Source organism: Macaca nemestrina, chromosome 6, assembly GCF_043159975.1.
Source record: "Macaca nemestrina isolate mMacNem1 chromosome 6, mMacNem.hap1, whole genome shotgun sequence".
Taxonomy (NCBI): Eukaryota; Metazoa; Chordata; class Mammalia; order Primates; family Cercopithecidae; genus Macaca; species Macaca nemestrina.
In genome coordinates, this window is record NC_092130.1 from 152,535,980 (window position 1) to 152,608,068 (window position 72,089).

At 34.0% G+C, this 72,089-nt stretch overlaps 1 long non-coding RNA gene across 2 annotated transcripts; it reads left to right on the forward strand.

Moving 5' to 3' along the window:
* The first annotated feature begins 25,247 nt into the window (after window positions 1-25,247).
* On the forward strand, window positions 25,248-37,039 carry LOC139363623 (uncharacterized). 2 transcript variants are annotated; one of them, XR_011624323.1, is made up of 4 exons: window positions 25,248-26,027; window positions 30,266-30,466; window positions 36,298-36,374; window positions 36,922-37,039. It is a non-coding gene; the product is annotated as an uncharacterized lncRNA (long non-coding RNA). The 2 variants fall into 2 exon arrangements; XR_011624324.1 differs by having other exon boundaries at window positions 25,248-26,005.
* The last annotated feature ends 35,050 nt before the right edge of the window (window positions 37,040-72,089 follow it).

Genomic DNA, 72,089 nt, shown 5'->3' on the forward strand with positions numbered 1-72,089 from the left:
GTGTTACTGGTAACTACCCTATCCTTCTAAAATTCCAAAATCAACATATATTTGTCTCCACATTTCTTTTTTTTTTCTTATGGTCTCATCCAATCTCAAAGGAACCAAAAGTATAATTATTTACTTATAAACTTTTTAAAATAAGGAAACTGAAGCTCACAGAAATGAAAGTTATGTTCAGGATTATACAGTTAATAGGAAGTAGAGGCAAGACTTTTTGTATACATTTAAGGAGTACAAGTACAATTTTGTCACATGGGTATGTTGGGTACTGGTAAATTCTGGGCCTTTAGTGTAGCCATCACCTGAATAATGTACAATGTATCTATGAAGTCATTTTTTTTATCTCTCTGCCCCCTCCCACTTTCCCATCCTTCTGAGCCTCCAGTGTCTGTTAATCCACACTCTATGCCAATGTGTACACATTATTTAGTTTCCACTTATAAGTGAGAACATGCCCGTTTTGACTTTCTGTTTCTGAGTTGTTTCACTTAAGATGATGGCCTCCAGTTCCATCCATGTTGCTGGCAAGACATTAAGAGGTTTAGATTACATATTCAGAAACTACATTTTATGAGAATTAGAAAATATTTTTGTTAAATTTTCTCCACAATCCTTATACAGTTTTAAAATATGGCCTTAAATATAAATTTTTAACATCAATCTGTGTATTGACTTTCACCCTTTAGAGTAAAATAATTGATTTAGGGTCAAAAGTCACAGATGGGATAAGACCGAGACTTTTCACTTGAATTTTTAAGTTACTGTCTCATTTATTGTGATCATCTACCATGAAAGATATTCAATTTGTTCTTGAAGTACTAACGATAACCCCTGAAAGATGCTGTTATAATTTAAGCAGTGTTTTAATATTCATAAATGGAATAAGTGATACTTTATATGTAGCAAGAGAGGAAAGGCACCTTCACTGTGAAGGACCTTACATATTGTCTCAAACTGCATTATTCAAGAGACAAGACTATAAATCATACAGACAAAGGCTAATGAAACTTACCAATCCATATTCTTTTTGTGCACTTGACTTAACCACATTAAGAGTGATTCCGAGATTCGGAGAATTTAATATCTAGTGTATCAATTAATTAAAAAGCATAGTCTAATGATGACAAATAAATAAGAAACATAAAAAGGATAAATACAGTGTTATTTTGAGTACAGTGACATAGTTAAGAAAAAATAGCACAAATGAAAAGAATTATAGATCTTTTACCATTCCATAATCATGAAATGGTGGTAAGTACTTAAGTGAGACTTTACAAAATCTTCTTTTATAAAGTTATTGATACCAATAAAATAATAAATAACAATAATGTTTGATTTATGTCTAAATCAAATAAAAAATTATACTCCCCATTTAAAATTATAGTTAATTATTAACACATGTACTACTTTCCATGTTTTTATGTTTTATTATCTCATGATGAAATAACCATTTTACATATAATGAAAAACAACATAGGTTTTTGAGACTTAAGAAAAATATCTAAGACAGATGGGCATTGAAAGCACTGAGGCCTTAGTGAGATAACATTTGTTAATTTTACTTTATTGTTATAATTTTATCCCAGAAAGCTAAAACATTAAGAAAAACATATTTTTAATTAAACGTAGCAGCCAGAGCACCCATTCACCTGGATCAGCACCTAAGGTGTACAGCCTTTCCTGTGAAGAGATTATGGTGAAACAGTGCCCTCTTCACTTCACACTCAGGCAGCTATTTAGGCATTCTGAGCACCCACTTGCCTGAATCAGCATCCTGAGCTGTCCCACTGTTTCTGTGCAGAGACAGCGGTACAGCAGGACTCTCTGCCCAGGCAGATTTCCATGTACCTGAAACACCTACGGTCCTGGATTTGAAGCCTGGGCCACCCCACTCTGCCCAGACAGAGAACCTGAGGCCCTGGAAGTTTCCTAGCTCCATGCCTACACACAATTTTGGTCCCTCAGTGACCACCATTGGACTGTCCCTCAGCACCAGTGCTTGTACCTGCCCTCAGGAGACCTGTAGGTGGGCTTGTCCAAGCTGGCCCCTCTCATTTTGTCCCCCACCCATGCTAGGCTAAGCAGGGAGCTCAGACCACTCCATGGATCAGCCTATTGCCCGAGGTAACAGAGATCTTCTCCCAATAAACAAGCTTCTCCTACCATGTTAGTTTCAGCTGGCTCTTACCCGTAAAAGTCATCTACTGGCTTATAGATCCAACTGCACAGCCCAATATAAAATTTGCTGAAAGTGCATAGGACAATAGAAGCAAAATCAAAAGGCCCTACTCAACATTCCCTACAGTCCCAACCCCTAGGGGGAGAGGGAAAGGAAACGAGAAAAAAATAATAATCATATTACAAGGAAAGAAAGAAAAAGGAAAAAATCCTACCAACAGGAAAATAATTACAAACATTAGGAATGCTATTATCTCTATATGAAATGGAACCAGTGCAAACATTCCAGCACCATAAAACATTTGAAGGTAGTGATACTACCAAAGGATTACACTAGCTCTCCAGCAATGGTCCTTAACCAAAATGGAAACTCAGAAATGACAGGTAAATAATTCAAAGCATGGATTGCAAGATCCAAGATAAGGTTGAAAATCAACACAAACTTCTAAATCAATTCAGGAAATGAAAAGAAGAGATAAACATCTTTAAAAATATTAGTCAGAGCTTCTGGAATTGAAAAACTCACTTAAGGAATTTCAAAATACTATTGAAAACTTTATCAATATACTAGACCATAATGAAGAAAGAATTTCAAAGCCTGAAAGTTTGTCTTTCAAACAAACCCAGACAGCCAAGGATTAAAAAAAAAACAAAAAAAATTAAGAAAAATGTACAAATTATTCAAGAAGTGTGGGATTCTGTAAACAAAACTTTGAATTATTGGCATTCTTGAAAGAAAAAGAGAAAAAGTAATTAACATGGAAACATCCTTGAATAAATAATTCAAGAAAATTCCCCTTATTTTGGTAGAGAGGTAGACATCAGTTACAATAAATCCAGAGTACATATACATGATGCTCTGCAAAACTATCATCACAAAGGCATATAGTCACCAAACTGTCCAAGGTTTAACATCAAATAAAAAATTTTACAGGCAGCTAGAGAAAATGGTCAGATCATGTACATAGGGAATCCTATCAGGCTAATGTGGACTTCTCAGCAGAAAACTTAAAACCAGTAAAGATTAGGGACCTATTTTTAGTATCCATAAAGAAAAGACATTCCAACTAAGAATTTCATATTACTCCAAACTAAGCTTCTTAAGCAAAGGGGAAACAAAAACTCTTCCAGACAATCAAGCACTAAGGAAAGCCATTACCAGTAGACGAGTCTTACAAGAGATTCTTAAGAGAGTTCTAAACATGAAAATGAAAGAAGAAAAAATGCTACCCACAAAAACAAACATAAATACATAGCTCACAGACCCTATAATGCAACCACAGAATAGAAACTACAAGACAACTAGCTAACAACTTCATGATAGGATCAAAGACTCATATATCAATATTAAACTTAAAGGTACACAGCCAAAATGCTCCACTTTTAAAAGCACAGGCTTCCAAATTAGATTAAAAAAACAAGACCCTTCCACTGGCTGTCTTCAAGAGACCATCTTACACTAAATAACATAAGCTGAAAGTAAAGGGTTGGACAAAGATCTAGCACACAAATGAAAAAGAAAAAAGAGTATGGGTAGCTATTCTTATATCAGATAAAACCAACTTTAAGCCAACAACAGTAAAAAAGAACAAAGAAAGGCATCACATACTGATAATTCAATTCAACAAGAAATCTTAACTATCCTAAATAGATATGTGCCCAACATAGAAGCACCCATATTCATGAAACAACTACCCCTAGACATACAAAAAGGCTTATACAGCCACACATTAATAGTAGGAGATAGCAGCACCCCGCTTGCAATGTTAGATCGTCAAAGTGGAAAACTAACAAAGAAATTCTAGATTTAAATTTGACACTTGACCTATTAGACCTAATAGACATCTACAGAACATTCCACTCACCAATCACAGACTATACATACTTATCATTTGTACACAGAACATACTTCAGGATCGACCACATGCTCAGACATAAAGCAAGTCTCAATAAATTCAGAAAAACTGAAGTTATACCAACCATACTCTCAGACCACAGTGGAATAAAAATAGACATCAGTACCTGAAAGATTTCTCAAAACCACAAAATTACATGGAAATTAAACAACTTGCTCCTGAATGACATTTGACTAAACAACAAAATTAAGGCATATATTTAAAAATATTTAAAATAAATGAAAACAGAGACATAATACACCACAATACACCAAAATCTCTAGACTGCATATAGTAAATGTAATGTTAAGTGGAAAGTTTATATCGCTAAACAGCTAACTGAACAAGTTATAAATATCTCAGATTAACTATCTAACATCACATCTAGAGGAACTAGAAAAACAGGAACAAACAAACCCCAAAGTTAGCAGAAGAAAATAAATAACAAAATGGGAGAAGAACTGCAAGAAACTGAGACCCAAAATCCATTCTAAAACAAAAAAAGTTGTTTCATTGAAAAGATAAACAAGATTAATAGATCACTAGCTAGATAAAGAAAGAAAAAGAGAGAAAAGACCTAAGTAACCAAAATTAGAAATGACAAAAGTCACATTATAACCAATTCCATAGAAATACAAAAGATCCTCAGAAACTATTATGAACACCTTTATTTACACAAACTAGTAAGTCCAGAGGAAGTAGATAAATTCCTGAAAACACACATCTTCCCGAGATTGAATCAGGAAATTGAAACAAGAAACAGACCAATAATGAGTTCTGCTATTGATTCAGTAATAGAAGAAAACCGACCAAGCTACCAATCCAAAAGGAAAAAAAAAGAAAGAATTGGACCAGATGAATTCATAGCCAAATTCTACCAGATGTGCAAATAAGAGCTGGTACCAACTGCTGAAACTGATCTAAAATATTGAGAAGGAGACACTACTTCTTAACTCATTCTACAATACTAGTATCATCCTGACACCAAAATCTGAAAAATCAGAAAGAAAAAATAATATTTACAGACCAATATTCCTGATGAACACAGATGCAAAACTAAAAAAAAAAAAAAAAAATACTAGTAAACTGAATCTAGCAGCACATCAAAAAGTTAATTCACCGCAGTCAAGTAGCTTTCATTCCTGGGATTCAAGTTGCTTCATCATATGCAAATTAATAAATGTGATTCACCACATAAGCAGAATTGAAAAGAAAAACTACATGATAATCTCAACAAATGCAATAAAAGCATTCTATAAAATACAACACACCTAGAAGGAATACACCTCAAAATAGTAAGAGCCATCTATAACAAACCCAAAGCCAACATAATAATGAATGGACATAAGCTGGAATCATTTCCCTTGAGAAATGGAACCAGCTAGGGAGGCCCACTCTCACCCCTCTTACTCAACATAGTAGTGGGAGTCCTAGCCAAAATAATCAGCCTGGGAAAAAATAAAAGGCATTCAAATAGGAAAAGAGAAAGTCAAATTATTTCTTATTACTGATAATATTGTTCTTTACCTAGGAAACCCTAAAAACTCCATGAAAAGGCTTCCATACCCATAAACAACTTCAGTTAAGTTTTAGTACACAAAATAAATTTTAAAAAATCAGTAGCATTTCTATACACTGATAATGTTCAAACTGAGAGTCAAATCAAGAACACAATTCTATTTTTAATAATCACAAAAATAATAAAATAACTAGAAATATATCTATACAAGGAGGTGAAAAATCTCTACAAGGAAAGTACAACTTGTGGAAAGAATAACATGACACAAATGAATAGAAAAATACCCATGCTCATGCATCAGAAGAATCAATATCATTAAAATGTTCATACTTCCGAAAGCAATCTACAAATTCAATGTTACTGCTATCAAATTGCCAGTCATTCTTCACAGAATTATAAAAAATACTCAAAAATTCATGTGAAAGCAAAAGAGCCCAAATAGTCAAAACAGTTCTAAGCAAAAATAACAAAGCCAGAGGCATCAAATTAAGTGACTTCAAACTATACTATAAAGCTACAGTAACCAAACATCATGGTAGTGGTACAAAAATACACATACTCCAATGGAACAGAATAGAGAACCCAGAAGCAAAACCACAAACCTTCAGCCATCTGATCTTCTATAAAGTTGATAAAAATAAGCACTGAAGAAAGGACTGTATATTCAATAAATGTTGCTGTGATTACTGGCTGACTACATGCCAAAGAATGAAACTGGGTTCCTACCTTTTACCATATACAAAAGTTAACTCCAGATGTCTAAACATTTAAATGTAAGACTTCAAACTGGCTGGGCGTGGTGGCTCAAGCCTGTAATCCCAGCACTTTGGGCGGCTGAGGCGGGTGGATCACGAGGTCAGGAGATCGAGATCATCCTGGCTAACCTGGTGAAACCCCGTATCTACTAAAAATACAAAAATTAGCAGGGCGCAGTGGCAGGCGCCTGTAGTCCCAGCTACACCGGAGGCTGAGGCAGGAGAATGGTGTGAACCTGGAAGGCGGAGCTTGCAATGAGTGGAGATCGCGCCACTGCACTCCAGCCTGGGCGACAGAGAGAGACTTTGTCTCAAAAAATAAAAATAAAAATAAAAAAAAGACTTCAAACAGTCAAAATCCTAGAAGAAGACCTAGGAAACACCATTCTGGACATCAGCCTTGGGAAACAATTTATGACTAAGTTTTCAACAGCAACAAAATGAAAAATTGACAAATGATACCTACTTAAACAAAAGGGTTTCTACACTACTTCCTGGATTTAGTAGAATTATTTTCTTTAAAAAAGTTATGTTTTTAAAAATCATTTTTTCACATTGTTTGTAGTTTGCCTCTAGTTATTTTACATCTATCTCATTTATTTTGAGAAATACTAGGAACAAGTCAAGAATGAAAATACTCTACTTTTGTTGAACACTTGCATTTCCCTTATCCATTATTTATTAATTTTATGTGATCAAGTCTATTGAAGTGACCTGGCCAGGTCCAAACATGTACCAACTTACTTGGGGATAGATATCATTCCAGTACTACTGATGGGAGCTTTTATATCCAAGCTCTTCTAGATCTCTCTTTCTTCCTCTCTTTCCTTTGCACACAGATATTACATAAACTCTTAGCTTTCCCTTCCGCAAATATAACCAAAACACATATAAACAAAATTTTGACCAGTAAACCCAGCTGTGACATCTTACATAAAGAAATCTTAATATGAACATTTTGTTGCCATCTCATTGCTCTTTCATAGGTTTAATTTTCATTAATTTTCATTTTTATAAAGCAAATCTTAAAACATAAAAAGAATTAAGACATCAAAAATTTTAAAAATATATTAGAATTAGCCCAGATGAATTTGTTGAGTTTGTAGCTACCTAGCTCGTCTTTATACTATTAGCTGTAGATGTGTGAGCTCAATAAAAGCAGGAATCCTGTCTGACTTCTTTTTTTTTTTTTTTTGAGACAGAGTCTTACACTGTCACTCAGGCTGCAGTGCAGTGGCACAATCTCAGCTCACTGCAACCTCCACTTCCTGGGCTCAAGTGATTCTTCTGCCTCAGCCTCCTGAGCAGCAGGGATTACAGGCGCCCACCACAGTGCCTGGCTATTTTTGTATTTTTAGTAGAGAAGGGGTTTCGCCATGTTGGCCCGGCTGGCCTTGAACTCCTAACCTCAGGTGATCCAACTACCTTGGCCTCCCAAAGTGCTAGGATTATAAGCTTGAGCCACCGCAACCAGCCCTGTCTGAATTTTTAACCATCTTAACTCCATTATGTATAATGGTGACTCACAAATTGTAGGCATTTAGTAAATCATTGACCAGATAATAAAGTATAGTTAATAATTATTTGTGGAATGAAGAAATAAGTCAATAAACAAATGAATTTAAAAATTAGTAGTGGAACTTTAATTCAAACATAACCTTTAGGATCTAAGGCATCCTCTTTGACAATTATGATTAGCATTCACAACTTGTGTATTGAAAAGTCTTTATTGTATGTTTTTCCATTGCAAATCTGAATTCAGATGATGTGAAAATCCATATTATTTAAATATTCTTAAACTTAACAAAATTTAAGAGTTCAGTGTGTTTTACTCTAATTTAAAATATAACTGTTGTTATTGAAAATGACCAATAATCTTTATTAAAATAAATTTAGTTAAAGTCTCTGTTGTGTCACTGCTTATGATGGTTAACACTAATTGTAAGTAAAAGCTTGAAAAATAACTGAACTGAATTTAAAAATAAGGATTAAAATTGGATTTCTGAACTTTAAATTATTTAGGCACTTTTTAATGTCAGTTGAAGTTATTGGATTGTAAATGCTATTGATTGGAATATCTTAATTCCAGCCATAAAATTTTATAATTTATTCAGAAATTTGTGACAAAAATAGATTTCAAATGGTCTTTGAAAATAAAATAAATAATAGACAAATACAATAATTACCATAAATATACATACTCTTAAAATATATTTTATTAATACCCTAGCACAAACTATTTGCCATCAATAAGCCATATTTATAGTAAGACACTGTTTATTTTACATTTTAAATATATATACATAGCATCATTTCTTCATTTATTTAGTCTTTATCAGAAAGTAACGGCTAGAGTAAAATTTCAGAAAAGCTAACACTTTAAAAAAAGATAATTTTGTTATGGTTGCAAAACTATGCTCTTTAATGCATCATTTTAGGTTTGGGCATTTCAACCTGTTACAAGAATCCTTTGTTAATTGGGTTCATCTCTTTAAATTCAGTTTGTCTCCACCTAAGAGCTACTTTTCTTTCATAGAAATTATGTTTCTTTCATAACATAATTTACCTGCATAGTAGACATAATGCCTGGTAATATTTTACCTCCCGCTTAAATATTTGCTATATGAAATTAAATTTTCTTTTATTAGTTTGGAAAAAAGCATTATAAATAAATTTTACGTTGAGTTGGTAAGAAAAGGATACATAATATAGTGCCTAATATAATATTTTGTTTCCTTTCATATTTTAAAAATGTAGTTAACCTCTCCATTAAGTTACTGAAAATCACATGATTCACTTTGGTTCTTGTTTTCACTCTTCAATATGCAGAATAAAAACTAAGTACCCACAAGAAAAACAAAAATAGAACTATCAAAAGCATTTGCTGCTAGGAAATTATGCAATTTGTGAGAAATAGTGAAGTAGAAAATCATTGTTTTAGTTACACCTTAACTTCTGCCATATGATTTCAAAAAGCAAGTGCATATTTTATATCAAATACAAATCATGTAAGATGCCAATCCTCAAATATCTGGAATTCAGAAGACTATGGCTTATAGATATAAGCTACGATAAACACGTTTAAAATAAAATGAGCAGAATAATATTTGATTGGCATAAATATTAAGAAAAAATAAACTGAAAAATATTCCAGAGAATTCTATGGTTAAAAATGATCTTTGAAAAGGTGTAATTGAACAGATATATGAAAAAAATGAGTCAGCCTCAGGGACACCTGGTCGCAGGGAAAAACACAGGTTTAAAGTAGAAAAATAAAACCATGAACCAGCCTGACCAACATGGAGAAACACCATCTCTACTAAAAATAATACAAAAATTAGCCGGGCATGGTGGCACATGCCTGTAATCCTGGCTACTCAGGAGGCTGAGGCAGGAGAATAGCTTGAACCCGGGAGGCAGAGGTTGCAGTGAGTCGAGATCGCACCATCGCACTCCAGCCTGGGCAACAGGTGTGAAACTCCGTCAAACAAAAACAAACAAACAAAAAAACATAGCCATAGCAAAAGGCAAAATGAAAGTGAAGACACAGAAGTAAACCAGATTGAATTCTGTCTTGTAAGCAATGTTAAAAAATTATTCTGTATAGGTATTCTAATGGGATTCTAATTTTAATGGGAATTTATTGCAGCATGTAAGCAGAATGATATGTTATACATGTATTTAAAACACAAAGTTATCCTCAGTAAAAAAATTTAAAAACTGTTAGAGGAATAAAAGTTGCACGTGGATACATGGCAGATTGTTTTATGATTATTATAGGTTATAGCAGCTTGAAGAAAATTGAAAGTGTAGATTTTCTTTCTTCATGCATGCTCTACATATGGTGTTTCATTAGTTATGATTTTTATGTCTTGGATGCTGTTCTTAGAAGGTTGTCCAATTTCTGGATGGTGACTGATATGGTTTGGGTCTATGTTCCAATCCAAATTTCAGGTTGAATTGTAATCTCCATTGTTGGGGTGAGAGGTGATGGATCATGGAGGGAGATTTCTCCCTTGTTCTTTCTGTGATAGCTGGTGAGTTCTCACAAGATCTGGTTGTCTCAAAGTATGTAGCACTTCCCCTTTTACTCCCTTTCCCCTGCTCTGGCCAAGTAAAGACAGTGCCTGCTTCCCATTCACCTTCTGCCATGATTGTAAGTTTACTGAGGCCTCCCCAGCCATGCTTCCTGTACAGCCTGTGGAACTGTAAGACAATTAAACCTCTTTTCTTCATAAGTTACTCAGTCTCTCAGGTATGTCTTACAGCATTGTGGGAATATCATAATATAGTGACCTTGAATTGCCACACAAAATCTCATTCTACTAAGGGCATTTAATTATTATACTCATAACAGTTGTGAAAAAACTCACACATCTAACTCCATACCCCACTAACATCTCTAGATGAAACAAAAATGTCTAAGTTCAGAGCTGCTTTCCAGACAATTAAAGAACTACCATGAAATACAATAATTTTTTATCTAGGATTTCCTCGGAGAGAGATGACATATAGTAAATAGTTGCAAATGACATAAACCTAATTAGAAAAATAGAAGGAAGAATTTGAAAACCCATATCAGATGAGCCAAGGGACATACAGTGAAATAACACAACGGAAAGTAATCCCAGAGCTGGAGATAGATAATAATGAAAAGTAGCCTCAATGCCAAGCTTAAAGAGATTGAAAATGGCTTCCAAGATAGAGACTACATTCGTTATGCCATGTTTTGTGTTTATAGTTGATTGTCTAAAATTAAAAAATAGAAGAAGAAAAAATGCAAGTACAAATGAGAAAGACTTTTTTTTCCAGGAATTAGTGTTTCCTGATTAAATTAAATATTTAAGCCTGTAGTAATTTATGATATATATCATAAGAATGGTACAACTATTTGAAGGTATAAAGTTTTGGAGGAAATATATGAAATATTTAGTCGTCTATAGGCCCTTGAAAGATTTTTATCTCAGTTCTATTTATACATTAGTGATTTAACAATTCCCACTAATTGAAAAGAAAAACAGTTGATATATGAATATATATATATTCAAAAATATTAATTAATTGTATTAATTATTAATTTATAACATATAAAAAAGTGAGTTTCTTCATAATTTTTAGAATTTAAATTATGTGAGTATATAAATGAGACTATAAATGTCTATCTATTCTATCACAGCCTGAACAGTTTTATTTTTGCATATGTGTACTTTTAACTGATTTTAAGTCCTGACTGAAAAAGAACAGGAACTTTGGCTTGGTGAAATCAGTAACAGAGAGCATACTTTGATGCTTTCATAATTTTTTCTTTTCTGCTTTGTCACTCTTGCCTGTTTATTCTGCCTGTATCCAGCTATGAAACAATTTTCAAGGCCCCATTTAAAACTCACGTCCCCTGTGAATTATTTAAAAATTATCCAGTTTGTACTAATCAGTTATTTCCACTGTTTTTATAGTAGATGCATTTAAATAAATGTATCTTCTTTTTAAAAGTACACTTATGGCATTTTATGATACATTATAATCGTCTTTTAGCATGATTTTCCCAGGTCCGACCTTTCTTTCTGCTGCACACTGACCTGAGCCAGGTCAAATCATAAGGTACTTTGTGGTAGATAATAGTTACAGATTTCCTCTTTCATAAACCCATTACTGAGTAGATGTTAAAAATTAAAGCAAATAATGAAAAAAAAAATTCCACCACATATACATGTATTTATCAATAAGGAGATACAAAATCTCATACTATCTGTTCTTTAAGCTTCAACACATTTCTAGCTTTTTATCTTTTAATCGCCTTCACACAATCATGTAGAATTTAGTTTCTGACAGAAATAATATTATTTTAAGGCATAAATTAAATTTTATTGCTAACTTTCTGGAGAGACTCAAGTGACAAAAATCTTCTGAATCTAAACCCTAGGTCAATAATATCACTTAGAAGTATGTCTTACAATGCATCCATCTATATATTCAAAATTATACCTATAAGATTACCAAAAAATCAACATATCATGACCATCACTTATTTAAATAAATAGAGCTTATTTCTAGGGTAACTTTATTCTTATTAATAAAAATCTAACATTAATCCCCTAGACTTTTAGTATATGGATCCAATATTAATAAAGTTTATAATACTAACTGGCTCCCTTCTTCCCTCCCTGCCAAAACATTCAACATTATTTCATGAATATGTGAATATGGCACTTAAAATGAATGTACTCTAGGATGTTTGTTAAACTTAACTAACACATCTATCTACAATTTTAGTTGTGTCTTTGCTAAAATATTTAAAAATACATTTTAGACAGTACTTTTCTCCAATGTCATGTTTAAAATTTCTGCAAGGCAGTGTTGTAGATTTTAAGATTGTACTAATTTTTCAAAATATGTATTGCATCTCCCTGTAAGGGAGGTACATTCATATTCCGTGAACTCCAGGCTTTGCCATCAGGCACACATTCAGTTTGACCAAAAAAAATATAAACAGAAGTGGGATGGGCACTTCCAAGGAAAATCTTTAAAAGTCTTTTCAAGGTTTTCCCTCTTCCATGAAGGCAGACGTTCCTTTGATTGGGACTACTCTTACGGCTTAAGTCCTTAAATTAGTATGGTAAAGAAACCCACAGTCAATCCACTATGAACTTGTCTCAATAGTAGGAAATAGAACTTTTTGTACATGTGTCCCACTGGAACTTTGTGGTGTGTAACCAAAACATAATTTAGCAAAAGCCAACAAATGCATGTTGTAATTTAGTTGTTGTTTTTTGCGCCGATATTGTCTAAAAAAAGCTTTTTTCAAATTTTAGATGCTTGATAGATGTTTTTTCTTATGACTGAATTTTCTTGTCATGTATTGAGTACAAACCTATCATAGAATATTTATATATACTAATTTTTTATCTTTTGGTATTTAGGTTAAAATATAATTTTTCTTACATTTCAAGCTTCTGAAATTTCTAAGGTGTGTATAGATAGAAAAGAAGAGAGAGCAGCTCCATTTTGAAATTTAGTCACAATCTTTAAATGAGGAATCAGAAATTTGCATTTTTATCAGCCTTACCCAAACAAGCATAATGTACACCAAAGTTCTAGCTCTATTGTTAAATAAAGTAACATCTAAGTCTTTTTTCAATTCATTAAAATAAAGATGCAATAGTGTCAAAAATAATTTTGATTATTATTAAAAGTTTTTTATATAACAAAGAAGAAAAATTAAATTTATATACAATAATAATTTTATTTTAGTAAAATGTATATGTAATATGTACAAATTTAGTGAAGTTATAAAAATATAAATTACATATCATTTTAAATTTATATTATACACTTTAAAATCCATAAAATTTATATACATGTAAAATTTTCAAATATATAAGAAAATCCTAGAATCCTTCAGATTAATATATCTATCCTTTGAATTTTATAGAGCAGATAGTCAGAAGTTTCTGTTCCAAATCCCATTTTGAACTTGAGGTCATTTTCTTTTTTTTGTTATTAACACTTACAGAGTATTAAACAAGACTTTTCATTACAGAGAGAAAAATAAATGATTAATTGTAAATTCCTCCTAAAAAAGTAAGAAAAATTTGATTTTATAAGAAGAAATTCACATTTCTCCTTTTTATTTTCAAGTGTCCACTGCTATTATCCAAATAAGAATATTATCATTATACAAAATCAAGATGTTACCTATGAATCTTATATATTGAAAGATTTCTGTTCTCTTGATGATATTCCCCTTCAAGTTCTCATTAATTCATCTTTCGCCTCCTCTCCCATTCACATATGACATATTATGAAGGTATTATCTACTTAACAAAGGGATGAAAAACATTCCAATAATATGTCCGGATATGTTTCAGATGAACTCTGTCGTGAACAACAAAAATGGTATACATATTTGAAAAGTTGTCAAAAGAATAAAAATTTATCAGATCAGAATTTAAGGGAAATGAGGAAGCTACCTATGTAAAATACAAAGAGGAAACATGAACTATGCAGTAGATTTTTAAAATTACATTAACAGTTATGAAACACTTTAGACCAAGGTTTCACAAACTTTGCGCTATAACATTTTGGGTCAGATACGATTTTCGTTGGTAAGGCAAGCTGTCTTCTACATTCTAGCATGTTATCAGCATCTCTTGTTTCTACCCACTAAACGCCACTAATAAACCACTATTATGATAAGCAAAATGTTCCAGAAATTGCCAATCCTCCTCTTGGAAGGGAGTAAAGTAGCCCCCATGAAGAACCAATGCTCTATGTCAATAAATAAAATTTGAATGAGATGAAAATTAAAAGCTTTTTAGAAATAGGTAGCCTACAAAAACGAACCTAAGAACAAACTAAAAGCTTACAAAATCATTTCCCCATAGTAACAAATCAAATAGTCCTGTGACTACCACTCTCTTATTTAAAAAAAAAAAAAAAGTCTTACCAAGAAGACACTATTTCTAGATAGTCCATCATGTAGTGGAATTCTACTTTGCCAACTCAGCTAGGCCGAAACGATTTTTCCCAAAATTCTCTTTCCTATATAATTGTAGGTTAGCATGGTCCAAATAAAACATTTTTGCAAGACTCAGAAGGCAGAATTATGCAGCAGAAAAATTATTTTTATACTTTGAAGTTTTTTTATTGTTTCTAAGTCGAGTGAAAAAAAAATTACTTAAAGTCAAAAAAAAAAAAAAAGCGAAATCAGGACATTCATTTTCAGCCTAAATTTCCTCTAAGGAAGTTTTTATTACTACCACTAAAGACAACCTCATCTCCCATTTGAGATAATGAATGATCATCTCCTTCCTAGCTGACAGTTTTGAAAACCAGACCCAAGTTGTAAGGTTGCAGGTGGCTGACTCACAATGCAAACTGAATTTTCAAACTTCCAAGGCCTTTCATAATAATCTCAGGAAATTGGTTGGGAAGAATTGAGGCCCTAAAAGTTAGGATGGATAAAAACAGAAAGATTCCAGAAAAAGCTAATTGCCCTTGAAAGGAACTTCCCATCATCCTCATGTCCTATCCCCAGTGACTCTTAGTCTTCCTATATCTGTAACCAGACTTAACTTTCAACAGTCTGTGAATCTCTTGATTTGGCATAATGACAATGCCATTCTTATTTGAACATTAATGATGACCAGTTGAAAATAAGAAGGTGAGAAAGGTAAGGAGAATTGTAAAATGTAATTTTCCTATATATTTTCTAGTAGGAGTTTACAGTTAATAACTCTTTTTTTCTTTTTGCTGAGAAGAGAAATCTTGTTAAATACTTTGTAATTATTCGTAACAAGAAAAGAAAACAAAGGGTAATACATAAATTGTGGTACAAAAAGCATTGCACAAAATGGGTTATACATACCATAAAATTACACAGGATTTTGATATTCTAAATTTATAGAAACCTAAGTAACAAGTGTGAGATAATCTTAAATGTGTCTAGTCAAGGTAGAAAAAAATATTGATTTGATTCCAGAATAATAGACTAACATGGACTCACTAAGCAGAGAAACTGGGTTCAATATGTGAAATCAAGGAGACTGGAATAGATTTAACATTTCGCTTTGTTGTTGACCAAAACCTGGGTTCAAAAATGGCTTACCTTAAGTGAAATTAAAACACCAGAACTTCCCTGTCATATTTTAGAGGAATGTACCCAAAGTCAGAGAGATTGAAAGTTGAGTGGATTTATCATGTCATGCCTGTTCAGTTATCTCCTGAAATACCTCTCAGGTAGGTCCAGGATACTTTGCCTTTACTAGGTGTAGAAGAAAAAGAGTTATGTGGAATCTCTGACATCTTAACAAGCTTCTTGGTAATTACTTTTTATAGGCTAGAAATATTGTACAAGTAACAACTACTGTCATGGCAGATTACAAATAATGGCACTTAATCCTTAAGAAAAAACAGTAATGTAAATTTATTGTAGATCAGGGCCCAAGCCGACTAGTCTATGCTTCACAGATCTTTTGTGTTGAGTAGTTGATCACCATATCCACAGAACTAAAATAAATGGGCAATCTAGTAAATTTGTATAAGTAGGAACCTCTAAGTCTGTTAAGAGGGATCTGCCTTAGATTATAATAGAGGTGGGTGGCTATAATAGAGGCTATTATTATAATAGCCACCCCTCAATCCACTTATGGTACCAGAACCATTTTAGTGGAGAGAAGTCTGAGTCCCCTTGAGGAAAGACCTAGCTACATAGCCAAACCTGGATATTGTAAATATTCCTCATACCTTTCCCCAAGAGATCTGCAAATATTTACTAGGCTTACCGTTAATTAACAAATGGAAGTTAATCAGACTTCTCAAGGACACTAGATCTTGTCTCTGACTCCTCACAAATTTCTGTAGACTGAAATAATACAATGGTGCAATAGTCAGAATAGAGACTTAGCTCAGATGATCAACAGAGTGCGCCCATCCCATCCCCGGGCCCAGTGGGTACCTAAACCCAATCTATTGCAACCTTCTGGGTTTTAAAATGTGTATTTGTGTTACACATATCAGCAACTGACTTGAATTCCCACATGATTTTCTAACTCCGTGAAAAGGAGGCTATTATGATAGGGAAAGTCAAGTGGAAACCACTAGCCCTTCCTTTACATACAAAATATGAAAACAAAACCAACACTGCATCCCTAGAGAAATTACACAGATTAATGTTGCCATTAAGGATTTAAAATATGCTAAAGTTGTAATTACTATCACAGATCATTCAGTTCACCTGTTTTTCCTGTTCAGCAGATGGATGGAAATGATAATTATGAAATTGGATTAATAAAAATAATACCATGTGTCTTTATGTGTCTTTATAGAAGAATGATTTATAATCCCTTAGGTATATACCCAGTAATGGGGCATGCACATATATGTTTATTGCAACACTATTCACGATAACAAAGACTTGGAACCAACTCAAATATCCATCAATGGTAGACTGGATAAAGAAAATGTGGCTCATATACACCATGAAATACTATACAGCCATAAAAAAGGAAGAGTTTACGTCCTTTGCAGGGACATGGATGAAGCTGGAAACCATCATTTTCAGCAAACTAACACAGGAACAGAAAACCAAATACCACACGTTCTCTCTCATAAGTGGGAGTTGAACAATGAGAACACATGAATACAGGGAGGGAAACATCACACACCAGGACCTGTCAGGGGGTGGGGGGCTAGGGGAGGGATAACTTTAGGAGAAATATCTAATATAGATGATGGTTTGATGGGTGCAGCAAACCACCATGACACATGTATACCTGTGTAACAAACCTGCATGTTCTGGGCGTGCATCCCAGAACTTAAAGTATAATAAAATGAAATAAACAAATAAATAAATAAATAAAATGATAATATCATGTCCTGATTCCAGTTGTAGCTGCTAATCCTGATGTTGTTTCATTGCTAGGGAAAATCATCACATCCCCTGGCAACTGATAGGCAGCAGTATATCTGGAAAACAATCTTTTTCTCTGTATATCTCAGTAAAGAATATTAGAAGTAGTCTGCTTGCAGACATAGCCAGAAATACATCTGTATAGTTCTAAAACAGGGTTATATTAGCTGTTAAACTTTCTATCATAATCCAGTTCATAATGACCCAAAACACCTCTTAGTTTACAAAGATGTCATGTTTCTTCTATATGTTTATGATGTAATGATTTTGAATCTACTGAACAAGATGTACCAGGTACTCCAGAGATTTTGGGAAGACATATGCAGGTCAGAGGTTAGCGAATACATCCCACAGAAACTCAGGGGCCTGCCACCTGAGTGGAATCTTTAGGGGTCAACCTCATGGAACATGTTGAAATATGCCTTCCAAGCTGAAGACCAAGTTGCTATGTCTGGCCCCTCCCACTATTAAGAAAAGTAACAATCTGTGGGCCTCTCTAGATTTGGGATGCCATATATATCTCTGCTTGGTTGTATTATTCTTGCTTATTTACTGGGTATCCTGGAAAACTGCCGGTTTTGAGTGAGACCTAGAATAAGTCTCTACAAAAAGTCCATCTACTATTTCTGAAAGCTCCTATGCTTCCTGGAGCATATGACCCAACAGAACTAATTTTGCTTCAACTGTCTGTGGTGGAAAGAAATGGCATACGGAGCAGTTAACAAGATGGTAAAAATGATTCAAAGACTGGAGCTTAGGAATTTTAGAGCAAAGCTAAGACAGTTTCTACAGACACTAATAATTCCCCTTGTGAGAAATCACATCTGTTTTGCTACTGAGCCTTGGTAGAGATTAAGTGCTTTAACATGGCAAAAACAGTTATCAGAAGACCTGTGATGCCCTCCATGAACTGGGATTTATCTGAAGGAAATCAGTTATATCTAACAAAGTAAATAAATACAAAAATTCAAATATTCAAAATTGTATACACAATGAAGCTTGAATTAAGCAAAGAACACTTTAAATTTATTTGATAGAAAATAAGTTTTTACATTAAAATGCATACAAAATAACCATTTCAGTTTCTTGGTGACTTATATAATTTTTCATAGGTGTAAAAATGTGCTTTATTTATTTATTTATTTATTTATTTATTTATTTAGTAAACCGATAGATGGGGGGAATTGGAATAATAAATATTACATTGATTTTCCTCTAAAAGGATTTTTGTTTTCCCTCTAGACCGTGAGAAGCCTAAACCTTCAGGTAACATGGAAGAGAAAAAAAGATGTGGGAGAAAAAAGGCTTTAAAGGCTGTGATACACTGCTTATACTACTCATCTTTACTACCACTACTCATACTACTGTACATGTAGAACTGTGCTCTATGGAGGCCAGAGAGCCCCTGCTGAAGTCATTTGCCAAGATATTTTTGGTTATCATTTTACTCCTTTATGCCTGCAATGGACAAAATGTTTGTGTTCTAAACTAAATGTGTGTGCTCTAACTAAATTCATATGTCAAAATTCTAAAGTGCTGATGCCGAACATGAGGCCTTTGGGAGACAATTAGGTCATGAGGGTGGAAACTTCATGAATGAGTTTAGTAAGGCCCTTAGAAGAAGAGACTAGAGACCACTCTCAGCCTCATTTTACCGTGTAAGGACACAGTGAGAAATCTGCTCTCCACAACCCGGAAGAGGCCCTCACCATGTAACAGAGCTCAGGCTTGGTTGCTCACCGCTTGCAGAGCCAATGACAAGGGTGAAGTGCAGTCAAAGAAAAGTGATTTTATTTTCCAAAGCTAGCAGTGGGGAACTGGCTGGCTTGCACCTTTAGCAACAGCTTCAAACTTTAGGCTGAGAAAACGGGTTAAATAGGGGAACTTGGAATGGAGGATGCAGGAGTGGTGCTGAGTACAAGGTCTGCGTGTCTTGTTCCGATGGCTGTCAGAAGGGGATGGCATCACCCTAAAAATGGCCGGGTTGTAGACTAAAGGCCTTGAGGTAATCTCTGGAATTCTGCATTTTGGTCTCCCGCATGGTCTGTACCAAGATTAGCCCCTGGAACTTCTAAGTAACCACATAATTAGATATAAGCATACAGTATAGATGTGTACAGTGTAGGGAGTATATCGTGCAAAAGGGAGGGACATGGTATTTCAAAGAAAGTACGTTTCAAAGCCATATTCTAAGACTAAGGGGAAAAAAAGGGAATTTCTGCAGTAAGCTTCAAGGTTACATCTTTACCTTGATTCTAAGGAGAAAAGAGGAAAAGGGGTAAAATAAAGTTTTAAAGTGCAGTTTCAGGCTATAACCAGTTGGTTATAACTGGAACCCAACTGGCTGGCACCCTCATCTCTATCTTCCAGTGTCTATAGCACTGTGACAAATAAATGTCTGTTGTTTATAAGACACTCAGTGTATAATATTCTGTTCCAGCAGCCCAAACTTATTTAAGATAAGTGCCCTAATCTTAAATAATTATTTACTACATACAATCAAAGTTGGTATTGACAATTTGGGAAGTAATACAAAAGACCTTTTCCACATTTGTGGTACGATGTCAGCAGTTGCAAACAATAAGTCTCAACGTTGATGATTTCGGATTGAGCTGGAAATATTCTGGGCAAGAATCAATCTGCCTTGAATTTTTGGTCTAAAAAGTATATTTTTAATAATAAAAACAACCATAATTGTAGTTGTAATAATATTTTATCTGCATTATTATTTTATTGCTACTAGATAATATGAGGCAAGAACACTTATTTCCTCTGTTTCTCAGTGAAGAACTTGAGTCATTAAAAGATTAAGTAACTTGACAAAGGTCAAACTTCTTACAAAAAAAGCTGCAGGATACCAGGAAGGTTATCAGTGGAGAATATCACTAGACAATTTGCTCATAACCCCCTCCATTCATAGAATGTTGAGATGAAAATTCTTATTTGATTTATATATTAGCTGGCAGGGTAATTCTAGAACATTGAGTTTCTTTGGGTTATGAATGTTACATTTGCATTTATTTTATATTTATTTTTTATCTTTTATTAAGTAGAATTATTTTCCATTTTATTTATGTGAAACATAATTGTGTTATGAAATAAACATCACTAGAAATATACTTTCACATTATTGATTCATTGCAAAATTATGCACTTAAGACTGATTAAAATTGAACAAGGACTGTTGTGTAAACAGACAAGTTTTATCTGCCATAAGACTGGTGATTTAGGAAATACTTTTCATAATACGTCAAGAAGGCTGTAGAACTATCACTTCACTATAAATGAAACAAGAGAATCAATTCTTTACACAGAAAATGGCTAATGTGGAAATTGGATTCTGTGACAACTCATTGAACAAACAATCAGGAGCAACCACAATAAAATGTAATTTCCTTTATCTTAAATTCTTTAAAGTTAGCAGTTAAAGCTGGATTCTCATATATGCCATTTGACATAGTTTATCTTTCAAGCAGATGATTTTATGTGTCAAATATCTGTAGCAAGGGTAATTCATGAGCTGAGATTTTTAGAGTGAAGAAATCAATGGAACATTGCACTGCTGTTTCTTTGCTTTGAACTCATAATGGCACAATGTTAATTTTTTTTTTTTTCAGTTTTTTGTGAGTTCATGTAGCAGCAGGAAAGCATAATATAATCAAGGCAGCAGGGAGCTTCTCTCTACAACTAGAATGAATTTACATTTGTCCATTATGTAAATGATTCTTCACTGTTTTTCTATTTGCCTATTTGAAATTGTGGCAGGGTGAATCTCCACATGCACTTATGAGAATTTTTCAAAATCTTTATATAATGATATAATAATATTCAATTTTTCATTAATATTAAGCTAGGTTGCTGGTATGTTTCCTTCAAAAACAACAAATTGATCACATTTGTCTAATTTTTTTTGTCATGTGCATGATTCAATCTAAAAAAGAGTCTGTTTACATATTTATTATGTAACTTGAACTATTTATGATTATAGTTTTAATAGTTGGACTGATGTTTTTCATTTAAAGAGGCACCAATATTATTTATTAAAACAAACCAAAAAGAAAATTTAACCATTTCTGCATTCTGATAGATGTCCTTAATCAAGTTCTAGGAATTTATCAAATATTATAGAAAGTTTCCAGACTCTGCTAGTTTGAATTATGTCTGTCTAGTTCTGTTCTCTTGTGTTATAAATATAGTTGAATGGATTTTGCTGCAAGTATAAAAAATATTTTCAACCCCAGAAGAAGTTAAAGTGCAATTTAAAACTGATGCCTTTCTATGTATTTCATTTAATCATCAACCTTACTTTTGACTCAATGAATGCTATATATTTTTTATTTCTGAAATTTAGTTCACTCTATAGCAGCTGCACAAATAGTCACTCACTCAGTCACTGCAATTAATAACAAATGCCAGGCAAGTAGTAAAAGTGTTCAAACCATTTATTTTCTTTAGTGCAGACTCTTGGGGCAGTTCGCTATGGCACAGTTTTCTCAGTACTAAGCAAGTTTCTGTTGAGTAGTGTGTGACTTTTTTCTCTGAGAATGTTGCCCACGGAATAAGCTCAAGGCTTCATTCTTTTCATTGAATAGTTCTTCTCCCAAATTGCTCATTTACGTTTGTGACTTCAAATATCACCTTTGTGGTGACAACTCTTACTTTGACAAGCAGAGGTCTAATTTTTTGCTTTTCTAGTTATGTATTCAAAGCTACCCTCAAAATACTTGTGCTTCATTTTTCTCTCAACCACACATATTTAATAGTCATGAAAGAAAAGCCAGTTTTCTATTGCTCTCACACCTCCTCTTTTCTTAAACTTTTCTCTTTCATCTTTTGTTGTTGTTGTTGTTTTGTTTTATTTTGTTGGTTTTATTTTATTTTGTTGTTGTTGTTTTGTTTTATTTTGTTTTTGGGATGGAGTTTTGCTCTTGTTGCCCAGACAGGAGTGCAATGAATGGTGTGATCTCGGTTCACTGCAACCTCTTCCTCCCAGGTTCAAGCAATTCTCCTGCCTCAACCGTCCAAGTAGCTGGGATTAAAAGGATGAGCCTCCACACCCAGCTAATTTTGTATTTTTAGTAGAGATGGGGTTTCACCGTGTTGGTCAGGCTGGTCTCGAACCCCTGACCTTAAGTGATACACCCAAATTTGCCTCCCAAAGTGCTGGGATTACAGGCATAAGCCACCTTGTCCTATCCTCTTTCATCTTTGTGTCATGTCCTGGATACTCACTCCCCAGATATAAAGGCTTCAATTCCTTATCTTAAGGTCCAGTTACCCCAGGTATCTTTGATTGGCTCTATTTTGAGCTTGTGTTTCTGCTTTAACTGATTTTAAAAATACTGTTATTTTATAGAGCCCTCTGTGATCTGTTAAACCCCTTTGTATGGCATCTAAGAATTTTCTTTAATTCAGAATCATGTTTGTTTCTTAACTATGCAAACCAACAAACCATTCTAGTTAACTCATTTTTATTATTTCTGTCTTTCATGCCTTCCTGTAGGGACACACACACACACACACACACACACACACACACACACACACACACAGACAAAACTCATATTGGCAACTGGGCCTTCCATTTTATGCCTTATGGATTGGCAACCCTTTCTGATATGCTCAACTAATTCAAATTCCATATTTTTCTTTAAAGATTATCTCAGAATCGTCTTACAATTTGTACAACTTGTGTGCTTAATTTTATCAACATTTTGATAGTTCCCTTTGTACAACCTTTAGCACTTGTGATATGTGTGGTGACCTTAAGTTTCAGAGAAACTTCTAGAAGGAACATCCTTAGTATAGTAAACTATCTCCGTTGTACTAGTCTTTATTAAATATATCGATATTATTTTAATCTTATGACTTTTAAAAATATTTTCCATATTTATAAATCAGTTATATGTAATAGTGGAACTCATAACCAATTTTGATAAGACGATTTAAATTTCATGATTTCTGTGGGTATCAGATGAAAGATATAAATCAGAAGAGGAAAGGGGGGAAATTCTATATAAATTATTTGATCTTAAATATGATTTAGTATGTTCTCACTCTGCTTGAAAATTACATAAGTATGAGATAGATCTTTTCATATTGTTTGATGTTTTAAAAAATTACTCTAATTTGTATTTAATTAACCAATCTCTAGGTCCCATTTGGTTTAAAGACACAGGTAGGATGCAGACATCATTTCTTGGACAAGTTTGGCTTCATGCAACTAGATTTAACAGTTGGATGCCCATTACATAATTAAGTTAAAAATAAAATAAAAAAGGTTGTTTCACAGTGACTCTTCTATTTCCTTGAAGGGGGATTATCTGTTGAAAGTGAGCGATTTCTTGTCACACAAACAAAAACTTCTTATATCCCTTTCCAATTTATTAGTGACTGCTAATGACAATTGGTGCAGTGAAAAGTAGAGAGTGAAATGCTGGTTGTCAGGAATAACACCAATCTGTGGAATGCAGGTGCAATAATAAGGAAAAGGAGCTGATGGATTAGGGTTTGTGCCAGATTGAAGTCCTCTGGAAAAGTCTGAGATAGAGATTTATTCACATAAAGTTTATTGGGCAGTGCTCTTAGTAATAATTTCTGTGAAGAAGTAAAGAAAATAGTGAGAGGTTGAGTCTTGATATTGCTGAAATAGAGGCCTCAGTCAATCTAGAACAAGGGTCACAGGATCCTTAGGCTGTCGTTTCTCCAGTTAGAAACCTCTGTGGCTGGTAGCATGCACCTTGTCTTGAGTTTAGCTCACACTTGCTGTGTTCGTTCCACCCACTAGCTTTGGCAGCCTGTGCTCAGCTCTCACTACCAGCCTGGATCCCACGCCTGCCAAGAGCAAGCCAGGTGAGGAACGGTGAAGGGTGTGTAGCGAGCAAGGGTGGGGTCTGCCCACTGCACACAGCAAGGTATTTCGACTGCTGCAGCAGGGCAGCTGTTCTAGTTGCCATCAGAGTCACCAGTTCCATGTGAGACTGCGACTGGACCAGATGTACTGCAAGTAGTTTCTGCTGCGGGCACTAGTGTCTGGAAGAGGGGAACATGGTGGTGCCTGAAAATTTAGAGATGCCAGAAACTACAAAGCCCCAAAGACGGAGTTCCAGCATGTCACAGGACTCAGGGAGACCCAAGGTCTGGACTCCTAAAAGGGCCACAGCTATTCTCTCTTTCTTGTCATGGCAATCTGGCTAGGTGGAGGACGGGGATGTGTTTCAGTTCATTTTTTGTTATAGCTTTTTTTTTTTTTTTTTCTTTTTGAGACGGAGTCTCGCTCTGTAGCCCAGGCTGGAGCGCAGTGGCGCGATCTCCGCTCACTGCAAGCTCCACCGCCTCCCGGATTAACGCCATTCTCCTGCCTCAGCCTCCCTAGAAGCTGGGACTACAGGCTCCCACCACCACACCCGACTAGTTTTTATTTTTATTTTTATTTTTTTGTATTTTTTTTAGTAGACACGGTGTTTCACCGTGTTCACCAGGATGGTCTCGATCTCCTGACCTTGTGATCCGCCCGCCTCGGCCTCCCAAAGTGCTGGGATTACAGTTGAGAGCCACCGCGCCCGGCCTGTTATAGCTCTTTTAGTCCCACCACCCCTCTCTGGCCTACAGCCCCTGGGACTGGTCCAGCCCCGCTGCTGCTTCCTGTCTTGACGGGTGTCCGCCTGGCGCCGGCAGAGGGCAGAAGCAGAGCTCTAACTGTGTTAACAGCAGCTCTGGCTTGGGGAATCCTGAGGTTTGGGCCCCCAGAAGGGTCACCACTCTTCACTCCCACAGTCCAGGAGTGTGTCAGTGCTTTCAACTCGGCAAGCTGGTCAGGAATCTGTTACAGCTCCTTTAGCTCCCACTGTTCGGTGGGTCCTGAGGTCTTGTCCCGTTCACAGGAAGAACGAGGTTACGTGGACAACTGGAGAAAGAGCAAGGCACAGAAGAGCCTGGTTGACTAACAGAACAGCTCTCAGAAGATCCAGAGTGGGTAACTCCTTTCCGTAGATAGGTCATCCTGACCAGTGTCTGAGTCTGACGCAGTCTGTGGTTTTCATGCAGTCACAATGGAGGAAGTGCATGCTAATTGGTCCGTGGGTGGCCTCGGGCAGGCCTGGAAAAAGCACCATCCAATTATGCCTTCCAATGGAAGTGTAGCCCCCAGGCTTCAAGCCCTCTCTGGCTTAAAGGTGTGGTTTCACCAGGGTCCTGCCCCTTCCCGCCTAGGAACCTGTTGCCTTCCAGTGTCATCAACATGCAGGCTGTGAGTGCCCAGGCAGTCCATGGTGAGGGGCACCTGCAGGCCCATACCGATCAGCACCCCAACTTCCATCCCTGAGCTCATCATTACCCAAAGTGATAGAGAGGGCCAAGGTGGGGGTGGTGGGTGGGGGGAGGGGGCAGGGACTGGCATGTCAGCACCGCCCCAAGTGCATGCATACCTCTCTGGGTCGTGACATCGCCTGAGCTCTGACTTTGCTCCACACAGGAGTGGGTGCTGGGAGCAGGGACAGGCCAGGGAGTGGGCACTTCTCAACCTGTGGAGGCAGGGGTCATCCCAAGTCCCTGAGAATGCAGGGATGCCCAGGTCCAGAGCCATGGCTGGACAGCTGCAGCTGTGCCTGTGAGTGCGGCACCCCCCGGGATAACTTGTTACTGGCCTCTGCCGGTCCACGGAGCATGCAGCCCCAGCAACGCTTCCCCCACTGCAGCTTGCATCCCCACAGTGGTGGCTCCAGATGGGCCGAGGCCACCATCACAGATTTGTCCAGTCCACTGCCCACGGACCACAGACGGCCTAGAGCAACTGTGAATGTGGTTCAACACAAATTCATAAACTTTCTTAAAACATTATGAGATTTTTTTGCAAATTTTGTTTTTCAGTCCAAGAGCTAACATTCATGTTAGTATATTTTATGTGTGGCCAAAGACAAAATGTGAAAATATAAAATTAAGGCCAATCATGTTAAGGGATATGCAGATGGAAACTGAAAAACAAATAACGTGCATTACAAAATGAATTTACTATCAAATTTGCTGAGGTAATGGATGGTGATAAAGAAGATAGTAGTACTTTTACTTGTAAATAAAATTGCTTTACTTGTAATTCTAAGAATCAGTCTGCTGTTCTCAGGAATACATATTTTGAGGAGTCAATTTTGGAACAGTTTAAAAGAAGGAAAGATGATGCAAAAGTAAAATTAGAAAATATTAAATCTAGAACTTTCAAATCACCTGAGAAAAATAATCTCTGTTGTCAGAAATGAAGAGAGTGGTTTCTCTAGTGGTTATTACTAGAAGAGAGGGTGAATGGGGCTTCTGGGCTGAAAGGGTTAACACAATTGGGATACACCTAAAATACTAGCACATTTCTTTTAGTTCATCAAGCATACTTGAAATTTTTTCTAAAAAAATCAGTGTATGTTCTGGAAATTAGATACAAAATAGCTACAAAAACTAATTATGCTAAGTAAAATCTATATTTCATTGCCCTGGCAGGGAAGATTCTAAGGTATTCCCCAAATTTCTGCGTCCAGTCATAACTGACCTGCATAATCTTCTCTTGAATGTGCACAGAATATGTGCATACAGTGGGAAGGACCTGCTGTGATCAAATTATTAATAAAATGGCTGTGAGTTAATCATAACTTATATTTTCCTGAGGGGGGTTAACCTAACCAGGTAAGTTTTCAAAAGAAGGTAAAACAACAAAGCATGAAATCACACAAACAGCCATATTGGAAATTCCTTGAATGGTCAGTTTATTAAAATTACCAATTTAGTGACATCTATTTTGAGTTTATGGATATTTTCCCTCTGTTTCTACTGAATTTTCTAAATTTTATTTAATGTAATTATTATGATTAAAATAATTTATTATCTAACTTTATAGTTTCTATGCTTCCTTTTATTTTCTTCCATTTTCTTTGGATTTAATTTGTAGTTTTTGCTAGCATTCGTGTATGTATCTACATGTTATAACTATGAGAAGTACATAATACATTTATTATATATGTGTATATACATATTCTATAAGAAAAATGCATATATTACACACATATTTGTACACAAAATATACATATACATAAGTGTATAACATGTATATAGTATATACATAAGGGTATATTCATACATAGCATATACATAAAATAAAAGTAAAAGTTAAAATTATGTGTGTGCATATAATATATACACAAATCTATTATATGTAATTGTAACATAATTAAATATAATAATTATATGTAAATGTAATATATATCTTATTTTACATATAATACAATAATATAATTTTACAAGTATATTAGATAGAGTACATATATTATATGTACACATTTAATTATTTATTTACATAATAATGTGTTATTACTTAAATATATAATAATGTGTACTGTGTACACACATGTAATAGATGTGTCTAATAAATGATATATAGTATAGTTTCATACATTATACATGACATGTGTAATATATAGTAAATATGTTATATATACACTTATAATTATATAGTTATAATTGGAAAATTACGTAACTACAACTATAGTTATATATTATGTATGTGCATATATTATATATAATTACATAATTATTATTTACATAATTATCTAAGTAATTATATAATTGTATAATTGAATTGTAATTATGTGTGTATATGTTATATATACATGATTACATATAAAATGTAACTATTATAAATATATGTGTGTATATAATCATATTTTATATAATTGTATGAATTATATGTATATATTATATGTGCACACATAATTTATACATTTATAATTATTTTATATAATTTTAATTATTTCATAATTATGTATATATTATATGCATATATAATATATAATGTATAATTATAATTACATTTATTTATAGTTATGTAATATAATTATAAATAGTACATATATTAAATTTTTTATTTTGTATATTTTACATATATTTAGTACATATACTTTATATATAGTACATATAATATGTATATTTAGTTCATATATTTATATATAATATGTATATTTAGTTCACATATTTATACAGAGTACATATAATATTACATTTCTTATATTATATATTTTGAGAAAATATATAACATACATATATCACATATATTATGTACACATTACACATTATTACACACATATTCAATATATAGGTATAATAGATATATATCTCTACACACATACATTACACACATACATATGCATGTGATATATGTATATCTTATATCTATTTGTCATATATTAAATATATATAATATATGAAATATAACATTATATGTCAACAATACTATATATAATATGTAGCATACAGAGAGTAGTTATATCACACATATTATATGTAGAGTATATATAATATATTTAATTATCATATTCATATATGATATAATAACATATATCTTTGCAGGTTTGTTACAGGAGTGTATTATGTCATGCTCAAGTTTGGCATATGAGGGACCCTGTCACTCAGATAGTAAGCACAGTACCCACTAGTAATTTTTGCAGCCCTTGCTTCCATCCTACTTCTTCTACTCTATTACTCCACATTATCTATTTTTCTTACCTTTACATCTTTAAATACCCAATATTTAGCTCCCACTTATGCAAACATGCAGTATTTGGTTTTCTGTTTCTACATTAATTGACTTAGGATGATGATCTCCAGTATCATCCATGTTGCTTCAAATAATTTTATTCCTTTTTATGTCTGTGTAATGTTCCATGGAGTATATGTACCACATGGTTTTAATTGAATTCACTGTTGATGAGCAACTAGCTTGATTCCATGTCTTTGCTATTGTGAATAGTGCTGCAGTGACTATATGAGTGCATGTGTCTTATAAAAAGAAATATTTATTTTATTTTGAGTATATAGCCAGTATTAGTAATATTATTGCTTAGTTGGATGATAGTTTTAAGTTATTTGACAAATTTCTAAACTGCTACCCAGAGTGGCTGAACTAATTTGCATTCCATCGACAGTTTATAAGCGATCCCTTTTCTCTGCAGTCTCACCAGCATCTATTACTATGTTTTTTCTTTTTAATAGTAGCCATTCTGACTGCTGTGAGAGGGCTTCTAATTGTGTTTTTAATTTGCATTTTTCAGATAGTTAGTGATGTTGAGCATTTTCTCATCATTTTGCCTCCTTGGATGTTTTTTCCTTTTTTTCTTTTTCCTTTCTTTTTTTTAGAGAAGTGTCTGTTCATGTCCTTTGCCTACTTTTTACTGGCAAAAGTAATGTGTTGCTCCAGCTTTGTTCTGTTTGCTTATGATTGCTTTGCCTATTTGGGCTTTTTTTTTTTTTTTTTTTTTTTTTTTTTTTTTTTTGCGCAGTGGGTGGGGGAGGGGGGTTGTATGAATTTTAAAATAGTTTTTTTTTTTTTTTCTAATTCTGTGAAAAATGACATTGGTTATTTGATGGGAATAGTGTTGAATCTGTAATTTGCTTTGGGCAGTATGACTATTTTAACCATATTGATTCTTCCAACCCATGAGCATGAAATTTTTTTTTTCTTTTTCTTTTTTTTCAGATAAACACACGGATTTATTTAAAAGCCTACAAGCACTACAGAGGAGGGCAGAGCGTTGTTACCCAGAGATACCTACCCAGATGGGAATCAGAAAAGCCTTCCTTGAGGAAGCAGCATTTTCATCTTTGAACTATTTTTAAAAATTTAATTTAATTTTAAATTCCGGGATACATGTGCAGGATGTGCAGGTTTGTTATACAGGTAAACATGGGCCATGGTGGTTTGCTGTACCTATCAACCCATCACCTAGGTGTTGAGCCCAGCATGCATTAGCTTGCCTGGGCAAGACCAAGATGCTAGCAGATTTGGTATCTGGTGAGGGCCTCCTTCATCATAGAGAGCCATCTTTTCACTCTAACCTCATATGCTGGGGCGATAGTCTCTTTGGAGCCTCTTTTATAAGGGCACTAATCCTATTCATGAGGGTTGCACCCCATGAACCAATAACCTCCCCAAACCTTATCTCTATTACCATCACCTTGCGGATGAGCATTTCAACACATGAATTTTGAAGGAATATAAACATTCACACCATAACATATGGTAATTCCATGTTTAATATTTTAAGAAAAACTCAAAATGTTTTTCATAAGATCGGTGCCATTTTACATTCCTATCACCAGTTTACTACAATCTCACCACTCACCACTATGACTTTTTTTTTTTCTTTTTCATTATAGTCATTTTAGTGGGTATGTAGTTATATATCACTGTGATTTTGATTTGCATTTCCATGATGGCTAATGACATTGAGCATATTTGCTTGTGTTTATTGGCCCTTCATCTATCTTCATTGGAGAAATGCCTGTTAAGATCCTTTACATATTTTTTAATTGAGTAAATCTTTATTAAGTTCTAAGGGCTCTTTTTGTATTCTAGTATATATATTTTATCCGACATAAGATTTGCAAACATTGTACATTGCATATTCAATTTCTTGATGGTGCCCTTTGAAGCAAAATGTTGAATTTTTTTGAAGTATAATTTATCTATTATTTTTGTGGTTGCTAGTGCTTTTGGTGTCATCTTTAAGAAAACATTGCCTAATCCAAAGCCATAAAAATGTATTCCTACATTTTTTCTAAAATTGTTGTATCTTTTCTTTTCATTTAGAACAATGATCAATTTTGAGTTATGTTTAGTCATGATGTGAAGAGAAAAGGGTCCACTCTGTCTATTGCATGTGGTTATCCAATAGTCTCAGTAACTTACTGAAAAGACTACTATCTCCCAAATCTGTCCTGGCAATCTTAGCAGAAATAAATTGATAATAAGTGTAAAGATTTATTTCTGGAATGTCAGTTCTACTCCATTGTTCTACATGAATACCCTTATGCCAGTACCACATAGTCTAAGTTATTACAATTTGGGATTAAGTTCAGAAAGTGTGAGTCCTTCCGTATTGATTTTCTTCTAAAAGATTGTTTGGCTGTTCTGTGTCCTTTGCATTTCATATAAATTTTAGGATCATCTTGTCAATACTTGAAAAAAAAAAAGCTGAGATTTTATAGTGACTACATTGCCTATGTAGGTCTATTACGGTATTGCCACCCAATAATAAACATGGGATATTCATGAATATGAGACGTACGTATATATTTTATCTTCTTTAGTTTCTTTAAGCAATATTTTGCAGTTTTCTGTTTTATCTTCTTTAGTTTCTTTTGAATAATTTTATTATTTTTATTCTATTGTAAAATTATTTGTTCTTCTATGGTATAAAGCATTCAGTCTTTCATCATTAACTTTGATATTAGCTGTAAATTTTTTTTACAGGTATCATTGTACAAACTGAAGAATTTTCCTTCTATTTCTAGTTTATTGAGTGCTGTTATTACTATTGAGTGTTAAAGTTTTGCAGATGCTTTTTCTGTGTCTATTGAGATGATCACATGTTTTGGGTAATTTGATCTATTAATATACTGTGTTATATTGATAGTTTTCATAAATTAAATCAAAGACACATTCTTTGGATAAAATCCACTTAGTCATATAAAAATGTTTTTATATGTTATTGGATTCACTATGCAAAATTTTTTCAGGATTCTGTATCTATATTCAGAAAGAATATTGATCTATATATTGTGCTTGTAAAATAGCCCACTATCTTAAATCTATGAAAAGGAAACTTTTTTTTCACATTAACTTATAAGCTTATTTTGTTTTTATCATGATACAGAGACTATGAAAACTTGCATTGATATAGGAAAATTAATAATCATAATTACAAGGTTTTTTAATGTGGAAAATGCATGCAATTTCTATAGAAAGATGCACATTTTTAAAAAGTTACTAAGTCTACATTATAGTGCTTTAAAGAAAGATCTTCTTCAGTGTTGCTATTTTAAATACAGTAAATTTAAAATATATATGTACAGTGGTGTTTGTCTTATATTTGGCTGGCCCATAAACATTATTTAAAATATATAATGTTTTCCATTAGGATATTATTTTCTAACCTCTTGACTAAAGTTTATAAAGAACTGATTCTGGCATTGTATACATTATAATATAAATGAGCATAGGGTACAATATCAAGCTCTTACCATAACTGATCATTAATGCTGAAGAATGTTTTATGTTAAAGAGAATAAAAAAGTTGACTATCATTGAATGGAAAACAGAAACATGATTATACCAAGAAAATAAAGGCAGTAAATGGTTCATTTGCTCTCTTTCCATTTGCGGAACTGTAATAAAAATGCCAAATAGATTGATATTTAGGCAAACAGCACATTGCAATAAAGTTAAGATTACTAGAGGAGATGCATTAATATAGAACATTCCTCTTTGAGTCTGCTTTTCTACTTCAATTTCAAGAGTAGTTGGGTATTTTAATTTCAGTTATAGATACTCATTTAGCTTCTGATTCAAATAACTCTCTTTTCCGTAAAATAAATGTGAACACTTTTAAGTTATTTTATTTTACCATGCTTTCTTAGACTTTAATCTTAATATTTAAAAATATCACAACATTTGAGAGAAGTTACAGTCCTGTATATTATACAAAGTACTGAATGCCTTCCAGTTTACATGTTATTAAGCTGCTGTAGCAGCAGCTGCATAGGATTTAGCACAACATATGGTGTTGATTCTTTCTTTCTTAATGAAAATCTGAATTATAAACCTCTTGCAACAAACTGATGATGAGATGTTTAGCAAAGCTATAACACATAATACTTGATATTTCAAAATGTCACATTTTTTCCCTGTGAGCAAAAGGGTGACAGAATTATGAAGCAGTATTAAAAGAGAAGAGGAAATAAAACAGAACAAACGAGAAAACAAAATGAATAACGAATATACCTTAAATTGCATCTCATTAAATGATAAATTTATTTTTATAGGTGAAGTAATTAAGTAGTAAGTAATTTTTAGATTTTTCTAAAAATGTAAAGGCTATAAAAATAAAAGAAAGTATTTGTGTGTGTTTTATTAATGAAGGGTAGAGAGATAGCAGCAGCTAAACAGAAACTATAATACTTTAGGAGTTGTAAGAATACTATGTAAAACATGTTTCACATAAAAATTTTAATATGAATTACATAAATTTTTAAATATAGAACGATTGGCCGAGCGCAGTGACTCACACCTGTAATTCCAGCACTTTGGGAGGCCAAGGTGGGCAGATCACGAGGTCAGGAGATTGAGACTATCCTGGCTAATACAGTGAAACCTTGTGTTTACTAAAAATACAAAAAATTAGCCGGGCATAGTGGTGGGAGCCTATAGTCCCAGCTACTGGGGAGGCTGAGGCAGCAGAATGGCCTGAACCTGGGAGGCGGTGCTTGCAGTGATCTGAGGTTGCACCACTGAACTCCAGCCTGGGCGATAGAGCAAGACTCTGTCTCAAATCAATCAATCAGTCAATCAATCAATCACTATTATATTCTCAGATAAAATAAAGTTAAAAGCTTCATAGACTCTTAGTATACATATTCCAGGAAAAGACCTTGGTGAAGGTTGCCTTTCTTACTCATCAACTCTTATTGAGATGCTCCAGTGACAGCCATTCTACAAGTTACCCAATGACTTGATGTGGTTTATAATCTTTTTCTCTTATGGAAGAAATAATTCTGACTAAAATATTTTCTGTAGATTTTTGAAGATTCTCTCTTACTGCACCTGGGATCTTTCCACTTAAAAACAGAAACAACTTGAGATGTTCCAGTGAAAAATGTGTTAGTCATAGACAATCTAACAAGGAGAAAAATATCCTTGAACTCTACAGTGCTATAATATAGGTGCCTTCAAGAAAAATAGGTTTTCCTCACGGGTCCATATATGCAGAGAGGCTTGATTCACAATCTGTTTTAAGCCTCCCTCACCAACACAAAATTTATATTTTTGTTACCGAAGATGTTATCATAACTTCTACAGCAGCCCTTCTCATTGGCAACACTTCAGCATTGTTAATGGTATTGTCTTACTTTGTCAATGTCACTTGTAGAGTATATATCAGAGATTAGAGTTCTTCATATACATTTTCTTAGAGTCGAGCTCTAAGCAGTATATTCTTTCAGTCAGAACTGGAGAAGATTGGGAATAAAAATGTTTGTTTTCAGACTAATCTTTTCTCGCTACTGTTCCAATAAACGTTTCTAGGCTCCACTTTCTCTTTATTCAGAGTAATCCTCTCTCCTCAATTTTCCACTGAAGAAAGGACTTTATGGCCTGGCAGAATTTTCTTCACTCTTATTTAGATGTGTCAAAGTATATCTGACTACTAGAGTTGGCATGATTTGGTCATTCCACTACATATAAGACCAATAAAGTCTGTTTCAGAATCATAAGAAATAAAATATTTGGAGCTAGCAGAGTTTTAAAAAACTCACAAATTAATCTCTTATTGAGTAATATATTTGTCTTCATCTATTTTATTTGTGGTAAACGGTACAGGTCTTATCATGTGAAGTAATATAGCTTGTAAAATACTTATTAGTAACAGAATTCACAGTACATAGAAACGGCCAGTTACTATCATTATTGTAATTTCCTGATGTGTTCTTCTTACCTGCTTCACAGATAAACCCTGTTCTCTGACAGCATTATTGCAGTAGAGAAAGAGTTTAATTATTGCAAGGCAGTTAAGGGGAAGAATGCTCAAATTTGTCTCCCCAATAACTCAGAAGCTAGGGTTTTTAATGGATAATTTGGCACGCAGAGGCTAGGGAATGGATGCTGCTGATTGGTTGAGGATAACATCATGAGAGTTTGGAAAAACAAAACAAAACAAAACTTAGGAACTGAGTCAGCCTCTGGGTGGGGGCCACAGGACTGGTTGAGTTATGAGTTACAGGTCCAGATGGAATTAGTCTGTCATCAGAATGCAAAAATCTGAAAGCCATTTCAAAAGACCAATCTTAGGTTCTACAGTCATCACGGTGTGTCTACAAGCACTTGGGGAAGTCACAAATTTTGTGACCTCTGCCTGCATGATTTGGAGCAGGAAGGGATTATGGAAAAGCGAGCTAAGGAAAAATGGCTGGTTATCCTTTAACTCCTATGCATTTAGCAGAATTCAGGCCCTTCTCATAATCCTAATCTCATAGTCTTTCATTAGTTTTACAAAGGTGATTTAAGTCCCTGAGCAAGGAGTGGATTAGTTTTAAGGAGGGGTTATTATCATTCTTGCTTCAAAATTAAACTATAAACTAAATTCCTCCCATTGTTAGCTTGGTCTATGCCCTGGATGAGAGAGGCCAGTCAGCCTGTGAGGCTAGAAACAAGATGGAGTCAGCCATGCTAGACATCTCTCACTGTCATCATCTCTGCAAAGGCTGTGTCATTGTTCTGATTACCATTAGCATTATGCTTATCATCAATGAACATAAAAAATGTACAGTTGCGTGATGACCTATCTGGAAAAGGGAATGGTATCATGGAAAGCAACAGATCAACAGAGAGAAAATTAATTAAATATTAACTTAAATCTTGACAGTAGGCTTTCAGTAACAGCAAAGAAGAAATGTGTTTACAATGTAAAGCCCACATACTTAACATCATCTTTTCTTACTTGTAATATCTATCAGATCTATCACATGGGACACTTGCTCCGAAGTTTCTATCCCCAGTTCCTGAAAGTGCGCTCCACAACCCAATCTGGAAGGTATATTTGTGCGTATTCCTACTTTTTGTTCTTTCTTTCAATGTTTTAGGAACTTTGTAGTTTAGTTATCTGTAACTCCATTATAATTTGAGTTAGTTGTCTTACGTATTCTAAATTTGATTTAAATGCCCTACTCCATTTCTTCGTTGCCTAAGGCTGATGCTGATCAGATTCAGAGAATCTATATGTGAAATTAGCCTGGGTAAAAGTCTGTGAATGCTTTTGTATGAGTATTTTTGCTGCTGGCCTAGTTGCTGTCTATATTACCTTTTTTTCTATTCCCATGCCTTTGTGCTGAATTTGACCTGTTAAACTGATAAACACAATTGGTAATTTTAGGCTGCAGAGACTCTATTTCCTTAATGTGCATGTTTGGGGTATAAATATTAGAACTGTTCTCAAATTTATCCTGCTAATTTTTTTTTTTTGAAAATGTAATGCTATTTATTGTCTAAATCACTTAATTAAAAAATAATGAAAAACAATCACTACATTTCAAGAGCTCCAAGACGACGTGTCCTAATTTAAAAGCTTAATTTTTGGCCAGGCATGGTGGCTCACACCTGTAATCCCAGCACTTTGAGAAGCCCAGGCGGGTGGATCACGACGTCAAGAGTTTGAGACCGTCTTGGCTAACACGGTGAAACCCCGTCTCTGCTAAAAATACAAAAAAAAAAAAAAAAAAATTAGCCGGGTTTGGTGGCGGGCGCCTGTAGTCCCAGCTACTCAGGAGGCTGCGGCAGGAGAATGGCGTGAACTCAGAAGGAGTGAACCAAGATCCTGCCATTGCACTCCAGGCTGGGCAACAGAATGAGACTCAGTCTTAAATAAATAAATAAATAAATAAATAAATAAATAAATAAATAAAATAAAAAATTACTTTTACTCATAGTGTATATGGTGGTATTTTTTATATTCTTGACACAATTATTATAGCATGTACCTCCCAAATCTTACCATTCTATTTTTCTTGTAATATCAGTAAATGGTGCAGCCTTTTGTGTCTCTGTTTCTCAGCACCCAAAACATATTGACAAAACACAGCCACACTTTTATACTCTAAATAATGGTTTATTCTTAATGAAACCTCTTTTAAAGATCTGGTTTTTTTTTTTTTTTTGTTTGTTTGTTTTGGTTTTACATGGATTATAATGAACCCTGTAAACAACTAAACTTTATAATTATTTTTGCATGGTTGCACAATTGTTTGCTTTAGTGAGCAATGACTAATTGTAGTTTTTCTGTTTTCATTTGTGTTTCTTAAATTGTTTTCTAAATTATAAGCCAGGAATCAATCATCTTTGTGTGTGTGTTAACAAGAATAATTGTTTCTCTTCTTTCTATCTCATGACATAAATTGTGCATATCTTTCAAGTTACGGACTTTGTGGGAAATATATCTATCTCCTTTTAAGTGCTTTTAGTGTGTTTGTATGTGCAAAAAAACCTTCATCTCTTGCAAGTATACATAGGACTATATTATGACTGGACTCAAATAGCTCATAGACTAGGTTGTACAAATATTGAGTACATTAATGATTCTTCATTAAAAACAACCCTGGGGAAATATAGGAATAACAACAGCAAATCAGTGTTAAGTCTATCATAAGTAAAAAGTAAGGGCATATAAGGTGTCAAAAGATATCAGGAACATAATTTAAAAGATTAAAGCACTTGCATAACTAAGGATAAAATGCCACATTCCCAATTTAGAAATTATTACAATTAATATCAAAATTATGATTATTTTGTAGTGCCAGCCTGGAAATACGCAAGGAAGTATAATCCAAAGTTCCTTAATGACAAATGTCACCAGTCAAGATAGTTTAATATATTGATTACCAAAGTTGTGTCCCAAGAGTTTCTCATTCAGTAGGTTGTCTGGAGATCTAGCTATCTATGATTTACTTTTGACTTCTAGCAAGCTTGAAAATCACTGAGCTGATCCATGTCCCTGGCATACCTTGAGTCTTCTATTATTCCTCATTTGTACTTAAAGTTTGTGAAGCAGAAAACTTATTACATGCAAAATTTTATCCACACTTGATCACCGGGTCCTATTTGTGACTGACAGCTATGTAAACTAATTGACAGAATATTCAACTTAATGTGCATAAAGGTCTTGGACAGGACAAGTCGTTAACACGCAAATTCATGCTCTACTAAATAGATTGTGATTCAGTTGCTCTCTGGTGGTATCCAGGAATCCATATTTGAAGTAAGCACTCTTCCTGATTCTAATGAAAGTGCTGTAAGACTACATACTACAAAGTCCTGCTGCAAAAAAATAGATACATTGAGATCACAGCAACTTCTGGGAAACACACCATACTAGAATGTCCACCTAAATCTAGGAAACTCTATGGGAATAATCTTTGTATTTGGGCTTCCTTTCTGTTGCCAATTTATTATCTAAATTTTAGTTTAAATTAAGGACTTTAATGTCACAGGGCACTATCGTTATTAATTAGAATTATTTTGAAATTCATCCTATTAAAAAAACTCAAAGACAGAACTTCCAGATTATTTAGTCAGAACGCAGTTATTTAATAATAATAAAAAACAGATTTTTTTTTTTTAACTTAGGTAAAGTGTTTTTAAGGTGCAGGCAAAAGATGATAAAGTTTGCAATTGTACTTACGTTGTTAACCTATGTATTAGAAACTCCATAAAGAAACTCAGATTACACTTTCCTACAAAAGTCTTAAAATTTTACAATTCACATTTTGTTAGGTAAAATACAGCATTCATTACCATGCATAACAAGATAGAGAATTTAGATTTATATGAGAGTTTTAATGTTTCTGATCTTTTTTGAAGTAAAATTTTCTGCACAAGTTTTAACACAGTTGAATTACTATGCTTCTCACTAATGATTTCTGTAAAATTTTCCATGAATGCATTATTTTTGAATCTCATTAAATATTGCATTTGCAAGATTTTATTTTACAATCATAGCTGTCGTCTATCTTAATTTTCATGATCCTGAAATACACTTAATGTAGTTCACTTGGTCAAATTTGTATTCTTATTTTAAATGTTTAATCTTAGACATCAGATTTATTATCACGGTTATTTTAAAATTTCAAAGTGATACATGGAACAATAAAATTACCAATCTTATACTGATTAAAACAAAGGATAAACAAATTAGTAACCATAAAAACAAGGTTGTTGTTGTTTTTTTTTTATATTGGTGTGTCAGTTTTATAAATTAGGTAAAATTTGTCAATATGATCAGTTCATTTTTTACTTCAGGAAAAATGGTCCAATTTAATGAAGAAAAACTTACTAGCTTTCTCATAGTGTTATTACTACAATGCAGTTAGCAAGTATATTAGAAATTTGGTTAAACAGTGCTCATGTGTATGTGTGAGCATGTGTGTGTGCACACATGCACACGCTCACATTCAGGGGTGCAGTATATCTATACAAGTTTTAATTAGAAAATTATACATTTACATGTAGTTAAATTGTGTAAACAAGTTTTGATTTCTGTTTTGGTCAGAATACTGTTAATTAAACTATGATAATCTATTGCTGATTAACCAAGTAAAAATGTTAAATAGAAGTCATTTTCCTCTTTTTCTCAGCTGATTTTGCTTACCAACAGTGTGTGCAGAAAAGATAATATTTTGATGAAAGAAAAGAGAAATACCACACAGTCCAACATTAATTTTAGAGGGAAGACTTTATATCCACATCCTCCACATACCTGACCAAAAAAAAAGCAGCCATCATAACATTTAAAACCTGGGCTTTTTATTTGATTGAGATTAGTAAGAAACTCTGAATTTTATGTTTGTTTACCTGAACACATCAAATCTGATGTAATTTTTAAAGAAGTATTATATCCCATTTCATTTTTAACACTGTCATAGTCATAGACTATGACATAGTTCATAGTTCATAGACTGTGAGCATTGCCATAGTAAAATGTTGTCTTTTATTGTCAAGAAAGCAATTTTTCTTTTGTGAATATCATTTTTATTTCTTATTATAATTATTTAAATATATAAAAAATAATAAATATATAACAATAATGTTTCTAAAACAAGGTAAATCACAGTTTGTGAAAATTTAAAGACAGATAATGCTATTTATCTGCCTTTATGTTCTATTTATGAATGTTCATAATATTTATAAAATAGAACATTGAAAAGTGAAGATTATTGCAGTTATTAAAGCATGGTAGGAATAGGGTTTAACATGATTCATAGAATTGTGCTCCATCTAATGTCACATAACTGATGGCTGTGATGACCAGTCTAGAAAATCATCCTAGATGCTTGTCATGGAGATCAGTTAAACAAATGTCCCTAAGCTATTTAAATTTGCTATTTCAGTTGAAGACAGGTCTTAGAAAAGTGAATTGGTGGACTCTGAAATACATGAACACACTTTGTGTCTATCTTGTTATTGAAGCTAAAAGATAATTACGAATCACAGAAATGGCAGCGGCTTGAAGGGGTCAGGTTAGAAAGACAAGGAGAAAAGTGACGATCTAATTTTTTTTTAATAGAATGTGTATTTAAACCCAATCGAGTTATTTAATGAGTAGATTTATCGAAAGGATGGTACACTGTCAGACCACTTCAGCATATTGAATAGCTCAAGGGGAAAACGTTGTAAGAAAGCTTTAATTAATTTCCTTCATCTAATCCTCTCTTAACACTGAACAAGCTTTTGTCACATGCATCATATTAATTCCAAGGACATAGTAAAAGCCATTTAAAAGCAGTCACATCCCAATAAGGTTGTTAAGAGATCACTACTAAGTTCTTCATTAAAGTTAATGCATTTAACACTAATACCAGTCAGAAACCATATTCCACTCCAGCAGTTTTATAAAATATTGATTGCTTTGGTGTGTCCTAATATACTAACATTATATTTTTAAGTAACTCAGTGAGACAAATGTCCAGCTTATTTAATTCTAGTTTGTGAGAAGTTGCAACTCCTATGACAGATTGAATTAGCACTATCTCAAGCCTTTGGGGGTATCAGTTTCTATATCTAAAATTGAGTGCCAGCCTTAAAGCTTCTGTATTTCTTCTAACTTTTCTCTCTCAGGTCACAAGTAGTGATAGGAGATGAATGAAGTGACATATTTAAAGAGTTTTATGAATAATAAATATTATTCCTATTCTTCTGTAGAAAAAAAAAATGGAGTCATGTGTAGGTTAAGTAACCATTAAAACTGTAATCCTTTAAAAGGATCCATTTACACTGCATTTAACTGCATTCCAAGCACTTACTCCCTTCTACTATTCTTAACTTGTCACTTTGAGTGCCAAAGGTGGGGTGCGGGTAGGTATCATGCATAAAAATATGCAAATTTTGAGTCACTTAAACTATCTTCTCAAATGCATATCAGTATATCAAATTTAATGCTCAAAGAACAAGTTTTTGTTTACTCCTTCCAGAAAGCCCTTATTATTGGGATGATCTTTAATATAAAGTGAAGTGAAAAAAGACAGGATTGCAGATATTTATTTCCCCAAATGTCTACTGATACACTCTGACCCGCAAAGATAGTATAGAAAGAGCTTGTATGTTGAAGAGTACTTGTAGAATGCTCCCCCGTCCACGGTAGCTGCAGAGACCAGTTTGAAGAGGATGTCATAGCAACATTTTATGATGGCTTACTCTTGTGACGTTCTTCTCTCCACATACAGATGAAGTTCTCACAAAATATAGCCAGCTGTATCTTCCTAACATGAATTTCACAGCATTTCAGATACCTCAATTAGTTACTTTTTCCTGTCTGTTTAGAGTATTTTTTGCCTATCCTTCAAAAGAGACTCCTTCTTATCAGCGTTTGGTCATATTCGAGCTCCATCAAATCAATCAAAATTCTGAGTAATAGAAAACTTTATACCCATTATAGAAGTATTTTTTCTATTTTTTTATCAACAAACAGCTGTGAAGTTTATGATTATTAAATTGTACTCAGCTTCCTTTTTTTTAACCTATGTGAGTTTTTCTCTTTCCACCTGCTTTGTAAATACGGGCATTCCTATAGATTTTTTTCTAGTTTATGTTCTCTCCTTATTTTACACGTTCTGTGCAACAATTTTATCTTCATGTATGTTTTAAGTTAGAATGGTGATATGCAGACACTTTCAGCCCAGACTCAAATACAACTATCGAAACTTAGTTCTAACCCAAGAAGGAGGGGAGTAATCATGAAAATGAACAGAAAATCTGACAGGTAAATGACTGATAAACTCATGAATGTCCTGAGGGCATGTGATGGTAAGTTAATCCCAGTTCCCACGGTTGGAATTGTCCTCTCAGGAATAGGAGATAATCTATTGTACCAGCACAAGACGGTCCATTGGAATATATTCGATGAATCTGGGACACTAAAAAGATTACACTTGCATGGAAAAAGTTAGCAAGAAAAAAATTAATAAGTACATGCTTTTAACACAAGAGAAATATTCTGAAGTGGCTTGAGCCCTGGATAGAGAAGGGGAGAAAACTTCTTGAGAAAATTTATAACATCGATCCTGCCTTTTTTGGGGGGTTAGGATTTGTATTTTAAATTTTTAGTATCCTTTCTTATTTATTTGTGAGATACAAAAATCAAAACAATTGAACTTATGGACACAGAAAGTAGAAGAATGATGATTATCAGAGGCTGGGAAGAGTAGTGGGGTGTTGACAGGGAAGGTGGGTACGGTTAATAGGTACAAAAGTAACTAGAAATAATTAATAAGACCTACCATTTAATAGTACAACCAGCACTTTGGGAGGCTGATCACGAGGTCAGGAGATTGAGACCATCCTGGCCAACGTGCTGAATCCCATCCCTACTAAAAATACAAAAATTAGCTGGGCATGGTGTTGCGTGCCTGTAATCGGTGTGAGCCAAGATCGTGTCACCGCACTCCAGCCTGGTGACAAAGTTAGACTATGTTTAAAAAATATAATAAATAAATTTAAAAAATTAAAAAGTACAACAGGGTGACTACAGTCAATAAAAATTTAATTGTACAGTTTAAAATAACTAAAAGAATATAATTGTATTGCTTGTAATACAAAGGATAAATGCTTGATGTTATGGTACCCCATTCTCCATTATGTGATTATTATGCATTGCATGCCTGTATCAAAACATTTCATCTACCCCATAAATATATACACCTACTATGTATCCATAAAAATTTTAAAAAATACACTATCTATAGAGTCAAAATAATAAAAAGTCAAAAGTTAAAGATACGTCTAGCTGGTATGACTCCAGGATCTAAGCAGAAACAAAGAAAATCTGTTTCATGTTAATCATGCTGATGGACTTAAGTATTAAGGTGCGTTTTCCTTAACATCAAAGGTAAGTATTCATATATTTATTAGTTATTAGACATCTTTGTTTGTACAAGACCTGCTCAAGTCACGTGTTCATTTTGTCCAAGACGTCTTTAACTAACAAATTTATTGAAATATTTAAATATGTTTTTACATGTACGTTATAAATGTATGAATGGTAAATTAAATTAAACTCTTAATAGTGTCTTTTGATTGGCAAAAAGCCCTTCCTTTATGTAAAATTGTACTTTCCTTCTCGAGGTTAGTTGTCTGACTTTAAAAAATCTTTTACACTCATCAGAATTGCTTAACTAAAAAGCCAAGCAGTACTGAGTGTTGGCAAGTATATAGAGAAATTGAACACCTAGTGTAAACGGGCCCAACTATGTTGGAAAAATGTCTGCATTGAACTAAAACTGAACACTTTTATTCCATGTGACCGAGCAAGTCGACTGTTACAGAAGCACTACCTATATATAAAAACATCTATATGTATTTACCTAAAGATATACACACAATATTTGGAATCAACACTAAATATAATAGCCCAAAACTAGAAACAACTTAAAAGCACACCAACAATAGAATGGATACATGAATTGTGCTATATTTATACAATGGAATGATGCAATGGAATGAACTGTGTCTACATATAGAAGTTCAAAGTATGAAGATTTTTTTTTTCCTTTTTACCAATAAATTGATTATTATTATTATTATTGTCTTTATAGCTCTAAGACTTTTTCTTTTTCCTACAAGCACAATAGTTTTACTTCAGATATATCTTGACATTGATTATTCATTAATGCATCACTGCAGATTCAGATCTTTCTTTATTTCAATAAATGGGTCTTATATTTTGAAGTGTTTTTAATTTTTTCTTTATTATCCTCTCTTCCTCAACAACAAACATCATGAATAAGTTCAGGTTTTTTTGGTTCCATATATATCTACTATTTCCTCCCAAATAATACATAAATCCTTATTTTCCCTATTGTTATTTTCTCAAACCATTCCTCTATTTAACTATGGTTTTAGTCTTTCCTTCTTTTATTTTTCAGTTTGTAGCATTCAATAGATTTGTTTTTCTTTTCCTTTCGTATTCCTTTCATTCCTGAGTTCTGACAGGATGCTTTTTAATGACTTTTGTTATCTCATTATTTTTATATGAGTCCTTGTACCTCCTATTTGAACACCTTTGTCAAATAAAACTATTTTCTTTAATCTCTGGCATAGCGTAGAAAACAAATAAGTATCAGATTATTCTCATTTCTTTATTTTTTCCTGTTTCTTTTTTTTTTTTTTTTTTTTAAGGCGGAGTCTCACTTCGTCACCTCGGCTGGAGTGCAGTGGCACCATTTCGGCTCTGCAACCTCTGCCTCATGGGTTCAAGTGATTGCCCTGCTTCAGCCTCCAGAGTAGCTGGGATTACCGATGTGTGCCACCATGCTCACTAATTTTGCATTTTTAGTAGACATGGGGTTGCACTATGTTGCCCAGGCTGGTCTCGAACTCCTGACCTCAAGTGATCTGTCCGCCTCAGCCTCCTAAAGTGCTGGGATTACAGGTGTGAGCCACTGTGCCCAGCTATTCTCATTTCTGATTCAATAATTAGGGTGTACATTTTTATGTCTTGTAATCTATTCATTATTTTTAGTTTTAAAAAAATTATATGATAAAATATCCATAAACATGTCATAATTATTGTCAGAGTGATATTCTTTCTAAGCTAGCCATTTGCTGATAACTTTTATATGGGAGGGTTAAGAAAGTCAGCTGGGGTAGCGGGGCTTAGGGACGTTTTCACAGTGTTTTCCTCACGCCTCAGGCTTGAAGAAACACCTCTGCTCCGTATTCCTTTTCCTTTTTTGTTTTACACTGCAGTGATATATTTTCGAATGTTTTGTTTTCATCTGCTTGCCTTCTTGTTAGGTCATTGATACTATTTTTTTAAATTTGTCTTCATATTTATTTGGGAGTGGGGTGATTGATGAGACTATTAAGTCAGTAGAGACAAATATTAAAAACTTATCGTCATTAATGCAATGAACTTCATTGCAGCCAAGGGAGAATTCATAGAATCTGAAGTAAGAGAGAACATAAGATTTGCATTTTAAGATCTGTTGTGTCAGAGTGAATGGATTTTTTATAGGAGATAGAATATTTAATGTGAATATGTTGATGATAGTGGGATATAGATGAAGATAGATAAAGTAAGTGACTAATATGAATGTGTCAAGAACTCACAATATCAGATACAAATGAAAAAATGCTTTGGAATTAGAAACATGACAAACTGAGCTGGAGAGTCCTAGGGAAAATATCATAATAGTTTCTTTATGGTGGCTAAAGTCATATTGTGAATGTGGTTTTACATTAATTAATTAATTAATTAATTAATTAATTATTATATTTTGAATGCCTACTATGTGTCAGGCTAGGATCTAGGTACACAGCAAAGACCAAAACAGAAAAAAAGTTCCAACTCTCATAGGTTTCCATATATGTGGAGTGAAGAGAGACCTATAAAAAATGAATGGGAGAGCATATAATGTGGAGTCTGTAATTGAAATACAAAGCAGACAAAATAAGTAAGATGAAAATAAGGAAAGAATGATGTAAGCCTAGGGAAGAGATGACAAAGAAAGTAATCATATATTCCTTGGATAACAAGCATTTATTGGATATCTATTATATGTTGGAATAACACAATTGCTAACAGTTAAGAGCTTTCTGTTTAATTGAATGCTTAAGTTTGAACGAAACTATAGAACCCATAAAATATATAGAGAGAAATATTTTCTAGTGATATAAGGTGAACCATGACAAAATTTCAGTAGAAGAAAGAGTTTAAAGAAGGTGAAGGTGCTTAATACCTGATATAACAAACATCAAATAAAGTAAGAAATAGAAAGTTTCCGTTACATTTGGCAATTGGCACCATTGGTTAAAGCTGCCCAAGAGAGAAAGATACTTGTTTGCACATGATTGAGAAGACTAGGTGAGGAAAATTGGAATAAAAGGAGGCAGAATATAGAGACAAACATGAATAAATACATAGTGCGATAGTTGCAGGAGTGCACAGGCTTGGAAATTTTGTTGTTGTTACATTTTACTTACTGCAGAAGTACTTTTTTTTATGTAGAGAGAGAAGAGTGACTGGTAAGAGAAGTAAAATGGCAGAAGAGAGAATGTCCTAAACCTAGAGAAACATTTCAGTACTAAGACAGGAGAGGATAGAACCCAATGCAGAAGCCATGAATATACATTTCCAAAAAACAAAACAAAGCAACAACAACAAAAAAAAGTGCACCTATCCTTTGAAACTGAGGGCAAGGAAGCAAATAGTTGAGTTTTTAAGTAGAATATTACAATGCAACTGGCAAATCGAATGCCTATGAATCTTATGTCTTTTTGGTCTAGATGATTCTAGTGACGTGTAAGACAGGTTGATGGCTGAGCAAGGAAGAGAGCAGTGACATAGAGGGTACTCCATGGTCATGATGTCTTGGAAGTGCTAATTCATGAGATGCTCATGGGATGAGGAATTTGAATGGGAAGGTAGTTGAAATGATTTGTGAAGATTTAATAGAGACCCGTGGTCCGAAAAACAGATACTGAGTCAGAAAAAAATGGTTTTGAAACACACTTCTCCTACTTACACATTTCATGACTTTGAGTTTTAGATTATTCATCTATAAAATGATAGTAAAAATAATTTATTTGCCATTAGATTGCTATGAGAATACAATGAAATATTACAGGTAAAATAGATACTATGTCTTAATAAATGCTTATTATTTTTTGATTAGTCAGAAGATTCACAATGACAGGATAGGAGACTGAAGAGGTTGTTAAAATAGAAAAATAGCAATGGGTTAATGTTCATTTGATATAGGTAGTCAAAAGTTGGTGTGAATGGACTGGAAGTATAAGTCATTCTGGTAAAGCAATACTGAAGATTAGCATTATTATTTAACATATGACAAAATTATGCCTGATGTCAAGGTGTAAAATGTAATACATATTTTTCATAACATTTAAAATTATTTTGGGGATTCTTAGCAGATTTAGAATGTTTTCATCTTCACATTTCTTATTCACTCCTCAGTTAATCTTTATCTACATTTTGCCCTCACAACTCCAATGCATTGTTTTGATATTAGCAACATCTTGTAACAAATTCGCATTATGAAATTCCAAAAAAGCTTTTTCTGATTCCTAATTTTATTTGACCTAGCAGCACCATTCGATACAATTGAAATTTCCACTTCCTTTTACAAGTGTTACCATCTCTTGACTAGCTTTTGAGCTTGTACTCTCTCCTCACAGTCTTTCTATATCCTTGGCTGCTCCATCTTTATCTTCTGAGCAGACTTGCCTTCTCTCCAGTGATCTAAATATTGAATATAGGTGTCTTCAGTCTATAGATGACATTTAACTTGTGGATGTGGGTGGTTGCCTTTGAAAAAATAAGTGTAGATGGAGAACAGAGAAATTCTCAAATCAATATTCCAAAAAAAAAAAAAAAGATATTTAGAATTGCTGAGAATTTTCTTAGAAAAGTATTTCTCAACTGTGACATTGGCTGCCTAAATCAGTAAAAAGAGCCACCTACCTCTATGGCTTCCTTTTTTCCATGGGAAATAGAATAAATACTATTTATTTCTGCAAATAAAGCACTTTGATACTCTTTCCATAGTCTCCAATTTAGCCATTATTAAAGAGTCTGCATAAGCCGTATTTATTTTTCATGGAACTCCCTAGCCCTGATCTTTTAAATTATTTATTTCAGGACCCTGACCTTATGATCAAATCTTCAACCATACCACAGAAAATAATTAGAGTATTTCCATACTTTAAGCCACCTTTCTTTCCACACACATTGGATGGTTAAGTGCATCACTTACTGCTCTGCCTACTAGATGTGTATCTTGTCACCAATGCCCTTTAGGGTCAATTTAAGAGGAGAGGGGAGTCACTGTTAAGAGATAGCAGTCTATTTTCCATAGCAACAACAGAGCACACCAAACTGTTAACCAGGCCTGAGTTTTTTTAACTTCTACCAACTGGTTGTAGGGAACCTTTTGTGATTTCACCAAGCATTATTATCTGCCTGAGGCACACCTAGCACCATCAGACCTGCCAGATTATATGCCCAATTTGTAGGCTGCAGTTCTCTGCAGAGCACTCTCTTGCTCTGTGCTTCACTTAAAACTAGCAACCTTCTAAAACACTGTGTAAAGCGTCAGAGTAATATCCATGAAACCTCCAACATCCAAGAGACCCACTAAAAGTTACATCTTTTTATTTTAGCGGCTGCAGGTTCAAATTACAAAACAAATTTCATAAATTAGGAGAATGACCTGGGGATGGACCACTAGACCCACATAAACATCACAAGTGTGGCAGGTCAACAAATATTTGAAAGGTTTATATCTTACCCTCTGGTTTGCCTGTGTCTAAGAGTACATAGATAGAACACATGCAACTTACTATTTCCCTGGTTGAATTAGCAGGACCTATCCTTCACATAGTGGGTCAACATGACGTTTGTAGAATATCAAGATGGTCAAGGTTCTTGTGAACTATATTATAACAGAGAGCAGGAGAGTTAACAGACCTGTGACAAAGACAATTAAAAATTTAAGAACTGACTGGTGGAAGTAAGATAGTCCTTAGTCACATCTCTGACCTTCAGAGAAATACATGTTTCTGTCACCATACACTTAGAGTCAGTAGGATCCGAAACTCTGTTCATAGAGAAAACAAATTTCACAAGGGGCACTTACGAAACTCTTGGTCTATCACCTTGACAATTTAAGTTCCTCCGGCCACTGGGCCAGCAGGAAAAGAAAGGAGATAACCCTAAATGTGTCGTATTGTAACTTCTAGGTTTCTTGCCTACCCACGCCAAAGAATTGGTGTTACGGCTGCCTTCAGTGAGTGATAGAGACGTGAACCGATAGAGAGAAAAAGCTGTAGGCTTTATTGGGCAGAGTGAAAGTACAAAGCTTCCACAGCGTGGATAGGGTCCCGAAGGGGTAGCCACTGTTGGTTTTGGGTGATTGCCTTTTAAACTCTTTAAGGCGGGAAATACGTACAGCGGGAAGACGTTACTAGACTGAGAAACAAAGGCAGTAAATTATTTTGTGACATGTCTTAGATTTTGAGGAAAACTGGAATTGCAACTTAGGTTTTATCTACTTTACTACCTTCCAGCAGCATAGCAAAGGAGGCAGGATCTCACAGGACTTTACAAAGTATGTTTACAAGGAATTGGAATTGGGAGCATAAATAAAGTCTGCTGGTCACAAAACAAAAACAAAAACAAAAAAACGGGCATTTAACATTCCTCTTAGTTTTAGGAGAGAGTGGGAGAGGGAAAGGAGAGAGGGAGAGAGGACACAGGGAAGCTTACAGCAAACTTCTGGCTGTTAATAGCTTTCTTGGAGAAGGAAACACATGCACAAGTCCTGGTGTTAGGAATATTTTAAGCATATATCTTCAATATTATTCATCCAGGACCGAAGTAAGTCTTGATGCAGGAAATTTCACAGCTTTCTGAGTCCCTACTCGGCCCAGGAAGTCCAGCTGGCCCCTCCCTTCAGTATCATCAATCAGAGCCTAACAAGGGCAAGATACTTTAAGTCCAACTCACCAAGAGGATGAACTTCTCATCATTCCATCTGACAAACAAGTGAGAACTAGCCAAGTGCTGGCCAAAGGTGAGTCAAATCTAGAATGACTGATAAAGGAAGAAGGTGATAAATATCAGTTTTGGTTCTGCGAACACCTGCAGTAACAAGGACTCCATCTCCTTTGCCAACATTTTTTACGTCTCTGGAGGACACTGAAATTGACAACTACTCTGAAGAACTGAACTTGTTCCTTCTTTTCTGAGAAAGAAGCAAGGGCCTCTTTTTCTAATAACAGCTTTGCCTCCAGAGTGGCAAGGAAAAAGCCTTGACTGCGGTGACTGACTCTCATCTCTGAACACGACGAGCAGTCTCAGAGTAGTCATGGAACCAGGGATGGGTCTTAGGCAAGGCCACTATTGTGCCCTCCTAAGCATGAGCTGCAGCAACATCAGCATCCAGTCCAACTGGGTTAAACTGAGGTCTAGCTGGGAACTTCTGTGTCCCTAGTGGCCCAGATCTGGTGAATTATTTTTCTACAAATATTTTGATTAATAAGAGACAGGAGATAGGAAGGTACTATAGAGATGTATCTTTCTCTTCTTCCCTCAAGGAACCGATCTGCTATCTGTGGTTCTGAGTAAACTCATGGACATATCACATGACAGAGAAATCCTATTTATTTTCTTTGAAACAATGCTCAGTGCAATAAAACCCTATCTTTTATTTTCTGCCTTTCTTTTTTAATATTCTTGCTCTTGTCTGAACTTCATGCCACCAATAAAAATTTAGCATATAAGAATTACCCCGTGCTCTACTTTCTAGGAAACAAATGCTAAAATATAATGTTTATGGGACAAACAGAAAAGATAAAATTGACAGCAGGATAAAAGACAATTTAAGCATTTTATAATCCTACTATTAGGCACAAACTTTATACCGTTTAGTTACTAACACTTACGTTGTAGCTCTCATATTATTGAAACTATAGGCAGTACTCCAAGAAGCAGAACTGTGAATCCTCACTCTAAGAAAGTCTTTCACAACTATGTTTTCCAAAGACAGTTGTTTTTCCAGTGTGAACAGGTGCAACAAACTAATTTTTCCCCGTGCAGAACTCTAAAAATATTGCAAATAACCTGTCAGTTTTGACCTTTAAAATGATATTGGCCTTTTAATCTCATAATGGTAGAAATGCAATAAAGTGTAGCTGCACATAAACTGTATTTTAGAACTCCTCCACAAGGATGGATATAAAGCAAGAATCAGGAACAGAAAAACTGAGTGTTTCAGCGCAGTCACATATAGGGAACTGAAGAGTGTTTATGGACAATTATTTATTCTTCGCATCTGTAAAGAAAATGTGTGTATGTGAAAATCTTGCTATTCTGGGATGTGTAACTAGGTTTTTACACCATGTTCAGCAACAACAAACTCAATTTTTACCTAGTATTAAAATGAGTTTGAAGAGAAGGATAGTGTGATAATGAGAAACATACAAAACAATGAAAAGTCCGTGCCTATTTAAAGGCAGCCTTACATTACATAAAAGCTTGTTTAGCAATACCAATGAAAGGGCAATAAAAGAGACTCTTTTATGCTAAATTAGAGATGTATATTATAGATTCCTTTTTCTTAATGCTTTATCATAGCATCACCCACAATGATCTCTCCTTCAAGAGCAGGCTCCTATTATGCATTATCAGCTATTCCAATTTGACACCTCCATAATTATGAGGCTACAGATTTTTCTCTCACATCTTTTAACAGGGACAGAGACTCCAAAGCCACATGTTTGAGCTACTGAACCTCCTTTATGTGGCACCAGGTCCAGGACTCTCAGTTCTTGATCAAGTAGCCCGTTATTTCTGGAAGGTAGAGGAATTGTACAGCAATATGAAAGGTGCTTATAACCTCTTGCTCCCAGTTCCTTAAACTTCAGAATGAAAAGTCATGTTCCTCCGCACAAATACCTGCTTCTAGCCTCTTTGACATTTTTAATAAACCTTTTTACCAAACAGTCAGGGGTATTTTAAGAAGAGGCCTTTGAAACTTGGGATAAAAGACATGGAGTCAATGAGATATATGGTGTTGAGCCCTGTCTAAATGGAAAGACAGGCAGAGACGGCTGAATTTTAACTCTAGGCAACATTAGAGTCAGCCAGATAAGGAAATAGGTGAGCCAGACAACTTTCAAGGGTTACCATCTATTAAGGATCCTTATCACATAATTAAAATAATTGAATGTGTTGCCAACTATCTTTTTTATTCCTTTGAAATATGACAAGATGTAATATATACCAAATGTCACCTAAACAGAATATGTCATTAAAACAATTAACCCTCTGTGCTAGCTCCTATCTCTTATCTTGTCATACATATTTCCTAGTTTCAAGCTGCAGAGTCAAACTGAACTTGATTCTTATACCAATTCCTGATTAAAAAAAGAGGAGCCAATGAGCATAGCCATCTTTAATTTCCTAACAAGAATGAAGTGTGTATTTAAATGTTTACATTTAATCTCCTATTATGTTTTCTTAGAAAAATACATCAAATCAACTGAACAGAAAAATTATCAGTCAAGTTGAAAACATTTTCTTAATGTGGACCTAATTAAAAAAATAATAGAAACAAAATTTCAAACCTAGCCCAGGACAAGACTTGGAACTATGTCTAACTATGTTCCCTCTAAACTTAAAGAGTATGAGTACCTTCTGACTCATGTTTTCCATTTATCAATACTGGATACATGAAAAATGACAGGCAGTATAAAATAAGAAAAAATGTGACAATATATTTAAATATTTTATAATATTCATAAAGTGCTGTAGTAATTGTATTTATTGAAAATCAATTTATCCATGTTCCTACTAAATAAATGTTCAACAATATTTAAACGTCGTAAGTTTAAGTCAGAATTTTTAGACTACTGGGCTAAGGTGTAATGGAAAGTATGTGGCCCAGAAAGCCCATTGCTTACATGAAATATTTCTTGTCAACTCTACCCTATTGTTACACTGCAAACTATAACTGCAATATTCTTTTGAAAGAATGCATTTTCTCTCTAAATTCATTTTTCTTCCCAAAGAATTTAGGACTTCTGTTGATCTAACCCTTTATTTTGTTTAGTTTTGGATGTTTTTCTCTTTTTGTTTTTTTTGTTTTGTTTTTTGAGACGGAGTCTCACTCTGTCGCCCAGGCTGGAGTGCAGTGGCGCGATCTCGGCTCACTGCAAGCTCCACCTCCCGGGTTCACGCCAATCTCCTGCCTCAGCCTCCCGAGTAGCTGGGACTACGGGCACCCACTACCACGCCCGGCTAATTTTTTTTGTATTTTTAGTAGAGACAGTGTTTCACCCTGTTAGCCAGGATGGTCTCGATCTCCTGACCTCGTGATCCGCCCAATTCGGCCTCCCAAAGTGCTGAGATTACAGGCGTGAGCCACCGTGCGCGGCCGGTTGCTTTTTAAAAAATAGTTGATGTTAACTTTTCAAAACTGTGTGTATGTAGTGTCAATTATCCTCATGGTTTCTAAGGACAACAAACAAACCTTGAATCGTTATCTGATACAATTTCTAGAAATAGCACTTTGTCATTTGATAGATCATAACATTTTGATACCAAGAATTATAGGTTGCTTTTTGTATCTAATTGTATTTTTATGTATGTTGTGTGGAATATGATGACAATTATAAGAAATGAGAACTTTGTTATTAAATGGACTTTTGAAAATGTCATCATTTGTGAATCAATTTACAGATGCAATGTAATTTCAATCAATGCTGTGAAAGATTATTTTTTTTTTTTAGAAATTAACAAGTGGAAATGCAAAAGACCTAGTAAAGTCCAAATAATTCTGAAATAGATAAACAATGTTGGGAGACTTCCACTACCTGATTTCAAACCTTACTATAAATACACCTTAATCAATGTGGTATAGTATTGATACATACATAGAAATATAGAACAGTGGAACATGAGATTGAGAAATTGCTATACATTCTTAATTGATTCTCTAAAAATGTATCATGGTTATACAAAAGAAAAATAAAATTTTAAATGAATGCTGTGGGAACAGGTGGATATCCCTTAAAAAAAATAGTAACCTCAACCCTTACCTTAACCAAATGTAAAATTAGCTCAAAATGGATGGATCGTCGACCTAAATAGTAAAAATTAGAAACAATTGTTCTTGGGAAAAAACAAAACAAAAAACAAAACAAAAAAAAACCACCCTCTAAACCAGAAAAGCTACAGTCAAAATTTTCTTTAATGGTGAAATTCTAAAACTTTTCTTCTATTATAGGGTACAACAGAATTTTTCCGTTTTTAATTTGTTAAAATTACAACTTTAGACAAATTAAAATTAACAGAGTTTAATTGAGCCAGAAGAAATATTTTGCAAGTTCGGTAACCCTCAGAATCAGAGCAGATTCAGAGAGATTCCAGGGTGTTGCTGCCTCATGGTTGAATATTTATAGAAAGAAAAGAAGAGTGAGGTACAGAAATGCAGGATTGGCTACAGCTCGAATTTGCCTTATTTGAACACAGTTTGAACAGTTGGCCACCTGTGAGTGGATGGAGTATTGTGCTGTGATTGGCTAAGAGTCAGCTGCTGTTACAGAAGCAAACTCCTGAGCTAGGTTTTCAGTTTGCTCACCTAATGGGTTAGGCTTCAGTGCACACTAAGAACTCAAATATGCAAGTAAGTATATTTATCAGACCAGATTTTAATTTGATTTCTTAACTGTATCTATTCAAAAACGAACTCAAAGTATCAATGGTAGAATTAAGCAAGGGAAAGAAATAAAAGTCATATATATTACATTGGAATAAATAAATCTGTCTTCACTCACAGTTGATGTTTATGCACATAGAAAATATTGAGGAGTCTATTTTAAAAAGCTTTTAGAATTACCAAGTGAGTTTATCAAGGAGACAAGATAGAATGTCAATACACAAAACTCTGTATACTAGCAATAAAAAATTGAAAATTGAATAATTTAAAGTACCACTTGTGGTAGCATCAACAAACAGAAAATACTTTATGACGAAGTTGACAAAATAAAGGTAAGTTGTGGGGACTCGAAATTTTAAAACATTGCTGAGAAAAATTAGAGAAAACTTAAGTGGAAAAATATACCATTGTCAATCTAAAAGTAAAAGGCTGAGGCACAAAATATAAAGAGTTTACTTGAGCAGGTTTTAAAAGAAAAAAAAAAGGCTGGAGTCTGGGAACAGGGAATGGCCTGATACAAAGTTGTTCGTGAGTAATTCTCATTGTTTTACAGAAATAACTTTGATTAGTGATTTGCTATACATTGTTAAGCTATAGGGTATAGGTTATAGCCTTAGGTATACCATTATTAGGTTAACTTACAGCTACTTGTGGCAATAGTCAGCAGTTTTAAGAGATGGAAACATAGCTTAGAGTGAGGAGCAGGACACGATTGCTGTATCATTTTACTTTCTCCCTGGGCCTTATAATTTAAAATAATTTGCATTCCTCAGATAAAAGTTCTTTTATTTTCTGATCATGATGATTGATCGAGAGACCCCACGCTTGATCTTAGCCAAAAAGCCGAGAAGCAATAGACAAACTCAATATTATGAAATTATTCCTAAATTCTTCTATAGGTTTAACAGCCTTTTTTTTTTTTTTTTGGAAGAATAAACAAGCTGGTTCACCTAAAACAATTTTGGAGGAGAAAAATAAAGATAGAGAACATACTTTACGTAAGGATATTTATCCTTATGGCTAAGAATTCTTAAGCATGATGACAAGCAAATAGATCAATAAAACAAAATAAGGGCCAGAATAATATTCACTCCTATGTTTTCAAATGAGCCAAAATTGATTAGTATGGTAAAAAACAGTGTTTTAAAACATGCAATCATGGAAATATAATTTCCTTTCATTTATGAAGTTAAAATAGCAAAAGTGCAAAAGACAAATTATTAGGCCGGGCACGGTGGCTCAAGCCTGTAATCCCAGCACTTTGGGAGGCCGAGACGGGCGGATCACGAGGTCAGGAGATCGAGACCATCCTGGCTAACATGGTGAAACCCCAACTCTACTAAAAAATACAAAAAACTAGCCGGGTGAGGTGGCGGGCGCCTGTAGTCCCAGCTACTCAGGAGGCTGAGGCAGGAGAATGGCGTGAACCCAGGAGGCGGAGCTCGCAGTGAGCTGAGATCTGGCCACTGCACTCCAGCCTGGGCGACAGAGCAAGACTCCGTCTCAAAAAAAAAAAAAAAAAAAAAAAAAAAAGACAAATTATTTAAACTATTCATATGAATTGCTAATTCTTTCTGGCAATTGGCAAATGTAGTCAATTTTATTTCTTTCTATGTTCACTTTTAAAAAAGCAAAACATTTCTCTTCATTTATTCATGTAGTCAATCAAAAATTATTTATCATAAATTATGGGCCAATGACATAACAAAGAACTGATTGTAAAATCAGATGAATATGAACCAAAATCTCAACCAATATCAAACTTTATTAATGATCTTCTAGATACACATATAACAGAAAGTGCTGTCTGGGACTTACAATGCTATTCTCAGGCTTTTCTTGCCGCATCAGGATGCAGACCGTTTTGTGGTAACATATGAATTTTTCCAGTAATGTGTGTGTCCACATATTACTCACACAGAAAGGAATCTTTTAAATCATGAAAAGTCCACTTTGTGAGCAAAACAGAGCAATTTCCCTTACTTTTTAACGCCTTGCATTGAGAGACTAAATGTTTCACAAGAATTCACACATTCAGTCCTATTCTTGTATTACAGATGAAGAAATCGAGGCCCAGGCTATTTAAGTAAATTATTCAAGGCCACTTAACTAGTAAGTGGCAAAGTCAGGAGCTGAAATTAGTATCTTGGCCTTTAACTGCTAAACTATAATGCCACTTGCGGTCTGGTGAAGGAAATGGAGGTATATGTCAAATGTTCAAATTGTGTTGTATATAGATTAGGTAAGTCAGAGTTCTGTCTTAGTTTATCAATAGTTTTTGAGAGTTCATATTAACTTTACTCAGTTACATTATTTATAATGACTCCTGCAAAGTTTGATAGAGTTAAAAAAAGGTCTTCAAGTCACAAATTCATTTTCGTTTTATTTTCCATTAAATATAAAACTCTGTATAACACTCTAAATTTATTTTATAATTTCAAAAATTAAATAAAATGCCATGTGAAGAATTGAATCTTCTCTAGAAACACAAATGAAAACCAAAATCCAGTAAATCATGTGGATAGATTTTCAATAGAGTTCTGAGGGAAAAAATTGATTAGGATCTGTAGTCATCTTGGATGTGACAGGAAAATGTTAAAGATTATACTATAGCACTTTACTTTCCAATAGTAATTTCCTTGTATTCTTGACAGACATGACTTCCGCATTTCAGAAATTGATTCTATTTGAGTGTATGAAATTTTCTCGAGGGATGTAAAAGAGCATTGTGTTAAAAATTAACTTCATGTGGTTAAAAATTAACTTCAAACTATTGGTAACCTTTACTATAAATTATGTGCTTATATTAAAGAAGCAAAAATATATGCACCTTTTTAAAAGAGAGTTGCTTTAATTTATTAAAGATTATAATTTAGAAGAATTCTTTATATGCAACAATAATTAAGATAATTCACAAAAGATTATAAATACTATATATTTTGATATTTGAAAACAAAATATAGCTAAAGTAAATTGGATAAAATAAAGAAATTGAACACAAGGAAAAGAAAGCAAGCAAATATTATCTCGCAATTTCTAAGGAGGTAATAAAAATCAAATCACACTTTAAAAATAACTTCCCCGGCCAGGAGTGGTGGCTCAAACATGTAACCTCAGCACTTTTGGAGGGTGAGGCAGGAGGATTGCTTGAGCTGAGGAGTTCAAGACCAGCCTGGGCAACATAGTGAGACTTCATCTCTAATTTAAAAATAAAAATAAAAAATAGATAGGTGTTGTGGTGCATGCCTGTAGTCTCCAGCAGCGTACGAAGCTGAGGTGGTAGAATTGCTTGAGCCTGGGAGATAGAGGTTGCAGTGAGCTTGGTCATGTCACTTCACTCCAGCCTGGGCAACAGAGCAAGACTCTACCTTTAGAAAAAAGGAAAAAGAAAAAAATCACTTCCCTAAAACATAAATAATTGATTAAAACATTCAACAGTTTTGTACAGGTAAAAGAAAATATCCTTTTAACTATTATAAAACAGTAACACATATACTTTAAATATCAAATGTTATCCTGATAATTTAATACAGTATATTTTTGTAAATAAAATTGACTCCAGAAAAAAAGACATAGTTCAGATGTTATACCCTGAAGTTATTTTAAGTCACTGCTTAAAAAAAGAAAAATAATAATATTCAGTAAAATGTATTTACAGTGCTAATATTTGAAATAACTTGAATAATTCATTTTTTTTTCAAATGTATATTTTAAAATTTTTATCTAAAACTTTTTCAGGTTTTTCAAAATAATTATTGTGATAAGAATATAATATGGGATTCACCTTCTTAACAAATTTTTAAGTGTACAATATATTATGGTTGACCAAAGGTACAATGTTGTACAGCGGATCACTAGAGTTCATTCATCTCACTTGACTTAAATATTATGCCTATTGTCTAATACCTCCTTAGCCCCTGGCAACCTTCATCTCTCTGTTTGATTCTATGAATTTGATTATGTTAGATATTTCCTATAAGTGGAATCATGCAGTAAGTGTCTTTCTGTGTCTGGCTTTTTTTCCCTTAGCATAATGTTTTCACCATATGTTCATGTTATTTATTGCATATTGCAGAATTTCCTTATTTTTAAAGGCTAAATAATATTCTTTCTTTCTTTCCTTTTTTTTTTTTTTTTTTTTTTTTTGCGACGGAGTCTCGTTCTGTCCCCCAGGCTGGAGTGCAGTGGCGCCATCTCAGCTCACTGCAAGCTCTGCCTCCAGGGTTCACGCCATTCTCCTGTCTCAGTCTCCCCAGTAGCTGGGACTACAGGCTCCCGCCACCACGCCGGGCTAATTTTTTGTATTTTTAGAAGATACGGGGTTTTACCTTGTTAGCCAGGATGGTCTCGATCTCCTGACCTCGTGATCTGCCCGCCTCAGTCTCCCAAGGCTAAATAATATTCTTATATGTACATACTAAGTTTATCCATTCATCTGTAAATGAACATTTGGGTTGATTCCACATCTTGGCTAATCTGAAAAGTGTTGCAATGAACACAGGAGTGATAATATCTCATCAAGTTCCTGATTTCAATTCTTTTAAATAAACGTTCAGAAGTAGGAATGTTTGATCATACAGTAGTTCTATTTTTAATATTTTTAGGAATCTGACACTGTATTTCAAAGATATTTCATTATTTTGCATTCCCACTAACAGTGTACAAGAGTTCCAGTATTTCCATATCCTTGCCAATACTTGCTGTCTTCATCTTTTTGATGATAGCCACTCTAACAGGTATGAAGTGATATCTCATTGTAGTATTTGATTTGCCTTTCCCTGATGATTAATGATATTGAGCTTTTTTTTTTTCATATACTTGTTGGCCATTTCTATGTATTTGTTGGAGAAATTTCTATTCAAATTTTTAGATCATTTTTAATTGGGTTATTCAAAAACAATTTGAATATTGACTTTGTCAAATGCTATAAAGCTCCAAGTTAAAGACTACCTATTATTTTATATCAAAGCACTTTAACTTTTAGTTTATTAATAACTTCATTATAAAATTAGTTGTAGGTAACTCAGTCATAGATTTGAATACTATGATGGTATACACATAGTATAATTTTTTTCTGAAAATGAAAACCTAATCAAGGTTTTGAATTTTCTTTTCTGCTAAAGTGCAGAACACACATAAAACAGGACATAGTTAATTCGATAGCACAATAGTGCACACCTGAGTTGAATTAATTTTACAGATGTAAGCACCAATGCAAGAGGAAGGAGTAATTGGAAGGAGAAAGGCACATGAAGGACATGGAGTAACAAAATAGCTAGAACAATCTGTACCTTCAAAAAAGGCAGAATACTCGGTGTCAGGCCAATGTCACTAATAGCAAGCTTTTATCACTTCACAACTTTGCCTAGGAATGATGCTCTATAAATGTTAAAGATTTTAGGAGTACATCAGATAAGCAACGTTGTAAATATTACACGAATTCACATTTTACTGACCACATGCTGTGTTTGTGACAGAGGAGAGAGAAAAAGAGGGAGCAACATCTTTCTCGGATATTCCCTTCTATCATAATTAGGAGATTTCTTAGATCTTTGTGTCATCTCTTAGGAATATACATACTGCGGCATTGACAGCTAGAGACTAATGTTAAGACGAGACAGGTCTGAAACGTGAAGATTTCTCCTGGGAGCTAACATTTTCAGAACAAATTGGGCAGCTGACAAATATTTAGTCTCCAGACCTCAGAAGATAGTTAAAAATCAGTGATCTCAGTGTGGCTGGAGAAAACAATTAGTAAAGATTGTCTCAGAACCCAAATGTTTGTTGTGAGTCTCTTCAAATGCCTCTTGGGGTGATTTTTTTTTTTTTTTTTGGTCGATGTTTGCAGATTTGGGCAAGTTTTCTGAATTTGGCCGTTAAATATACTCAAGCAATTTTTCATAGAATAATGTTTTTCCAAAGAGATATGAATATAAACGAACAAAAATATTCCAATCCAAGATGAAAAAAGAAGGGATAAAGCATGATTTGGAGAAAACTTCAATGTGAGATTTGTCTCTCCTTATTCTTTGGAAGAATTTTCATTAACTCTTAATCAAATCTTAATGCAAGAATTAAGGTCATTGATGTTTGTTATACTTCAAGAGTATATTTTTGAGATTTAGTTTTGGATAACTGAGACATTGGGTTCATTTTGATGCCAGCATTGACTTGACTGGGTAAAAATACATTCAGATACCATGAGCAATAGAATTAATATTTTAGATATGTTCATAATAAAATAATCTTTCTAATGAGTAATTAGGTTCCTTGTAAAATATTTTATTGTACAGGTTGTTAATACACAAAATAAAATGCATATGATTGCTTTTATTAAATAAATAGCTGATAGCTCAAAGTGTTGCCAGCATTATAGTCTTGGAAGAATTATCCTTCATCAAATAAATGTCTGATCTGGCATATTTCCTGAAGCTATCTATATTTTTATCCATGTTAGGTTTTAGCATATGAACTTCAACTTTTTATTTTATTTTATTTTTTATTTTATTTTATTTTATTTTTGAGACAGTCTCTCTTTGTCGCCAGGCTGGAGTGCAGCGGCGTGATCTTGGCTCACTGCAACCTACGTTTCCTGAGTTCAAGCGACTCTCCTGCCTCAGCCTCCCAAGTAGCTGGGACTACAGGTGTGCACCACCACGCCCAGCTAATTTTTGTATTTTTAGTAGAGACAGGGTTTCACCATGTTGGCCAGGATAGTCTCGATCTCTTGACCTTGTGATTCACCTGACTTGGCCTGCCAGAGTATAGGGATTACAGGCATGAGCCACTGCGCCTAGCCCAATCATTGTTATATAGTGAACCACTCTAAGATTTTAACTAATGATGGTATATTAACAAGCACATTGTTTATTGACAAATAGTATGCCACCTAGAAAGGCATTAGCATGGTTGCAGAATATACATTATTTAATGCTCAGTGGATCCAGATAGAACTGAGATATTAATGAAATGATAGATTTTTATTAATTTGCATGTCATATGTTCAGCCCAAACTAAATATGACTTATTTTTTATTCATTCAAAAATATTTATTTAGCAGTTACTTGGGAACAGGTCTGCTTCTAGAGTGTGAAATTTCTATAAATTTACCAAAGACATGAGTGCTAAATTCATGGAGCTCAGCATTTATAAATTACCATCATCTCAAAAAGCCATTTGTAAAAACCGGCTGGTTGTGTTGTCTGTAAAACAGACTCAATGCCGAAGAATTAAAAATACATTATTTACATAAAATTACGAGATAATTTAAGCAAAAAAAAAAAAAAAAGAAGGACAAAAGGGAGAAAGAAAAGAAAGAAAGAGAGAAAGAGAGAGAGAAAGGGAGAAGGAAGGAAGGAAAGCAGGAAGGAAGGAAGGAAGGAAGGAAGGAAGGAAGGAAGGAAGGAAGGAAGGAAGGAAGGAAGGAAGGAAGGAAGGAGAGAGACAGAAAGAAAGAAAGAAAGAAAGAAAGAAAGAAAGAAAGAAAGAAAGAAAGAAAGAAAGAAAGAAAGAAAGAAAGAAAGAAAGGAGAAAGAAAGAAAGAGAAAGAAAGAAAGAGCGAAAGAAAGAAAAAAGAAAGAAAGAAAGAAAGAAAGAAAGAAAGAAAGAAAGAAAGAAAGAAAGAAAGAAAGAAAGAAAGAGAAAGAAAGAAAGAAAGAGAAAGAAAGAAAAGAAAGAAAGGAGGGCAGGAGGGAGAGAGGGAGGGAAGGAAGGAAGGAAGGAAGGAAGGAAGGAAGGAAGGAAGGAAGGAAGGAAGGAAGGAAGAAAGGAAGGAAGGAAGGAAGGAAGGAAGGAAGGAAGGAAGGAAGGAAAAGGAAAATAGAGTGTCCTTTAATTCTGAGAAGCCAGATTATTAGTTACTTGTAAAATATTGTATTTCATTAAAAAAAAAAAAAAAAAAAAAAAAAAAAGATGCTTAGGCCTGCATTCTCATTTCTGTAGGAAGGAATATTTAGAGTTTTAAGAGAAGTTCCTGGCATTTTCCTCTGTACGAAAAGGAAACTATTCTGATATTTTTAACCTGATTTTCACAGCAACAGAACCTAGTCCAGAGTAATCAAAGTCATTCACCAGAATGCCTGTGCACTGTAACGAGACCATCTACAGTGCAGCCTGTCAAAGACGGAATCAGTTTTTAATACAGAAAAGCCAGGAAGAAATAAAATGAAATGTCTGCCCTTAAGCAGTTCAGAACAGGGAAACTGATTCACTGTGCCCCATTCTAGTTAAATGTAATAGATGTATTTTTGTTCATGTTCAAGCTACAGAGCTGCTGATGGACATTCCTTTTTACAAAAACCGCCTATAAACAATATTTTCTTCCTCTCAGTTTATTTTATTTGGAATGGCAGCTGCCTCAAGTTAATGAGATTGAGACTATTCCTCAGTGGATCAGGTGCTAGCTCAATAAGATGAATGAACAGCATTAAAGTTTACTTTGATATTTGAAAAAATGATAACAATCCTTTCATTTATTTATTTATTGCCACTACCCACTGAATTCTCCTACATATTCTGTGAATTCCAGTTCCCCATGTTTGCTTCAGGGTAACTTGTAAACTTTTAAAATATATAAGATAATATTTTTTCTAGTTTTCCCAGTATGTATGTGTAATAATACTGGATTGTGCTCATATTAATATCTAATTCTGAGAAATAAAATATTATTATTCTTTATTTGTTGTTAGACAATAATTTCCTCCTATTCTGTTGATTTATGATAATTTCTTAATAATGATACATTTTGACATTCTTGAAGCTCTGTTAGTATTAGATTTTTCACAATATCTATTATTTATGCACTGATTTATAAAGAGTTCATTCATTTGTATTACCTATCTTCACAGTGCACACATGTAGAATGATGGCTGTGCTTTTGAAAAATATGCTGTCTCAAATGAAGGAAACTTCCTTATAATCCGTTTCTATCTTAATTAGAAATGTTTTGAAAGTAAATATTAGATATTTACATCAAATTACTTCTTGATACCAGTTAAAATAAAACAATTATTACTGTAGGTATCTATGAATATTGTAATCACATTGTGGTAGGATGAAAATTTGCTCCTTAAAAGATATCTAGGGCCTTATCCTAATCTCTGGGACCTGTGAATGTTTATTTTATGTTTCAAAAAAACTACAAGGGTCTTTGTGGATGTGATTAAATTTCATATTTTCACATGATGTATTATATAGGATTACACTCCTGTGACTTAAATGCCATCATATGCATCCCTTATAAAAGCGGCATAGAGGAAAGTTTTAAACACACAGAGAAGGCAGAGAGGGATTTAAGGGTGCTGGCCTTGAAGATGAGTGATGGAGTCACATGTGAGGGAATGCCGGCAGCCACCAGAAACTGGAAGAGTCAGGAACCGTTTCTTCAGGGCCTCAGGAAGGCATGTGGCTGGGATTTCAGTCCAGCGACAGGGACTTTGGAATTCTGGCATCCAGAACTCTGAAAAAATTAATGGAATAAATGTTGGTTATTTTAAGCAACCAAGTTCATGCTAATTTCTTACAGCAGCTCCTAGAAACTAAGAAATCCACCACACATATAAAATCTGAATCAAAAATTAATGAAAGGTAAATGTTGCCTTAGTTTAGTTAATAGGAATGTACTAATGTTTATTTCTAATTTTCTTTGACAAATGTATCAAGATTATGTAAGATGGGGAAATTGAGCAAAGGGCATATATGAAAATTCTGTGGACTATCTTTTAACATTTCTTAAGTATACAGTTATTTCAAAATAAAAAATTATTTAAGAAATGAAAAATAAAATCCGTATCAGTTGGGATTTCACTAAAGAAATAGAACCGTGTGTGTGTGTGTGTGTGTGTGTGCGTGCGCGCACACCCACTTGTGTGTGAAGAGAGAGAGAGAGAGAGAGGCAGAGAGACAGAGAGACAGAGAGAGACTCATTTCCTGACCTACAGAGCAGGTTGTCAGCAAGGGCAGTCCAGAGCTCTGGGACCTGAGCTAAAGCTGCAGTCTACAGGCATAATTTCTTCTCCTTCCAAGAAAACATCAGTTTGGCTCTGAAGACCTGTCTAGTTGAAAATGTCCAATGCAGAAATGTGTGGGATAATGCCCACTATTTAGAATAAACTGAAAAGCACATTAATCACATTCATAAAATATCTTCACAGACTAGTTATTGAAAAAGTGAGGACTATCGCCTAGCCATGTTAACACCCAAAACTGACTCTCCCACGAGTTACAGTTTGCTAGGGCTGCCATAGCAAAACACTATAGACTGTGTAGCTTCAAGTTTGCAAATGACATGATTTTATATTTAGAAAACCTCATCATCTCATCCTCAAAACTTCTTGAACTGATAAGCAACTTCAGCAAAGTCTCAGGATACAAAATCAATGTGCAAAAGTCACAAGCATTCCTTTACACCAACAATAGACTAGCAGAGAACCAAATCATGAGTGAACTCTCGTTCACAATCACTACAAAGAGAATAAAATACTGAAGAATACAGCTAACAAGGGATGTGAAGAATCAATATCATGAAAATAGCTGTACTGCCCAAAGTAATTTATAGATTCAATGCTATTTCCATGAAACTATCATTGACATTCTTCACAGAGGCAGAAAACACTATTTTAAATTTCATATGGAATCAAAGAAGACCCCATATAGCCAAGATAATCCTAGGCAAAAAGAACAAAGCTGAAGACATCACACTACCTGACTTCAAACTATACTACAAGGCTACAGTACCCAAAAGAGCATGGTATGGGTACCAAAACAGATATATGGACCAATGGAGCAGAACAGAGACCTAAGAAATAATGTCACACATCTACAACCATCTGATCTTTGACAAACCTGAAAAAAACAAGCAATAGGAAAAGGATCTCCTCTTCAGTAAATGGTGCTGGGAAACTGGCTAGCCATATGCAGAAAACTGAAACTGAACCCCTTCCTTACATCTTATACAAAAATTAACTCAAGATGGATTAAAGACTTAAATGTAAAACCCAAAGCCATAAAAATCCCAGAAGAAAACCTAGGCAATATCATTCAGGACATAGGCATGGGCAAAGACATCACAACAAAAATGCCAAAAGCAATTGCAACAAAAGCCAAAATTGACAAGTGGGATCTAATTAAACTAAAGAGCTTCTGCACACCAAAAGAAACTATCATCAGAGTGAACAGGCAACCTGTTCTCCTACAGAATGGGAGAAAATATTTGCAATCTACACATCTGACAAAGGTCTAACATCCAGAATTTACAAGGAATTTAAACATATTTACAAGAAAAAACAACTCTATTAAAAAGTGAGCAAAAGATATGAACAGACATTTCTCAAAGGAAGACATTTATGGGGCCAAGAAACTTATGAAAAAAAGCTCAACATCACTGATCATCAGATAAATGCAATAATAACCACAATGAGATACCATCTCATGCCAGTCAGAATTGTGATGATTAAAAAGTCAAGAAACAGACTGAGCATGGTGGCTCACACCTGGTAATTCCATGAAGTCAGGAGTTCAAGACCAGCCTGGACAAGATGGTGAAACCCTGCCTCTACTAATAATACAAAAACCAGTCAGGCGTGGTGGCGGGCGCCTGTAATCCCAGCTACTCAGGAGGCTGAGGCAGAGAATTGCTTGAACCTGGGAAGTGGAGGTTGCAGTGAGCCGAGATCATGCCACTGCACTGCATCCTGGGTGACAGAGTGAGACTCCATCTCAAAAAAAAAAAAAAAAAAAAAAAAGAGAAGTCAGGAAATAATAGGTGCTGGTGAGGCTATGGAGAAACAGGAATGCTTTTATAGTGTTGGTGAGAATGTAAATTAGTTCAACCACTGTGGAAGACAGTGTGGCGATTCCTCAAATATCCAGAACCGGAAATACCATCTGACCCAGCCATCCCACTATGGGGTATATACCCAAAGGAATATAAATCATCTACTATAAAGACATATGCAACACGTATATTTATTGCAGCACTATTTAAAATAGCAAAGACATGGAACCAACCCAAATGCCCCTCAAGGATAGACTGGAGAAAGAAAATGTGGTACATATACATCACGGAATACCATGTAGCCATAAATTTTTTTAAATTGCAATTATTTCTTTTTTCTAGAGTACATATAATTTTATAATTATTTAGGGTGTTTACTATTTTCACCTGTTTCAAATAGAAGTGCCATCAATTTTTAAAGATTTGTAATTCAGTGAAATGTCCTACTAATTATTTATCTGAATTCTTTGTTTATTTTATATTCTCCGTATATTTTTCACCAGGGTCTAAGTTGTTGAGATTGCATTTGCATTTATTTTAAAATCTCAAACTGATTACTAGGTTTCATATAAGGGTATTCTTACTTCATAGGAATGCCATCTTCTCAAACACTAATAAATATGTTGATTAAGTTAATTGTATTTTTTTGCATTAATTCTTCTTCCATGAGAGATAATTATTTCATATGTTTCAGCTGGTATTTTTCATCTATACTCTTCTCAAATATTTAGCAATTATAAGTTTTCTGTATAAATTTATAACAGTGGTTAACATTTACCAATGTTAATAGTGGTTTTAGGTAACTTCTTTTTTATACCTTAGTCCAATATTAAATATTTTTCTTTTCCAAACAATAGATACAGTTTCAGTTTACATGAGTTATGATTTTTATTATAATTGTACATTGGAGTCTGGTCCAGCATTCCTGTTGAATAGGAAGGAAGACATTTTCCTACAGAAACAAGAAATAGTCCTAAACACCTCCCAGCTCTAAACACTCTCTCTAGCTCCAATAGTTTCTCTGAGAATCTGACTGAATCTTTTTTATTTTGGAATAAATACTCTAGATACAGAAGATTATAACAAGTATAACTGGAACAACACTAATAAAAGTTATACTTGACTATAAGACCATCCTCTTCCAGTTTCCAGGTCATGTTTCTTGGTCTGATGCATTTGGGGAATCATGCTTCAAAAACTCAGTATTTTGAAGTTTCTTAATTTTGCCTATATTGTATTGTGGACATTTTTGCATATATTTGTCTTCTGATTTTGTTGACTTTGTGTTGTATAGAAGTATCTCAATAATTTATTCTTACAAAGGAATACTCCTGGTTTCTTAGATGGCTTATTTATTTTAGTTTGTGGATGTTTTGCAATTTCACTATGATTTTAAAAAGAAGTTAACACATATTCTTAGCCATCTTGAACTCCCAAATTTCACATTCCTTTTTTATAAATATTACCAGCAGGAAACAGAATAATTAACAGCAGTTAGTGTTTAACTTCATATATATGATCAGAGTTCTTTGAATTATATTGAGAATTATGTAAATATCAGTTGAAATCAAATCCCTATTAGAAGAGATTGCACATCCTTAAATGTGATTATTTTAACTTTATTATGATTAATTTTACTGTAATTACATACCCGTTTTCTGGAATTTAGTTCTCTATTAACTAAAATTAAGGGAATGATTAATGAATTCATCTTAAAAAATGCTTTTAAGACATTAAGCAAGAAATAATACACCAATAAAATAAATTTTAACTTGATTAGTAAAAAAGAAAAGTCATTTGGCTTTACATAAATTAAAACTAGATTCTTCCTAGAATTTAAATTGCATGTAGATTAGAATTCCCATCAAGAATCTAACTTTAATTCACAAGCTAACACTGTCATATTTACCATTTACAACTTAAGTGTGAATGAAAAATCACTTAAAAAACTGGATTTCCAGGTCCCCATTCCCAAATATGATAATGTGGTACATACAAAAAAGACTAAATTCGTAAAAAGAATTCCAGGTAATTTTAATGAGAGACGCTGTTCAAGAATGGTATGTTCTCATTTTACCATGCAATTTAAAGGCACAACAGAAATTATCTGATTTCATAATGCTGTAGCAGCATTAATTATGCCAATAACTGTAACAATAATAACAGTAACAATAGCAAACATAAATTAATTGCCTCGCAATTGTCAGGTGATCGGCTATGAACTTTACATTAATGATTTTTTCCTAATCCTTATAACAAATCTCAAAGGAGTTTCCACTAAATTAAATTCCTATCATTAATAATGTATTTAGTCTAAGAAAAAGGAAGCTATTTGTCTGATGGTAGGTAGGTAGCAAAGGAAGTACCCTCTGACATTGGAGACCTCTCTCACAGATAACGCTTCTTGCCTAATAGTTCCATTCAGAGTCATCATTAATTTTAAGAGTGAAAATTAAAAACGTATACATATTTCATGTAATTTATAAATATAATATCATAGTAGTGTATTATATGGCTAACAGAAACACATTTGTGACATACAGTCTTCCCATGCACGAACAAGATAACTATATTTATTTCCATTTATTGAACTGTTCTTGTAAGACTTTCAATAATCTTCAATAATATTGAAGTTCTACAAATTTCTTGATAAGGTTATAAGGCTTTTTTCGGTTCTATTTCAAAAGATTATTTTCTTCCATTATATTTTCTATCTAAATATGAGTTTTTATTAGGAAAAGTAATAGTTTGGGCATGTAGTTAGATCTCCAGACAATTTAACAAATATCTTCTTTTTAATTTTGTTGTTGTGTTACTAGAATTTTCCAGGTAAAGTACTTGTAAATTGTAAAAATTTTATACCGCCTATCTAATGGATATGCCGCTCATGAAATCAGAGGTTTGTTGAATAAATACATACCAATCAAAAACTCTTTTAGGACCTAGTCAAATGCTAGAAGGGGGAAAAAAAAAAATACCGGGTCCTCATGAAGGTTACAATTTAATGGGAACTTCAGGCATTTGTCAAATAATCATTAAAAAGTATAATTCTGAACTATGATAGTTGCATTAAAAATGCATGGAACATCATGACAATATATTGCAAGGGGCATGTATTTACCAGTTTACATTTTAGGCAGCAGCTGCGGTTAATTAGACATATTAAGAGTGAGCATTTTATCTGGGTGGCACTGTTAGGAAGTTTCAGACATCACGGAAAATACAGCACATTGGAGAACCTAAGGCTTTGTGCCTGGGGCAAAGCTCGCAGAGAGGGATACCAGAGGAGAGTGTACTATTTATTTCTGTGTAAGAAATTACTGCAAATGTAACGGCTTAAAACAATAATTATGCATTTTCTAACAGTTTCTTGGTGTCAGGAATCTCACTGTCTCTTTGTTGGGAGCCTCTGTCTCTGGGTCTATTCTCAGATTATATTCAAGCTGTTGGCCTGCTGAGTCTATGGTCACATCTAAAAATGCACGGTTTGGGTGCAGGGCTTGTAAAGCCACTTCTAAGCTCATTGATAGGGATGTTGGTATGCCTCTGTTCTTGGACATGAGAGCCTCGCTATGGAGCTGTTCCATAGCATGGCAGCTGACTTTCCCAAGGGTGAGAAAATTCAAGCAAGACTGAGAGAGACCATTCAGCATAGAAGCTGAAGTCTTTTTTTCAGTCATGTTGGATATGAAAAGTCCTGCTTTCTGCTATCATCTATATGTCAGGAGGGACTCCGTAAGTCCAATCTCCACTCTGTTTCCATCCCTACACATGCATACTTGATAATTCAGATCTTCTCCTCCTCCCTGTGTCTTGTTTCTGTTTCCTAGGTGTCCATAAACTCTATTTGAACCACAAAAACTTTCATGGTGGCACAAACATGCTTTGAAAAATACCTCCGGTGCCCCTCCTAGCTTCACTGAGGACTTACCTGTTAAAGCTGGAGCAGGGTGTCAATTGTGCTTCCTCTGGCATCACCTAAAAGTGTGTGGGAGCTAATGCCCCAGGGGTAAACCTGGAACTATAAAATTCAGAATTTGGAGACAAGTTTATTCCCGTTTCTCCTCTGCAAAAGAAGATCCTCAAATAAAGTTAATAAACATTAAGAGTAATCATAGTATTCCACAATTTTTCCTACTTAGTGGTAAGCAATTCAATATCCATTCTTGTATTGGTTCTCTTTTCTTTCCCTGCTTTTCCCAACTTTGCCTCTCATGTTGCTCCCTGAAGTTGAACATAACTCCTTTGCTGCAGCCTCAACTTTCTGGAAACTTAAAGCCACCATTTGATAGTTAAAATGCTAATCCTCAAGGTGCAATTTTACAACTGGATTTTCCCTCAGCTGAAACCAATAAGAATGCTAAGTAGTAGCTAAATTACAAGATTTCACCTGTAATTTGGATGAGGTACAGGTGGGAAGTGAGGAGTTGAACTATATAATGGCTTAGGAAATTGAACACTATAGCCAAAAAAATATAAGGATCATGAGGTTGTTGTCTTTTTAAAAAAACTGCTGAAAATAATAATGCTTTAATTTTAATTATACAGTGATTATTTTTACCTCAAATTTTATTTTCAAACGAAATTAACAGCTTCAGAAAATTGAAAGTTTACTTTGACCTATCTTTACCTGGATTCTCCAGATTTCAGTATTTGCTATATATCCTTTACCTCTCTCCCTATCTATTTAAACATAAATGCACACACAATATAGATTTTGATTACACATTTATTATTTGAAACTAATTTTTAGATATGTCACTCTTTAAGTATTTTAACATGTATCTCCTTTTAAAAAATATTCTACTTAATCAATTCTTGAATATAATTGTTACACTCAATAATTTAACACTGATACACAAAAAATGGTTTTTAATATACATGCCATGTAGCCAATATACCAATTTTCCCTAAATAGCCCACTGAATATGTTTCATAGTTGTTTGTATTTGCTTGTTTGCTTTTGATACAAGATTTGATAAAAGATCACTTATTGGATATCTTGGCCATAACTTTTGTTGTCTCTTGTAATGTATAAGGGCCCTGTGCCCCTTTTATTTGCATAACATGTAGGTTTTTGAAGTAGTGGTGGCCATGAGAATTTTCTTTAAAGACCATAAAATCCAGGGAATGAACTTGACCATGGGTTCACAGAAAAATCACTCTTAATTTATCACTGTGTTTGCAATGAGGTCATAAGCTAAACCTAAAACAGATTCCCGGAAGACAAGGGACTCCTCTGAGAGCTGAGGTT